Genomic DNA, 72,089 nt, shown 5'->3' on the forward strand with positions numbered 1-72,089 from the left:
AGTGGATGGTGAACAGACGTGGTCATCAGGGCCGTCTCTTCCATTGGGCACGATGGGCAGGTGCCCGGGGGCCCTGCAGGCAAGGGGGGCCCGTCCGAATCCTTTTTTTTAAAATACTTACCTTGCGGTCACATCAGCAGTGATCCGGCTCCCTCCCTGGTCCCCTCTTCCGTGCTGTGCTCGCAGTGAATGCTGGGCGTGATGTCACGCCCAGCATTCACTGCAACCACAGCACGGAAGAGGGCAGAAGAGACTCAGGGGCGCGGAAAAAAGAAGAGGATCGGACTTAAGGTAAGTTAAGGGGGCCCCTATATATATATATATATATATATATATATATATATATATATAAAAAAGTGATTATATATATAATCACGTTTTTTTTTACATATATATTTTTTTCACACACACACACTATATATATATATATATATATATATAATATAAATGTCTAGTGGCGTGTGTCAGTCTGTCTGTGTGTGGAAAAAATAAAACCAAGCTGCAGCGTCACCTGCTGGGCGGAGTTATACACTGACCTACTAAATTCTTAGTGTGTGTGGGGAAAAAAATTCAGAAAGGGCTGAAATTTGGTATACAAAGATGTTTTTAATTTGTTAATTGTTAAAAGTGTTTATAAAGATTTAAAATATATATATATATATATATTTCTTGAAGGATAAGTGACAGTTGGGAGTGGTTGGTGGTTGCCGGGGGTGACAGTGGGGAGTGGTTGGTGGTTGAGGCCTGGGCTATGGCCCAAATGCATGACAAGAACCTTTTTAACACCTTAAGTAGCTTGATTTGACTAGAATGCATGAGTATCATGCACGGGTTAACTTGTGTGTGTGTGTGTGTGTATATATATATATATATATATATATATATGTATATATATATATGTATATATATGTATATATATATATATATATATATATATATATATATATATTATATATATATTATTATTTTTTTAGGGGCCCGGTACACTGCATTGCCCGGGGGCCCATAAAGTTGTTAAGGTGGCCCTGGTGGTCGTGCAGGCAGAGGTCAGACTGTTCGTGCAAACGTGGTATCAAAGGAGAAGGCAAATCGGAATCAGCAAGCCAGAGGTCAGATACAGAGGGAGCAGTCAGGCCAAAGGGAAATCCAGGAGTAGAACCAGAGAAAGTCGGGTCAGTACACAGGAGGCCAGTCAGAAAGCAGGGAAGCACGCAGGAACCCTAGAGCATAGGAGACCTAGATACTCTGGCACCTACCTAGTGTTAGAGGCATGTTTAAATAGTGGAGCCAACTCCCAGGTTAGTGGCAGTAGGACCGGCGTTTAGAACAGCTGACTGCCGACAGGAAGTGCAGACAAGCGTCCTGTTGCCTAGCAATGGAGACACGAGCGAACTGCACATGTTTGCTGCAATGAGAGGCCCGGTGGAAGGAGAAAACGTTGAGCTGCCGTCAGAGGAAGGCATCCGTCACTGACAGCGCCTGACACAAGGTGCTACTCAAGCCACTTTCCATTGCACTTCTTTACAACCGTTCAACAGGCAGTATTTTTTGGTGTGCAATGAATCTACAGTTACCATAGCACTGGTCAAATTATCCATCACATTACCCTCTTCATAATAATAGTGTTGGGACTATGACTTCCCTTATCATTATCTTCTTTATGTTGCAAGTTATTCTCAATTGTGTTAATAACACTGCTCTTATTCATATTTTATCGTATTGAAACTGCTTATGTTATTTGCATTTAGATATTATCTCATTGTCTGATTTCCTTCAAGTATTACTACTGTCAATTATTGTTCAGATAATTTTACTCTACAAATATTTTGTATCTGTTATTATCCATTTATCATCTGGTGGTTGCATTGCTCTGCACATCACATCAGAAATTAAAATTGTTCTACACGTCTTCCATGGACTACATCACCAACCTCCTGAACAATTCACTGCCCAAATACCAATTAACTTGGACCCCCTGGTCGACCTTCACCACTCACCTGGTATTGCCTGATCAGCAACGTGTGCTATTCCCTCCCATCCTTTCCTCCCTGTCCCCCCAACCCCTCTTACAAAAATAAAAATCCCTGTATCTGATCAACAACCTTCCTAACCACCCACACCTCTCCCTGCATAGACTGAAGCACCTGCCTAGGATGTCACAGGTTCTTAACATAAGCATTACAGTCGTCTCCACAAGGCGTTGTTTCTCAGTCCTATTGTCGAAGTCAGCAAATTGGATAAAGTAATTTCAATTAAAATCAAGCAAACTTGGTTGTCTTTGTCTGAAAAGATGCGTACGATACGCTACGACGTACAAGGGCACGCTACGGCGTGGAAGGGTGTATGCAGCTACAACACGTGGCAGCAACAGTTTTTGGTCTTTTACCATACATTCGCACAAACACGCATACTTGTAAAATAGTACACATTAATGGTAGTTGCAACACATAGTCAGTTATGTCGAAATATAGTAGTATTTATGTGTTATAATATAAGTTATATGCACATTAGTGAAATATATGGAACAGGTTGAAGGAATCATATCATGTGTGGTATTATAATAAACCTCTTAACATTTGCTTCTGTTTGGTTCACTCTGCGAAGGAATCACAGAGTGCATACTCAAGTTATAAATGATGTGGAATTATGAACTACTTAAGACTAAGGAATCTTGGCGGGAAGAGCAGAGCATACCCCCTGGAGAGATGACCCCCTCTTTTGGATTCTTTAGGATGAACTAGCAAATGATTGACAACCCCTTGGACCTTCCTGAAACCTAGACCAATAGAAGCAAGCTATACCATCTTCATTGTATTACTGTATTTCTGTGTGCATATAAGCAGCAGCTTCACATCTAGTGTTCAGACATCTTGTCCCCAGACTTCAGGATTGAATGACTGCACACTGGATCCAGAGCGCCTGCGATAAGTAACGGCTGTACTTATTATTATTTTGCTTGAATTATTCTGCTACTTTTTGAGAATAAATCTTTGTGCTTTGGAAACATAAATCGAGGTTCGACAATCGTTATTAGTTAGCGACAATACGCACTTAACACTATGCACCATAAAATGTATACCTGTTGTTCAAGTACTTGAACCACACACAATGTGATTAATGCTGCCTTTTTCTTTGTACACGGGGATTCTATGTAATGTAATACATTTTTGGTACGGTTTGAAAATAAAGGGCCTGAGTCATTAAGGCAAAAAATGGATAAATGTTCTCTGGGACATACCATGTTACAATGCAAGGGGTGCAAAGTAGTTATTTTGTGCATAAGTTAAATACTGGCTGTTTTTTCATCTAGCACACAAATAGCTTTATTACTACACTGAAATTTAAAGTTGATCTAGGACATGCCCTACCCCAACTATAAATCTGTCCCCACTTTTTAAATTTACCTCCCCCTCCAATGCAACATGGTTTTGCCCAGGTGCAAATGTTACTCCTTTTTTATGCTTTGCTCTCCTTAATGACTCAGGCCCAAAGAGTTTAAAATTGTTCTACACCACCCACTACCTATCAGGTCTCTGGCCATTATAGGTTATAAGGGCTTAACATAAATGTGCCATGTGGTTTATCCCTTTTACATGTGTATATAAGTTACTTTTAGGGAGGTAGGCGGGGATTTCCTGAGTTGACACATGGTGGACCCTGCTAGGTTCTACAGCCTGAAAAGAAACTAGAGTGAAGGAACTGCGTTTAGAAGTCAGGAAAGGGTCAGAAGACCCTAACTATGAAGATTGCCATCCCTCCCCCCATCAAGTTCATTGAATCACTAAGTGGAGCAGGGATTAGGCCAGGTACACACTGGATGCTTTTCAGCCAATTATCATCATCATCATCATCATCATCATTTATTTATATAGCGCCAACATATTCCGTAGCGCTTTACAATTGGGGACAAACATAATAAACTAATAAACAAACTGGGTGAAACAGACAAAGAGGGGAGAGGGCCCTGCTCGCCAGCTTACAATCTATGGGACAATGGGAGATTGACACATGAGGTTAAGTCTACATTTTGCATTTTGGCCCAGCCAGACGGCAAAGGTAAAAGTGACTCATAAGCTAAATGATCCTGTCACACAACAATGTTGGTCAGGGGGTAGTTTTTCTTGTGTGAAATTGTGTAACAGGCGGTAACAGGCTAAAGGTAGTGCGGTTAAGAGGGTGGTTGAGGAATATTAAAAGCTTGTCTGAAGAGGTAGGTTTTTAGAGAACGCTTGAAAGTTTGAAGACCAGAGGAGAGTCTTATTGTGCGAGAGAGAGAATTCCATAGAGTGGGTGCAGCCCGAAAAAAGTCCTATAACCGGGAATGGGAATGTAATGAGGGTGGATGAGAGACGCAGATCTTGTGTAGAACGGAGTTGCCGAGTTGGGAGATATTTTGAGACAAGAGAGGAGATGTATGTTGGTGCAGCTCTGTTGATGGCTTTGTTGGTTAGTAAAAGTATTTTATATTGGATTCGGTAGAAAACAGGCAACCAGTGTAGAGACATACAGAGTGATTTAACAGAGGAATAACGATTTTGCAAGGAAAATCAGTCTTGCCGCAGCGTGCAAAATAGATTGTAGGGGTTTGAGTCTGTTTTTGGGAAGACCAGTAAGGAGGGAATTGCAATAGTCAATGCGGGAGATGATAAGTGCATGAATTAAGGTTTTTGCAGTGTCTTGCGTGAGATATGTGCGAATTCTGGAAATGTTCTTTAGATGTATATAGCATGATTTAGATATAGAGTCAATGTGGGGAACAAAGGAAAGGTGTGAGTCAAGGATTACACCTAGGCAGCGAGCTTGTGGGGTGGGATTTATGGTCATGTTATCAACAGAGATAAAAATGTCAGGTATGCTCTTGTTGGTGGGTGGGAATATTATTAACTCTGTTTTAGAAAGATTAAGTTAGAGTTGGCGAGAGGACATCCAAGATGATATGGCAGAAAGACAGTCAGTTACACGGGACAACACAGATGTCGAGAGATCAGGAGAGGATAGATAGATTTGGGTATCATCCGCATAGAGATGATACTGAAAGCCAAATGAACTTATTAGATTTCCAAGAAAAGCAGTATAGATAGAGAACAGCAGAGGACCTAGCACTGATTCTTGTGGTACTCCAACTGATAGGGGAAGCGGAGCAGAGGTGGCTCCAAAGAAATTAACAGTGAAAGAGCGATTAGAGAGGTAGGATGAGAACCAGGATAGAACAGTGTCTTGAAGACCTAGGGATTGCAGCGTTTATATGAGAAGATAGTGGTCAACAATGTCAAATGCAGCTGAGAGATCCAGGAGAATTAGGAGAGAGTAATGGCGTTCAGTTTTAGCAGTGATCAGATCATTGACAACCTTGGTCAATGCAGTCTCTGTGGAGTGTTGAGAACAAAAGCCAGACTGAAGAGGATCCAACAGGTTGTTAGCGGAAAGAAAGCGTGTGATGCGAGTGTAGGCAAGTCTCTCTAGAAGCTTGGAGGGGCAAGGGAGCTGAGAGATGGGACGTTAATTTGAGAGAGAGTTTGGGTCGGAGTTTTGTTTTTTTAGAATAGGAGTAATTACTGCGTGCTTGTATAGTGATGGAAAGATGGAAAGGCGTTTGGGGTTAGAAGCCTGAGCATAGATAAGAGATTGGAAGTATGTTTGTTTTGCAGTGTCCAGAGCATTTCGATAGGAGTGGTAGACAGAAGTATATGTGAAGTATATGTAACAGAAACATGGCTCATGCAATCAGACACTGCCTCACCTGCAGCACTTTCACATGGTGGCCTCCATCTCACCTACACCTCCAGACCTGAAGGCAGACAAGGAGGTGGGGTTGGACTACTTCTCTCCCCACAGTGCACATTCACAGTCCTACCAAATGTCCCATCACTCACGTTCACATCTTTTGAAGTACATGCTATTTGCATTTTTAATCCATTCTCTTGACGTGTTGCGGTGATCTATCATCCCCCTGGAGCACACCCAGGGCTGCCGAGAGGGGGGCGGAGCGGGTACTAATTACCCGCGCTGACATTTTTGTTTTTTTTTTCAAAACAATTTTTTTTTCTTTTTCTTTTTTTTTTTTCGGCGGGGGGGTGGGTGGGGGCTCGGTCGTTGGTGGGGGGGAGCAGGGTAGTTAAAAAAACAAACAAAACCATACTCACGTGATTGCGGCGCCGGCGTCCCTCCTCTATGCTGCTCTGTGCTCCATTGCTCCAGACTGACTGAATGCCGGGTGTGACATCATCATGTCACGCCCAGCATTCAGTCAGTCTAGAGCAATGGAGCACAGAGCAGCAGAGAAGACAAGAAAGAAGAGAGAAGTAAAGGTAAGTGAAGGGAGGAAAACGGGGGGATGTTAAAAAACGGGGGGGGGGCAGCATGACAGAGGGGTTAAAGAAAGGAGGGACAATAGCAGCATGACACAGAGGGGTTAAAAAAAGAGGGACAATAGCAGCATGACATAGAGGGGTTAAAAAAAGGAGGGACAATAGCAGCATGACACAGAGGCGTTAAAAAAAGAGGGACAATAGCAGCATGACACAGAGGGGTTAAAAAAAGAGGGACAAGCAGCATGACACAGAAGGGTTAAAGAAAGGAGGGACAAGAGCAGCATGACACAGAGGGGTTAAAAAAAGAGGGACAAGCAGCATGACACAGAGGGGTTAAAAAAAGAGGGACAAGCAGCATGACACAGAGGGGTTAAAGAAAGGAGGGACAATAGCAGCATGACACAGAGGGGTTAAAGAAAGGAAGGACAATAGCAGCATGGCACAGAGGGGTTAAAGAAAGGAGGGACAATAGCAGCATGACACAGAGGGGTTAAAAAAAAGAGGGACAAGCAGCATGACACAGAGGGGTTAAAAAAAGAGGGACAAGCAGCATGACACAGAGGGGTTAAAGAAAGGAGGGACAATAGCAGCATGACACAGAGGGGTTAAAGAAAGGAAGGACAATAGCAGCATGGCACAGAGGGGTTAAAGAAAGGAGGGACAATAGCAGCATGACACAGAGGGGTTAAAAAAAAGAGGGACAAGCAGCATGACACAGAGGGGTTAAAGAAAGGAGGGACAATAGCAGCATAGCACAGGGGGTTAAAGAAAGGGGCAAAGGCAGCATGGAGGGCGCAGTGTGATCATAAGGGGGCATAGCGTAGTGATGATAAAGGGGCACAGTAATGTGTGTGTGATGGCACGGAGCTTTTGGCAATGTAGTGTGTGTGAGGTAGATGGTGGCTAATTAATGGCTGCTATTTTGTTTGCGGGGTAATGGGAATACTATTTTAATGTTGGGGCTGGAGGAAGGCCTAATTATTAATCATGGATGTTATTGATTTAACGGTGGAGCTGGCTGAAATTTTCTAAATGTAGCCATTTTTTTTCCAAATAGGTCCTCCAACATTCCATGATCCAGACAAGCCGCAACTAAAAAAACCAGCAGCCACATGTGGTAAAAGTGAGAAGAACAGGTACGACAGAGCTGCATAGTGTGTGAAATGTTGTGATTCTAGTAGGGACAATGTCAATGTTTGGTGAGCCCAGTGGGCGCAGGCCAAGATTGAACTCTTTCTGTACGCACTGCATTCTTCCTATACTACACAAGGGTGCTAGATGTCCTCAAAGTCAGGAGTGCTTGGATAAATGTCACGCTCCGCGGAATTCAGGACCTAGTGATTTTATTGTGCTAGCCACGCCCCAATGGCGCATTGCCACGCCCCCAATCGTGTGACCATACACATGAATTTTTTTTTTGCTTACTCAACTATAAGGGGGGGCCCCATGAATTTGTTGTATCCGGGCCCTGAATTCCTCTTGGCAGCCCTGAGCACACCAACAATTTATTGAGGATTTCTCTGCATGGCTCCCTCACTACTTATCTTCAGACATCCACCACCATTATCATGGGTGATTTCAACATCCCCATTAATAACCCACCTTCCAAAGCTGCTTCCAAACTACTCTCTCTAACCTCCTCACTTGACCTCTCCCAGTGGATTGAATCATCTACTCATAAGGATGGCCACTGCCTTGATCTTGTTTTCTCTAGACTATGCTCAGTTTCTAATTTTCTTAACACACCCTTCCCCCTCTCGAATCATCACCTTATCAGCTACTCACTCACCCCCACTGCTCTAACCTCTCTACTGTCTAACTCTACCAAGCCTCCTCATACCCGCAGAAATCTATATTCTATTAATCTTAAACAATTTTCCACCTCTCTCCAACACCTTCTCTCCCCTATCTCTACATTCTCATCCCCTGAGATGGCAGTACCTCATTTTCACCTAACCTTAGCAACGGCCCTTGATCAGGTGGCTCCAGCGACTCTACATACTACACGTTGACTTCGATGTCAACCGTGGCACACTAAAGCAACACGAAATCTTCAAAAACTGTCCCGTAAAGCAGAACGTCACTGGCGTAAATCTAGCACCTCTAATGACTGCAGGTGCAATATGAACAAATGTTTATGTTGGTGGAGGGGTGAAAGATGACACAGTCCTAAAGATCATGCCATGAAAAGAGACTAAGAAAAGCAATTTGTTAAACATGGTGTTAAAAGGAGTTAAAGCAAAAAAAGGTAGGGGATTTTAAATAATTACCTCTTTGCAGTGTTCCATATAGATAGACAAGTAATGCAGAAATAGGCTGTGGCAGATGTAGCTTATTGCTGGTAGGGAAAGCAAGTCAAGTGTAGTCCAATGTTTGTCTAACTGTGCATTTTCGTCCACTTTGTGAGAAAATCCCACTTAGTGTAGAAATCACACACGTCTCCCCCACATACGTCACCCCATAGACTGAAGCTAAGATGTAGTCAGGCTAATTTAGGAACACATTACATCTGTGCTAATTGGTCAGCTAATCAAAGGAAAAGAAAACATTTGTTGAAGACTAGAGGAGGCCAGATACCTATCATAAATTAGACATCAATAAGACTCTGGCAGACCCAAGTTAGAACTGATAACAATTTCCTAAAACATACTTTTAAACACACAGTTTCAGAGATGAGATACAGAAATTAATTATCAGGCCAATCCCCAGATAAATGACCGCTCGGCCACATATCGCATTAGTGTATATAATCATACTATGAAGGACAATCTTTCCAAAGTGCCGATTGTGGTTTTATTTGGTTGGTCGTACTGTTTTAGAATCTCATTCCAATCACCTACCGATCATGCAGTGTTTATGCCCTGACGATCACAATCTCCATAGAATTTTACAGAGTCATGGGGTTATATTTACTAAACTGCGGGTTTGAAAAAGTGGAGATGTTACCTATAGCATCCAATCATATTCTAGTTGTAATTTTATAGAATGTACTAAATAAATGATAACTAGAATGTGATTGGTTGCTATTGGCAACATCTCCACTTGTTCAAACCAACAGTTTAGTAAATATACCCCATGGTCTTTTCAGTCAATATCGGCAAAGAACCTGTGTCGGTGACTAAATGTAAAGATTGCTGTAGATGGAACAGTTTGTTTGTTCGTTCTGAGACTGAAAATTTCGTTTTAGCTAACAAAATTTGTAAGGACATGTGGATAGCTATAACAAGGCAGTTTTAATCAGTGTGACATGAATGAATGAATGAGTGACTATTGTGCCATCATTCTCTATACGACTAGAGGACCAGATAAAGAGCACAAATCTGAAGGTAAATCGTGTCAGTGTGTACACATGAATCGCCGAGCGATCGGACCTTCAGTCGTTGGTAAAATCGTTGCAGATAACACGTTGTTCAGAAAATTTTTCATTGTGTACCTAGCCTTATACTCAGATAGGCCAAATAATAAACTAGAATTCCACTTATTTTTGAATGAGATTAACTCCAGTGGCAGAACAGTAAGATTTGCTCAACCAACTCACCCTTGCACACAGTCATTTCTGTTTGTCGACATATAGAACTATGACTAAATCACCACTAAAGCTGACAAGGTGACATGGAATTCTGCCTATACTACTGTTTTGATGATGGATATAGATAGATAGGGTGGGTTGCGCTACCTCTAAATGTGTGGAGCAGCCAAAAACGAACCTGAAGGTGTACAGGAGGGAATCCCTACCCTCCCAAGGGGAAACTGGGTTTGAAATAAATATCAGGTTCTGGGCGCTAATCAGTATGGAATATATGACAGGATGGATAAGTGAAGTGAGATAGAATAGGTTTTTATTGTAACATGGTTTACATGAAACACATTCCGGCCGGAAAATATTGTGCGTGCAATTGCACCAAATGTGTATTATAAATGGCACATAAAAATCACAAAAAATTGATAGGAGCTTAAAAAACAAAAAACAAATAACAAAAAGCAAAAACACAGAACAAAAACCACGGAAAAAGAGCTGTTTACAGGAAAATAGTCTCAGTCCTGGCTTAGCAATAAGCCCGCTAAGTGTGCTATAAGCCCTTATAGATATAGCGTTGATAAATGAGAAGTGTTGTCCACGGACCAGTATAAATGTCCAAAAAAGTCAAACAAATGGTCCAGGATGACTTACATAGTGTCGTTCGGCAGAAAGGGTTGTTCACGGAGCGAGGATTCCTCCTGGGATGCGGCAGCGTCTCTTGTCCCTCGGTTGTGGATTGTTTTGATGAGAAGAGTGTATAGAGCGTGCCAAGTATCCACAGGAGTACCATGTTGTGAAAAATAAAGTGACATGAAAGGAAAAGTTTTTAATCAATGTGAAAAGACTTTTAGAAACAATTTTATGAAAATAGAACTATTGAACCAATGGCTCCTTATTCATTTGTGAAACAAAACAAGCACTTTAGCTTATAGTAAGCAGACACCTATCCGCAGCCCCATCACACGTACACAACAAGATATTTATAGCAATTATCACCAGTGTTTGACTGTGGTATTGAGGTCCTCTAGTAAATGCAGATACAAAGGCCCAATGTAACATATTATATTTTATGTAGCAAATATACACAATAATGTACACTATGGGCATTTTTTATGGCCAGTCTCTGGTTGCCTGTGTCCCTTGCAGGATTGCTAGGGTGTGACCGAAGGCCCATCTGCATCCACTATCATTGCCACTTTGGACGCCAAGGTAAGCCCAGGTTCTTTGCAGCCTTCCTGCAGCAGTTTACCAATAGTTTCACATCACTGCTGTGTGCAGTAAGAAGACCCAACTCCTTCCACTATATCTCAGTCTGTGGCTCACTGTTTATCCCTATTGCTCTCCTCACATCATAACACTGAAACTGTCACAGGCAGTCTTGTTCTCATTAAAATGAGTGAAAGCGCCACTTCTGGCCACAACTTCATCACATTAATCTCCTGATATAGTAAGCGCTGCTGTGAGCATTATGATGAACTCATTGGTTGCTTCTACTACAAAACTGGGGAGTCGCGGACAAGCAGGAAATTACAGATCTTCCTTGGGAACCCAAAACACATTTTTAACTCGACTTGTCAAGTTGCCAAGGTAGAAAGCAGAGCAATAGAGCAGATGACTAAAGAATAATGAGCAATAATGTTGAGAATTATGCAAAGCTGTATCTTCATGTGCACGTTATGAAGCAATTGATTTATTTCTGCATTTAGTATCTAGTTGCTGTCCAATAACAATTGTCCACTTCCAGTGATGTGGTTCCAAAGCACAATTTGATTCATTAGCAAAAAGTTGCAGAATAACAAGTGAGAATAAAATAAGTACAGCCGTTACTTATCGCAGGCGCTCTGGATCCAATGTACAGTCATTCAGGTCTGAAAGCTGTGGTCAAGTAGACTGACCACTGAGTCCAGAGCTCCTGTTTATATACAGTCAGTGAATACAGTGAAACAATACAGATGATGTGGCTTGCTTCCATAGGTCAAGGCTTCAGGAGGGTCCAGTGTAATGCAGTTCATTGGCTAGTTCACACGAAAATATCCAAGGGTGAGGGTCAGCTCTCCTGGAGATGCATTCCAATTTTCCCACCCAGAATCCAGTTTAAACTACTCTATTTACATTATACAGACAATATCATTCTAATCATTTATTCCCTACAATCTATAACTACCATACGCAATGTGCGTTCTGTTTGGCGATTGATCCGGATGTCTGCGAATAAATTGGGGATTAGAATGATACCAGACATGATATGTTTCCTGTGACCTGAACCTTAGATTTCACTAACATGTATATAACCTTATAATATCAACCATAAACTCTGCTACATTTATACACAAATATCTATGTGTTGCAACTACATTTATATGAGCTAATTACAAAGGTGCATGTTCGTGTGAATGTGTGTAAATGTTTTTAAAACTGTTTGCCATGTGTTGCGGCTGAATACCCTCCTCCACGCCGTAGCATGCTATATGCATAATTTCGGACAAAGACAATCAAGTTGTTAGATATTAATTGAAATTACTATATCCAATTATCTGACTTCGACAGCATATGCAGGGTAAGGTGGATTTTCCATATACATTATCTTGAGAGTTCAAATGCTGTAAGACATTCTTATACTCTACTGTGGATAACAGTAAGAGATAGAATAGCTCCTTCACTATAACTGCAAGTTCTGTTATTGTTAACAAAGTGTTTTGTGAGTGTAGTCAGTCTACAGAGACAGCACTCCGAGTGACAGACACATGTGTCTGTAGGATTCTTAACATAATATGCATTCCTTGTCAACCTGTTCCTGCTACTCTATATGGTTTATATACTAAACATATACATACCACACAAAGTTATTTTAGATAATTGCCATAACCAATGCCAGACAGAGACATAGACAGAGCTAAATTTTGCCACCAGTATATTTAATATATTTCTTGCATGTCCTGCATTATTTCTGTCTTGCTAGTAACACATAGCAGCATTTTTTGGTATGCAGTCATATGAACTAGAAGTCAAGTTCACCAATTTAGGAAACGATAAATGAGAAAACACAGTACTATTAAATTGTATTAAAATGTAAAAATATGTAAAAATATTTTTAGTTCATTACAATAATCGGCAAGGTTAATGTTTTTATTTTATACCGCCATTAACCAGCTTGATAATGGCCATGCAACCAGCCTTGATAATGGCAAGGCAAATGAAAATAGTTGTCAAGCACAATCTTTTTAATGACCCCAATAAAAACAATTATATTTTAATATATTTTATTTTATTCCATTGAATTGGGGTTCATTCTTTATAGAATCGTAAATTTGAGAATAGGTTTGCTGGATAACCTGACCAGTGTGAGGACAGCCTTGATAAATTATTGGTGAGCTCCCATGCATTGTTTGTCATGCAGCCATATGAGCTGTAATCACATAGTAGCCAATTGATACATGCTATCAACTGCATGGGTTTATGGGGAAGTATGACCTGAAGTATTGACCATTTGTGTACCTGGAGCATTTTTTAAATGTGTTATTTTTAATGATATAGTGAATGAAGTATAACTTGTTTTAAATGGAAATTAGAAGACACTGAAGATCATTTAGACCTATAAAATTGTGGTATCACACAAAGTAGGTTTAGGTGCAATTGTGTTGATTTTAACATACAACATGAATAGGTGTTAAAATAGTTTTTATCACCATATTTCAGAAATAAATATTTCTCTGATTCATTGGAATTTTTTTAGATTTTCTCCCAACATAGTGAGCGTTTGACAATTATTTCTAGAGGACCTGTCACATATATTTATTTTAATCACATATTTAATATAACAATTTACAGCTATAAATGTCCTTATTCCCCATTCTAAAATATGGTGTTTATGAATTTTGTAATTATTTGCATAATTATATATTTTATTTTTGGCTGTGTGCTGATAAAGGTTTGCACCTTTATTACACCATAAGTTTGCACCCACTGTATTAGCTTTAAGTGGGGTTATAAAATATTATATGCTAAACAGATGATATTTTTACAGTTCCCAAAGCTGATTCGCTGATTTATGTGCTTTGTGCTACTAGTAATGCCCAGAAATATGCATGAAAACAACATACGCTGTTCTTGGCGCTCTGTTTTTTCACTAAACATATTTCCTCTTGCTGAAATAATTTGCATATTCGGCCTTCTGTATAAACTCCATATTGACGACACCCAAATCCACCTCCACTCCCCTGGCTTCTCCTACTCTCTACTTTCTCATGTGATCAACCGTCTCTCTGCTATTTCCTCATGGATGTCCCAATGCTTTCCGAAGCTCAGTATATACAAAACAGAGCTTATAGTCGTCCTCTTAAAGTCACCAACTCCCCTCAAAATTCCCTCACTGTTAACAACAATTATGTATTAATATGTACATAAGCATTTTTTATCTTGTGGATTTGGTTTTATGCTCCTCCCATGCATTTTTTACATTCCCCTAATGTGAACACACGATGCTGTAATAAAATGTATGCAAAGAGTGTTTCAGTTTAGTGTCCTATTATAATATGGAATCGCGCTCTCCACCCAAGGTTTGTGAGAGCTGCACCTGCAAAGGGTATCCCTCCCTTTAATAATATATTAATAGATTACAGTGCTGGGCGCTCATCAGATAATTGACCTAATAGTCTAGATACCTATTAATCCAACTAAATATACTTCAAAATTTGTTATATAAAAGATAAACATTTATTAAAATACAATAGAAGATATGAATCATATGTTACCATGAATAATTAGATAATTAGATAAATGATTGATTGCTAAATACATTCAATGGAATTAATAGTTCCACTTCAATATTGGTGTAATCTAAACAACAAGGCACATGTTACCAAACTAATTACATGAAAAATTGGCAGATAAATGACAATTTATAATCCAAGGATTGCATGAGAAAAGTCAATCTCATCAATAAATGAACTCTAACAATAAGTCACACACAGGGCTGCCAAGAAGAATTCAGGGCCCGGGTACAACAAATTCATGGGGCTCCCCTCATAGTGAAGTAAGCCCCAAAATTTTTTTGCGCCGCCTTACGGCGGCGCAAAATAAATTAGGTGTATAGTTATATATTCAGGGGCGTGGCTAGCCAAACGGCAGTGCAAAAATTTTGGGAGGCGTGGTCATGCATTTGGGGGCGTGGCAAACGTGCCATTGGGGCGTGGCTAACATAAAAACCACTAGGCTCTCAATTCGCCGGAGCGTCACATATGTTCAAGCACTCCTGACTTTCAGGACATCTACCACCACAGGGTAGTATACAAACAATGCAGTGTGTACACAAACAGTTCAGTCTTGGCCTACACCTTACATTGGACACAACATTCACCAAAAATTGGTATTGTCCCTACTAGAATCACAACATTTCACACACTGTGCTGCTCTCTCCTACCTGTTCTTCTCACTTTCTCCACCTGTGGCTGCTGCTTTCTTTAGTTGTGGCTTGTCCGGATCCAGAAATGTTGAAGGACCTATTTTGGAAAAAAAATGGCTACATTTAGAAAATTACAGCCAGCCCCAGCGTTAAATCAATAGCACCCACGATTAATAATTAGGCCTTCCTCCAGCCCCAACATTAAAATAATACTATTCACATTTAATAAATAAACCTATTTCCCTTCCTGCAAACAGCCCCAGCAATACCTATTTCCCGCAACCATCACTGCCATTAAATAATTCATAGTCACATTTAATAAATAGACCTCATTCTCCCTAAACTCACCCCAAGATTCAATAGCCCCCAAACCACCCCATCTTAAATTAATAGTCCCTACTATTAAATTGCCTCACCATCACCCTACAAACAAAATAGCGCCCATTAATTAGCTGCCACCTACCTCACACACACTACATTGCAACAAGCCCCCTGTGCCATTACACACACAATACTGTGCCCCTTCATCACAACTACACTGTACCCCCTTATGCTCACACTGCGACCTCCATGCTGCTTTTCCCCCTTCTTTTTTACTTTGTGCCTCTCTCCCACTTTTTTTCCTCCTCTGTTCCTCTCTCCCACTTTTTTTTATTCCTCTGTGGCTCTCTCCTTTTTTTCCTCCTCTGTTCCTCTCTCCCCAATTTTTTTTTATTCCTCTGTGGCTCTCTCCTTTTTTTCCTCCTCTGTTCCTCTCTCCCACTTTTTTTTTTTATTCCCCTGTGGCTCTCTCCTTTTTTTCCTCCTCTGTTCCTCTCTCCCACTTTTTTTTTTATTCCCCTGTGGCTCTCTCCTTTTTTTCCTCCTCTGTTCCTCTCTCCCACTTTTTTGTTTATTCCCCTGTGGCTCTCTCCTTTTTTTCCTCCTCTGTTCCTCTCTCCCACTTTTTTGTTTATTCCCCTGTGGCTCTCTCCTTTTTTTCCTCCTCTGTTCCTCTCTCCCACTTTTTTGTTTATTCCCCTGTGGCTCTCTCCTTTTTTTCCCCTCCTCTGTTCCTCTTTCCCCAATTTTTTTTTATTCCTCTGTGGCTCTCTCCTTTTTTTCCTCCTCTGTTTCTCTGTCCCCTTTCTTTATAGTACTGTCCCTCTCTGTTTTCCTCCCCTTGCCTCTCCGTTTCTTTACTTACCTTTTGTCAACTTCTTTCTTTTCTTTTCTGCTCTTCTGTCTCCTCTTCTGTCTTCTTTCTTCCTGCTGGCTGCGGCGCTCCTCACTGACTGGCAGGCGTGACTTGATGACGTCACGCCCGGCAGTCAGTGTGAATGGAGGAGAGGAGGGACACGGCGCCGCGCGATCACGTGAGTATTTATTTATTTTTTTTTAATTTATTCTTCCTCCCAGCTCCCAAGAAACCCAAGACCCCCCCCCCCCCCGCGGGGAAAAAAAAAAATTAAAACGTTAAAAAAAAAACCGCAAGACAGAAAAATTTAAAAAAAAAAATTAATTAGCAGCGAGGGCCCGGCCCGGGCCCCCTGGCATGGCCGGGCCCGGGTAAACTGTACCCGCTCCCCCCCCTCTCGGCGGCCCTGGTCACACATGAAACGCGGTTCTAATCATACAAATTAATGGCGCGTGCTGTTGAAGATAAGTTCCATATAGATATAAATATATATAAATATATATAACTATATATAAATAACAGTCCTCATGAAGGTTGAAGGCTTGTTCACGACTGAAGGTGCGTTCAACTGTTGCACCCAAAGGTCTCAATATCGAATTTGATCTCTCTCTGTGATTAACTTATATATGCCAGCTACACTTCAGTATTCCACTTGGGCATATGGGCGAGTGTGCAGCGAGCACGGTACGAGCGGGTGGCGGGATATTTGAACTTACAGCCATACCTCTCTGGTTATGCCCAATCCCAGCTGACCTTGGAAGCCAAGCAGAGAGGGCCAGGTAAGTAGTGGGATAGGAGACTACCTATGAATACCCGGTGCTGTAGGTTCTTTTTCCATTCTTCACGCTCACCATTGCAATCTGTACTATGCCCAGACAAGGATGAAGTGGATTCTGATTATAGTTAATTAACATGGGATCATTTTAATGTCATTCTAATTGATTATTCCAATACCACACTTGTTTCCAAGAAATGGAGATTCTCCTCTATCTCCACAGTGGGCGGACTTTCATTATGAGCCACTATGACTAGACTGTGCCATCAGTATAATAAAATACATATTATTAAGTTCAAAAGGATCATGCAATATAATATGTTATTTTAACATCTTGTCCTCCTCATCTATAGAAATTACCTCCTTATGATATTGGAAATAGAATTTGTTTCCATTGGTAAAATATTCGCTATGCACTCAATGTCTATAAATAATATTTTTTAATTTTTTATTTATTTATATTTTTATTTTTATTATTATTATTATCATTACAATCAGGCAATATAAGACAATTGTAATTGATGTTATATTTGTGTACATTGCTCATTGTTGCACTAATCTTGGGGATCCATACAACATAATTAAAATAAGATTAATGTAATCAGCAAAAAAACGAACATACTTTATTTGCTTGTCTGCAGAATTAGCCGTTCAACATGGATATACAGAGACTGGGACACGGAAGACCTGGGAACCTATCAGGTTTAATCTCAGCACATTTAAACCATTGGTCCACAGACGTTCACAATAGCCCTTGAGAAAGTCCGTACCAGGACGAAACGCGTTGGGCCTCCACCCATTACTATTCTATTGGCCAATAGCACTAACCGGAAGTGACGTCAATACCGGAAGTGCGTTTGCGTTCCACAGTGGAACGCACCATCAGTCGTGAACAGCAGCAGCGTGATCACCCGCTGCTTATTCTTTTCCTTCCATTTGGGATTAGTCTGCATTTTATTTGGGACAATATACTGGATTACTTGTTAAGAGTTGGACCTTATACCCCTAAACATCAAATCGCAAGTATCATACTATCGTAAGACACGGAGTCATACTTTGTTTTACTGAAACAAGTGCACGGAACTATACAACTAGTGGGCTGATTCATTCATCTATTTTATTGTTTATTGATGTTAAGCGCGATGGATTATTTAATTCACAAGCCTTCAACCTTCATGAGGACTGTTATTTATATATAGTTATATATATTTATATATATTTATATCTATATGGAACTTATCTTCAACAGCACGCGCCATCAATTTGTATGATTAGAACTTCGTTTCATGTGTGACTTATTGTTAGAGTTCATTTATTGATGAGATTGACTTTTCTCATGCAATCCTTGGATTATAAATTGTCATTTATCTGCCAATTTTTCATGTAATTAGTTTGGTAACATGTGCCTTGTTGTTTAGATTACACCAATATTGAAGTGGAACTATTAATTCCATTGAATGTATTTAGTAATCAATCATTTATCTAATTATCTAATTATTCATGGTAACATATGATTCATATCTTCTATTGTATTTTAAAAAATGTTTATCTTTTATATAACAAATTTTGAAGTATATTTAGTTGGATTAATAGGTATCTAGACTATTAGGTCAATTATCTGATGAGCACCCAGCACTGTAATCTATTGACAGTTTAGTGTCCCACAAATGCTGAGAAGCAGGGGCGGATTGGCAACTTAAAGTAGCCCTTGAAAAAAAATTGAAAGTGGCCTTGCGTAGGTGGGGTTTGCAAACCAATATCCCTAGCCACATTGTTAGTAGGTAAGACTAATGCAAAATGCAATACTTGGTGGCAGAGCCGTAACTAGACATTGCAGTGCCCTGGGCAAGGCAGAAAACTGCCATATCCCCAACATATCTTGGTGGGAATAGATACTGCCTCTCAGCGGCAACACACTGCCAGAAGGGAAGTGCCTAGACCTTTACAAGAAAAATGCTGTTCTCCAAAACTGTGCTCCACCCACCTATCTGTTCTTGGTGCTTCTGCTGGTGTCTTAAGCTCAGTTCTGCTTGGCTAGATCCTGGAATGTTGGGGTCCTGTTTGGAAAAGAGATAGCTACCATCAGTGGTGGATCATCCATTGGTGCAACGAGTGCAGTGCACCGGGGCCCATGGAGATAATGGCACCCACTGCATGGCAGATGCAGAGGGTTGGGGGCCCAATTCCCTCTTCTCCGCCTCCCTGCACCGGGGCCCACAGCTTTCTAGTTCCGCCTTTGGTTACTATTCACCTCCTGGAAAGTCAAGCAGTGAGTGAACAATACAGATCTCCCTCCCCACAACCAGGCAGACATTAATTTATTAGCTTTTTCTATTTAATAAACAGGCCTGCTTCCACACAATCAGCTCCAGAATTCAATTAATAGCATTCACATTTAATAAAAATGCTTATTTTCCCCATGTAGCCCTGGCATTAAATTAATAGCTTTCCCATTTAATGAACAGACCTATTTCTCCCTATTTCTCCCCCAACCAGTCCAACATTAAATTAAATTAATAGCATCCCCATTAATTAATTAGACGTATTTCACCCTTCACCAACATTAAATTAATAGCATCTCTATGTGTGCCGGCTCTCTGACACTGAGCAAGTATAGCCCTTTAGTGCTACACCACATTATTGTTTACCTTGAGGGCTAGTGATTAGGCATATAGCAGGCCTTGCACCCTGTGTGGCCGCATTGCCTGCAACACCCTCTTTACGGCCCTAATTGGTGGAGTCACAGAAATGGAAGGAAGAGCCTGTCAGAGTTGGAGAACCTAGCACAAAAGTAGGCAAAGCATTGCACAGTTAGGTGGAACAATCATAACTAGGCATTATCAGCACTGCACAACTTCAAAAATATCAATAAAATAGCAAGAACAATTTAGACAGACTCTGCTGTTCTCTATTATCTGTTCTTGCAGCTTTGACAACCTGCTGTTCTTGAGGTTTGCTGCTGTTTGGCTGGTTTCTGTTAAGTTGGGAGTTCTATTTTGAAAATTTGCAAAATAACTGTATTATAATTCCAAATGTTAACTCTGCCATCATGCCCCCCTATTGGATCTCCCCATATCATGCACCACTTGTATTAATGCATCACCATACTATGGCCCCCAACCCCTACCTGTATATACCCCTCATATGGTAGCTTTGCTATTGATAACCGTTTCATGTCCATCAGGGTGGATGTTTCCTACAGAGTGAGAGGGAAGTCTGATTAATTGGTCTACCAGCTGCTTGAGAGTAACAAATCGGCTCCTTCATTTATTCAATTGGTTCCCAACATCAACATACTTTTGTTCACCCCTGGTGTATTAAACGTCTCATCAGGAAGTATCTCTACAATCTCTGCAGGACATTGGATGTTAAAGAACCATCTACCGCTTTTAGCTGTCTGCAACTTCGGCAACAATTTTACTGTACCATACAAAACTGTACTTGCAGGAACAATAAAACCTATTACAACTGACACATGAACCCCATTATCTACAGTACTTATTAAAGAAAAGCCATTAGAGGTCGGATTTTTGTTGTCCTCAGCCACCCCGACCATTGTATGTTATAATTTGTGTAATGGATTCTTACTTCTGACCCATGAACTTGTATTTGCAGAATGCATGCTGCCTTTCTCATGAAAAACATTCATAGAAATTATTTCTTAAACAATGCCTAAGTGGTCATGTAGAAATAGCAGAATGAAGCCTTTTTCTTAGCATCAGGAACTAAAGATTCTCTCCATCAGTGTTTGCCCGAATCCTCATAGATGCAGTCTCAGGCTGGGCTCTTCCTGTGGCAAAACCCTGCCTATGGGAGACGGCTCATTTCAAATGACCTCCTGAACTTCCTGATTGCTGACTGAAGAGGCCGCATAGGCGGCTTACGAGAATGCATGGCCCTAATAAATGTGCATGGCTGTCCACCTTCCCTTATCTCAGCTATGTGGAGAAGAGAATTGGAACAAAATAAAAGACTTATAAAATTAATTTGACGGCCCCATGAGGCCACCAGCCTACTGGGAAAAATCCTAGTAAACTCTATGGTCAATCTGCCCCTGCCAAGAAGTGATGTGTGTGCATTTCGTCTCCACTACATTCAGCTGCTAGTACAAGTTTAATAGGATGAGATGTACTCAGGGATCCCCAATTAACATTGACTGACAAAAAATTTGTACATCTCTTGAGCACAATTCCTCCTATTTGCTCAACTAACAGCTGAAGGCATACCTCATGTCACATAACAAGTACACTGTGGGTATGCAGCTTAATGGACACAGTCAGGATGTGTTCTATCCCTCCATATTTGACAAACAATTAAGTTTTCACATGTTTTATGTAAAAGGAAATTCTTCTGTTTCTTACCTTAAAGTGGAACTCTGCCTTCAGAGAATTCTATTGTCCAGGCAGATTTATCTGCATGCGGATATCTTGTTGTATCTAAGGGTAACAAAAATTAACTAATCTGCCTGGACAATAGAACTCTGAAGGTAGAGATTTACCAGACATAGTTTTTAGCCGATGAGGAGTGGACACACGTTAAGATCTGGGTGTTCACCGTGATTGCTGAACAACTGGATCTGCATATAATTTGGCCACAGACATGGATAGCCAAAGTGAACAGATGGTCCCATTAGTTTAGTTGGCCAAACACCACACACATAGTGATCAGTTTTTTTTCAAGTTAGACATTTATAAAATCTGAAACAGAATTTAGTCTCTTGGCAATAGATGATGGAGTCCATACTCTGCGATTGAGCAATCTTGGCCTAGATCAGCCAAATCGTCTGATGAAATTACTATGTGTGTGGCCATCTGTAGCTGGAATTTTTTTTTACTATAGTTCTACATCAAGCCCGTGTTCCTCCATTTCTTCAAGGTTTGTATCTTACCACAGGAGGTGCAAGGGTTATCTCTGATCACTTGACCACCTGTTAGAGTTTCATACTATTCTGGTTAACCTAAATGCCACAACTGTCAATCTGTTATGGGTCATATAATAAATTTGGTTTCCACAAAATTGGCGCAAGACAGGATGTAATAATTTTCCTCTGGCAGGAGGCTAAGACACCACTCTTCCTTCACAGTCCATAGGTGTCCTTTATTTTGGTAGGGGACAATATACTGGTCCTCTATAGAACTAGCTAATGCCATGGATGTCCTTTAATTTGACAGACAAACCTTTTTAACTTGGAACTGCTCTCTAACTTTGCAGCTTTCCCAGTCTGAATAGGGTTGGGCTTGCACAACAGGACGTAACTAAACAATGACTAAAGGGGTGGCCAGCAGTTTTGTGAAAAGAACGTTATTTAACCCAAATGCATAGAAATTCAGATACAATTCTACAGTCTAATATCTCCTGTAAACTCAATAAAACATGCTAGGTATTAGTAGAAAAACATTATTTTATTTACAATTGTTTTTACAATACATTTATTGCTACAGCCAGGGCCATGAACTGTTATATTTATACAAATATATACATAGGAAAATGATCAGAAAACCAGTTTTACTTCTTGGATATTATTACAGTATTTACTTAACCAGGTGTGTTAACAAAGCTGTTTTTGTAGGAAAGGCAAACCTTTCAACACTTTCAAGTTTAAGAAGTAAATATTGCAGCAGTCATTGAATGCCAGAGGATATTTCAGAACCAGAAAGGTAAGTTTGACTATTTATTTAGATTAGTGTGCTGAAGAGTTGATCAGTTGATCAGCTGATTTGTTAAGTCAGTCATTACAGGGTTTTTTTAAGGTCTTACCTCATTTATCAATTGTCTTGACAGACACATGACAAATTACAAATAATTGTTATTAGATCAAAACAGATCTGAACAGATAAAAATGTAAAAATCCTAAATTGTATTTTTTACCTCAGCAAGTTTTAAATCAGTCTTTACCACATACAATTCAGATTTTAAGTTTAAAAATCAATATGACCACTTATGTTCCAGCAGTGATAATTATTCAAAGTAATTAAAATCTGACAGTTCTGTACTATTTCACTTTCTCCAACCCTCTTTCTACATCCCACTTAAATGTATGTAAAATATTAATCTTTCTCCTTGACATCCATTACACTTCTCTTTCCCTCTGATATTACCAATACTTAAGCCTTTCTTTTTATATATCTCACGTTACTTGACTTACCAAACAGTAAAACCCAACTATGTCTGCTTCCTTGTTCTTTAAAGATGCAGAGTCTCCTCCATTTCTGTGATATAGAAGTAGCAAATTCTGAATTCACTGTAAAATGACTGAAGGGAGTGTGTGAGTGGGAAAACCTACCATCAGAAGTCCAATAACATAGATTGCAGATTCTGATTGGTCCTCTCCCCTCTCACACAGTTATACATAGACTTGGTCATTGGCTAGGACTGTCAGAAAGCGCCATGATGAAAAAGCAGCTGCATGAATCAGCCCCTGGGATTAGCAGAGAATTTAGGAACAGGCGACTAAAATTTAGCACTTAGGTGGTAAATTTTAAAGGTGCAAGACCAATGAAAACTACTGATTATTTAATTATATATTATATATATTATAATTGTTCAGTAAAATGTATCCCACACTAAGAATATTATTCTCTGCATACATACATAATAATCTTGTGTGAGCATCTATAATGACGCCATTCTGCATGTTTAAAAGGAAATTACCCTTATTTTAAAAGGGTTACAAAAGTGCTTAAAAATGAGGTACAAAGGCAACCATCATCTGATCAGCTAAAATAGATTTGCTATTGTGGAAATGCCATCAGTTAACCTCAAAGAATGTCCACTAGTAACAGCCTTCCTGATTACACAGTACCAGAAGAGCAAATTGGTCAAAGATTAAGGGATTTCTTTATTTAAGGGAAACTATGTGCACTTTGAATTTAGCTTGAAAGTTAAAAACTACTTGATAATAAAGTATTTTATGACAGCACTTTGTTATCTTCTAAAAAATAATTCTTTACTTTGCTAAGTTTTAATTACATTAGTTCTGTAAAACACACCAGCAATTTTAGAGGGACAATCTAGTTAGCACAGGGGATTTTTTTTTACCATATTACAAGATATGTCTGTTTATGCTCACAGTGCATTGACAAGCTGTATTACATTTAACCAAAGACAAGTGATGGATGCACAAGACCTTAGTGTTATATCCATTACCTATCGCAAGTTCCTTAACTGGTCACTGAACTCCTTCACTCACAAACATATAATGTGCTGCTAAAATGCATTGCTGGTCAAAGATGAATGAGGGGTTAATCCTTTAGAGTCCTCTAAGATATCGCATGTCAAACAGTGAGTCCAATGTACCACTTGAAAAACCAGCTAAATCCTTACAATCAATCACCAAGAAGTCTCCAGGCCATGGGGCAAGTCCCCATCTTTGCCGGCAAACTCAAAATGGAGTGTGCAGTTTAAGTGCTGGTGGAACAGGTTCAAACAAAGCAGAAATATTTCTTCCATCGGCATTTGGAGAGTCTTTTAAAGCCCTTTGAACTAAGTTTTTTTTCCAGTCTTGCCTTGTGCTCGATGGCACTGAGAATGGCTGTGTCAAAAACCTCTTTGAGGTTTTTCTGAGTCAACGCAGAGCACTCTACATAGGTCTGAGCTCTGATTTTCTGTGCCACTGCCTGCGCTTGGGATTCACTTACAGGTTTAACTTTGTAGCGGCTCAGGCTGATCAATACATTCACATCGTCTCTAAGATCAGTCTGAGTTCCCACCAATACCACTGGTGTATGAGGACTGTGGGTGCGGATTTCTGGGATCCATTTCTCAGTGACATTTTGGAAGGAGCTGGGGTTCACCACACTGAAACACACCAGGAAGACATCCGTTTCAGGATAACATAGTGATCGGAGGCGGTCAAAGTCTTCCTGTCAAAATGGAAAGAATAAGTGTCAGATTTGTAACTTGTTGTAAAAAAGATTTTTAATCATCCATTGTGTGCACAGCTTATGGTTAAATGGTTAGATAGCAAGTTTACATCTAGCCAACCCCTTCACAAAGGAAAAATATACCAGTGTCACTTTTTTTTTATTTTAATTTATGTTTCATACTGTATTTGGAGGCACTGCAATGAGTAACTACCTGGCAAATGGTGAGAGCGAGAGTATCTTAACTTACTACCATTGTGATTACAAGATGAACGTAAAAACGCTATACGCTCCAATGCAACAATACAACCCAATGGTCGAATGAGCTTTAAGAGCAAAAAATTAACAATTTTAATATCCAGGCTTTTTAAAACTAAAACATCCTTAAATTATCTTTTAAAGCTGTACAATTATTTAAAATATGAAACGTAGATGGCTCTTGAAAATTCTTATGCACCTATTGAAGCTAGTCATCAGAAAATCATTACATACTTTTATGTAGAATGTTCTTTGTTGCTGAGCTCTTCACTACTCAACAAATATTCTATGTATTTGAGATGTTTTATGCAAATTGTATTGCTTTACCTTTATAATTTCACCAATTTTTATACATTTTCGATGGAGTCTATGGCTGATATTTAATACAACCTCATAGCAGTGTGGCAATGCCAGCTTAATAATAAATGCAAACATGAAAAAATAAAAACAGGGCTCTTGCACAGAATAAGTTTTTTTATATATGTAACTGCAAATTTATATAATAAAGTGCAAATAAATAATATGGGCAGTACGGTGGCTTAGTGGTTAGCACTTCTGCCTTACAGCGCTGGGGTCATGAGTTCAATTTCCGACCATGGCCATATCTGTGAGGAGTTTGTATGTTCTCCCCGTGTTTGCGTGGGTTTCCTCCGGATACTCCGGTTTCCCCCGACACTCCAAAAACATACTGGTAGGTTAATTGGCTGCTATCAAAATTGATCTTAGTCTCTCTCTCTCTCTGTCTGTGTGTGTGTTAGGGAATTTAGACTGTAAGCTCCAATGGGGCAGGGACTGATGTGAATGAGTTCTCTGTACAGCGCTGCGGAATCAGTGGCGCTATATAAATAAATGGTGATGATGATGATAATATTATACACCATTTACAAGTAAAAGTATCTGATTTAGATGATGAAGACATGTGTAATAAAAGAAACATCTAATGTTGAGGGACTGTGTTTAATTAGAACTATGGACTAATGATTCCATTCCTATAGTACTGGAGTAATATTTAGTGGCATCTACCATCCAAATAGCTTTCATATAGCGTTTCATTATCAGATATAACTAGCTCTATGCCATCTATGATCAGTATTTACAAGGTTTATGCTGCTATGTATACTAGAAACACACAGTTGTAGGTCTAGTTATTAGGCGACATGTGGTTGGGTGCAGAAATAAAATGAAAAAAAAAAAAAGGTGTTTAACGGGTAGTTCCACTAAATGCCAAAGGGTGATTACAAGACCATATTGTGACCATTTCCCAACCTCTATGGAGCAATTTAACACTTATTCTGTCTATATGTTCTTTTAGGCACATAGGGTATAAATATATGACACTTCACATTCACAGGCTTGTTTGCCAGAATGCTTTCACTCCAATGCTACTTACATTAGGGGTGATTCAAAGCTAAGCAAATTAAACCTCTTATTAGTAGTGTGTCATTCAAGTATTGTATCAAAGGTAATAAAAATTATTTTAAATTACAAAACCACAGATGGAAGTTGGGGAATATAGGGCATGTTCTAACAACTGTTTTCTCTGACACCTTTGTATAGGCTCTTTTCAGGTATATTACTGAATGACAATGACTCCTATTTTTAAAGCCAGTCAAGTGGTAAGAGTGGCACATGAATAGGTGTATGTATGAGGCCCCAATGGAAAATATGAGCTTGGCAGTCTCTACATTCTTCACGGTAGTCCTTCTAGGTTTTCCGAGTCCTGTGACTTCCACACACCACAGGATTTCCTATTCAAATACTAAACAAACCTCAACTATAATAGAACATTCATATTTTTAAACCTAGCTGGGGCACATTGTAGAGCAAGAAGAAGCTACTTTGCATACCTGTCCAGCTGCGTCATAAAGTTGAATTCGAACAGGGGCTCCATCCACCAACACTTGAACTGAAAGAAAAACACATGTAGGTTAGATTTAGGGTCACTTCCCCCCCTTGATGATAAAAGGAGTTTACAAAATCTCAGAGGTGTTGATAAGAGTAAATTCACATGCACAATATGTTGCTTAAGTAGTACATTTCCTAGTTTGCTCTCATGATGCTAGGAGAAAACAAATCAAATAAACCTATACCACTGCTCTGAATTTGGCTGTTACATGTCCACTTGGAAGAAATCTGCTGAGAGCTCTATATAACAACATGTGTGTCCTTTTTGGCACCATCCCAATGAAAAAAATGGTCACTTGTCACAGAAAACTAGTGTATGTGTACATGTGTTATTAACTTTACTTAACTACAGCAGTCAGCATGCCACTGGCATATGTTCCATCTAGGAGGAGAGAAATGCAGAGCATAACGTCTTAAGCTAAACTCCTTTCGAAACCCGTAAGACTGGTTAGTGTTTCACGTCCGCTCTGTGCGGCCTTATCATATTACATCTCCAGTGTTAAAACTGGATTGCAGGTTATGGCATACTTGCCAACTCTCCCGTAATGTCCGGGAGATTCCCGCATTTTGCGAGAGTCTCCCGGACGAGTGTGGCAATCTCCCTGATTGTAAGTGGGAAAAAATCAGTTTAAACGCCGCGATTCACCCGGAATCGCGGCGTTTAGCCCCGCCCCCGCTGTAAAATGACGCGATTTGCGTCATTCCGTAACGGGGGCGGGGCCAAAATGACGCGATTTCGCCGCCCCGCCCCCTGCACGCCCACGTCCCAGCCGGCATCTACCGGAAAAAGAAAAATAAATGTTGGCAAGTATGGGTTATGGGTGTCATGAGTTCATTGGGCCCTGACAGCATTACCAGAGTTATATTAATAATGATGCCTTGCCATCTTTACACATGTGTTGTGAAAAATGATGCCATGCATATCTAGACAGCAAGCATATAAGCATATTGCTGCTAGGCTGTGAATAAGGGGATCCATTTTATTAGGTACATTTCTGGCCTGTGAACGGACAACACAAGAGGCCAGGGAGCAGTGCTGCCGAGGCACTTATACTTATAAGGCACCTAGCACTACACTCAGGGCCATATTTTCCATTGGGCACAATGGACAGGTGCCCAGGGGCCCCACGGGCAAGGGGGCCCCATAGGCAGGGCCCCTAATTAGAATAAATAATCGTGCAAAAATCTCTCTCTCTCTCTCTCCACCATTTCTCAAATTTATGAAAAACGGAACACAGACACAGCAGTTCCGATAAACTGCTGTTTCTGTGATAAAAAAAATCACAATTACCCCCCTCTTGAGAACGCGATGTCTATGGATCTCTTCCAGGTCTTCTTCGCTCCTCTTCATACATTAATTGCGCATGTGCAGTTCGAATTTTTCATTCATGATAATGTACGCCAGTTTCAGCCGGCGTACATTATCAAGACAAGTTACCGAAAAAAATTTTTTGCCGGTACTTGTTAGATTGTGGCCGGGAGCAGTCACCATACTGTAGAATGGTGACTGCTCCCAAAAACGAAAAGGAATGCAAAGCAGCAGATATCCATGATATCTGCTGCAATGCAGCCTTCTTAAATATGCGAGGGACACAGAGGGACATTTTTTTAATGGTAAGTGCACGATAGTGCACTATCATTATTTGTTAAATATGCCCCTTGGGGAGAGATGGGCTATGTATTATATGTAAGTCGGAGGGGGGATATCATGCATAACGATTGTGTGGAGTGGGTATATAAAACGCTTGGGCCGAGGAATGCAAAGTGTATATGTAAGGACGCTGGTGGGGATGGAGTGGTATGTTTGAGGAGCTTTGCTAGGCTGTTTGTATGTGAGATCAGGGAGGTGAAGGATATGTGTTTTTCCAGGACAGTCCCCTTTGATGTTAAACTTACAATTGTTTATTTTACTATAATACTCCTGATGCACCCAAATGAAAATGGATAAAGTTGGAACAAGTTCCTGTGCTCATTTTACAACTTTTGAGGTCTAAAGGAATTATGGGGAGGATGGTGATCAAACATCAGATCACATAGGTTTCTCTGTTTTTCATTTTATAGGAACCTAAAGTGTGATATTTGGAGGGTGCTAGGTGTATGTGTGAAACTTAGAAAGAGGAGTGTCATGTGTGTGAGGATTAAGGGAAGAGGAGTTTTGTGATGTATATGAGAACTGTGGTGTGGGAACTGGTGTGAGAACTGTGGGATACTGGGCATGCATGCAACTCATACATCTACAAAGGGATAGCATAAGTTTGCACAATTACACACAAAGGAACAACATTACAAATTACTTCTTTTTTAAACTTGAATTTTACAACACTGGTGTAAACACACTGATAAACATGCAGGGATACAAATATACACACACAGATAAAATCATGCAAAAACATTCAATTATACACACACAAAACACACTTGGCACATATTTGTAAAAGCATACATTACGCGAACAGATGTTTACATTTTAATGTAAAGTCTTAATGATATCACACAATTATATGTTCATACTTATGTTATCTTCCCCCACTGCAGAGGGTGCAGATGCTACAGAACTCAGAGGTGACTGGGGACCCTGCACAGAGCTCTGTGACCTTCCGAGGACCTCGCTCTGCTCTCTGAAAAGATATGACACTGGGCCCTATCTATGTGGAGTTTGTATGAATCGCCCTGTGTTTGCGTGTGTCCTCTGGGTGATCTGATTCCACAACCCAAAGACATACTAATACTTGCCCACTCTCCCGGGATATCCGGGATTCTCCAGAACTCCAGGTAGGTACCTGGGACTTCCAGGAGAGCAGGCCATTCTCCCGCATATGGCTCACTTATTTTGGCCCCTTCCCTGCAGCAAAATGATGCTTTTGCATCATTGTGCCATGGGGGACACCCCAAAATGACGTGATTGGCGGTGTCGCATCCCCCTCCATCCTCACACTTCATCTCCCCTCCAGGATCTCCTGAAGGTATAGAGCAAAGAGTTGGCAATTATTGACATACCATTAATTTGCTTCTGACAAAATTAACCCAAATGTCTGTGCGGATATATATTGTAAGCTCAACACTAATATGTAAGCACTATACTAAAAAAAACCTGTAAACAAATAATTTGGCTACAGAAAAACTTTGCTGTTTATACCCACTCTCACTTATTGTACCCACTAAGTGTGCTATCCAGTATCAGAGGAGATAATGTTTCCCAAGCACAAACAATCACTGCAAGGTTTAAAGAAAGTAAGCAGATAAACATAAAAAACAAAAAACAAAAAGAAGAAACAAAAAGCATATTAAGACCAGTGTACACATGAATGCATGAGAAAGCCAAACAAAATGTAAGCATCAAAACTAGATCAAGGTGAAACTGAATGGAAAAAAAACTCCCTACTGTGAGGAGCAGTAGAAGAAAGAACTCATTTGAAACTGAAAAACAAAAATCTGAAATTCAAATTGTCTTGGAGTTTAAACAATGGGTGAGCAATCTGAATAACAATAGAGAGTGGCTGTGTTTAACTAGCATTCTTACTTTAAACCTTCTCCATTTAATAGCAATGTATCCTTACGATAAAATGAAGCTGCATTCAAGGCAAAATTACAGCAACAAACAATAATTCACTTTATGAAATGGCCTTTACAATATATTAGTTTGTCATGTTAAATAACACTGTGCAACCTTTAGTAGTCCAACAGCAGCTAAATGTTTCATTCTATATTTTCAAAAATGTTGCACACGAGCCTTGTAAAATATTTTCTTGTCATTCAAAAGTGGTACATCAAAGTGATCACATAGTCATTATGAACATAACTACATCAGTCTGCTACTTTTAGACTACATTCCTAATATCTAGAATAAGTCTATCAGCCATAACAAGATTTCACTGAAGACACTACAAACTATATGGGGAGCATAAACACTTGTGTGCAGGAATATAGATAGATCGTATGTTTTGATGTGCTTATGAATCTCCAGCAAACTTTGCTTTCAAAGCTACTTGCACATTGTGACAAATAACAGGGATAAGTCAATCACATACATATTATAATAGAATGGAATACTCTTGATAATGATAATCTACTAACAGGATAACATTTATTTGAATATTTATATAAACTTAAAAAGCAGGTCCGATACATTATAATTGGAACTTTCAATCCAAAACTTTTATTCAATAAATAATAGTGTTCGGATATAGATCACATTTTTTGAATTCCAATCAGACTAAAAAGGATCAGACCATAACTTTTGTACCACAATTGTACATTGACATCATTGCAAAGAAATGCAATTGTCCGTTCAAAAACCAAGACTATGATCCATTTCTAGTATTTAGCTCTCTTATCATGTGCATAACTAGGATTGGGCTTGCAAACACACAGTGATATTAGGCAGTTGGCCCAATAGCACAGTGTGACCACCAAAAGAAACAACCACACTAAGAGGTCCCATTACTAAAACTAAACTAGATGCAAAGGGTGACCTGCTCCTTATGTGTATACTACAGACACAGGTTGAATTATAACAAGCCTGTCGTTGGTATTTTCCTGTGTACCATGGCACAAATAACCATTGTCAGGAGTTTACGTAAAGATTACCAAAGAAATTCAGATTTACAGACAAGTTTTTAATGCAGTATTCATTTAAAAAGGTACAATAAATGGTGTTCAATAGATGTACTCTATAATGTGATTTGTACAAGGTCATTTAGACAAAACAAACAACACCCCCACCCCCCCCACCCCAAAAAATTTATCTCCTTGCTGCATATGTATTTAAAGTATCACAAAGACACTATCCATAGGTATCTAGTCATTGGCCAACAAACCCGACTGAGTATCACTTAATCAGGTCATTAGGACAGACACCCCAGCTCTATCCAATGAGCATATGCAAGTTAAATTCACTCAAGAGTCACTTACATTAGGGATATAGTTACAATGACACCTTCTAATACATTTCCCCATAAGTAGTGCATCACATGTAAAGTGAAGAGAAATGAGACAATAGAGGGGTGTGTTCTGTCACTTCTGAAGCTTGTTAACTCCTGGGAAAATCAAATCATAACCTTAGTAGATAGGAGGGGAACCTGTTCAACCGGAAACGCTCTCATCAACCGATACTAACAAACTCAATGCCTGAGATGCTGTGTTTGCTTTCAGTATTAACCCTGTAGCATGGTTTGTATATATCAGTATTGTGAATGTATGTAAAATATAAACAGAACATTTTAAACTACAAGTGTAGTAGTAATGTGATGCAGAGCAAATGATTAAGGGTGTAGAATGGTGTGCGGAGAACATGTGGATATTTGGAAATGCTACCTGTGCTAAAATATTTTCAATTTGGAACAGACAGAATTAAAAATGAAAATCACATCACTGAAGGTTTTATAAATGCAGTTTAACCACAACTTAATAAATCAATTATAAATGATAATTAGGGTACTTTTGCACAAAAAAAATAAAAAACAGCTGAGTTCCTGCTTGTTCCACTCACAATTATCATTGTTCTCCACTATTTAATAAACAAAAGTATAAAAAAAACATTGGAGTATCTAAATAGAGATAATACTATAAGACAAAGGGTGAACGCCTTCAGTTAATAAACTTGCAGTTCTCAAACCTAAATATATTTGTGTTTATATCCATAACATTCACAAATATATTTGCAAAATGTTGAACTATACACATGACATTTTATCTCATACACTTGAATGGTGCATTATTTCAAGCAAGTATTGTGCAGGAAGAAAATAAAAAGCCTCACCCATAGGCAAGTCTAATAGAGGACAATCCACATTTCAGAGCCCGAAATGTATAGCTTGTTAACTTCTTACCTTTATGTCTGCATTACCTAGTCTCATATTATTACAGTGTTTGAACCAAATTGTAAGCGCTATGGAATATGTCGGCGCTATATAAATAAATGTTAATAATAATAAATGTCTGTTAAGAGGATAATAGCTTACGCATGAATAACAAGACTATATATAATGTCAAACCCTTGCTATGGTGGGGGAATTTTTGCAAATTAATTTGTGACTGATGAAAGATGTCTTTTTATATTGGAGCCATTTGCATTTCAGTTACAATTGCTGCAGATTCTGGATATTAACATTTAAGTTGATTAACAAAAATGTGTTGACAAGGTCAGAGGCTCTCTTAAAATGTCATTGTATACTCTATAATTCAATATATGCATTGCAATTATCAGCTCCTTGTTTATTCAATGACCACTACACGTGTGAACTTTGAATGGATACACATGAATATAATTTATATGAAGTTTTTATTATTACACACATTACTTAAGCATTGCTATTGACAGTTTATGTTCTTGAAAGTCATAGAATAAGTAAATAGTTATTATTATGTTGCTTATGAGGATAGGGTACAGTTACACACTGCAACTTTGTAGCAGCCAGAAAACTTCATAGTGTGAACTGACATCCCAGCAGGGGACAAACTGAAGTGAGAAAACACAAAGGCAATTGTCCTGGGCAGGAAGGAGTTAGGGCTAAGTTTTGTTCATAAAGTGTCAGCTCCCAAAAACAGTCAGTCAGTCTCTGCATGACACCACCAGATTTTGTCACTCCAAGTCATAGGAAAGAGAACCTAACACTTGGAGTGAAGATAAGACAATAGCCATTTATTGTCTGTACTGCAAAGGATCTAGTCAAGTCAAAATGAAATATATATAATATATATATATATATATATATATATATATATATATATATATATATATATATATATATATATATATATATATATATATTGCACACACACTATACATATCACTTCCCAACTGGAAAGCGCTAAAAACTATGCAGAGTATATATATATATATATATATATATATATATATAGCTTTGGAATGTCTTTATACAATATAGATTTGCACATGCCAAAGTAAAAATGTGGTAGATTGATAGAGATAGACAGTTAGATAGACAGACAGACAAATATGAAAAATAATACAGCTTTCGGTATAATTGAAAGAATGGTTAACTTACCAGAATATGTGTCTAGGGCAGTTGGCTGGTATTCTGTTGGGTAGCCATTTATACTGTAGCTGACCACCAGACTTGTCTTGCCCACTGCTCCATCACCCACAAGGACACATTTTATACCAAGTTCCTGGCTGTTGGGTCTGGATGAATTTAGTCTCCTAAGGGATCCCGATAACTGTGGACTTAATCTCTTTGCCTCAGAACAATCCAGCATCACTTGTGGTGGCATAATAAAAGTCCAGGATCCAGTCCTGTTATCTTCAGTGACACCCTGGAAACAAGTCCACTCTGCTCCTTCTCATGGGTCACTCACTGCTACTATTTCCTCAGATGACCATATCATAAGGGGATCTCATCTTTAGTGCATTTCCAGTACATCCCTTTCAAAGATTTTGCACGCTCTCTTATTCAAAACAGGTGTGACTATGTCATGGTCTGCTCTCCAACTGGTTAGAGGCACAGAGCCAGCCTTATTTATACATTCCCTCCCAACATGGTAATTGGAGCCTACTTCCTTACAGACAACACATTAGTGGTGTAATACATTGTGCTAAACATTCAGGGAGACAATTTTAAACTCTCCTGATTAAAAAAAAAAAAAAAAAAAAGTTTAAAGAGCCTTAAACCCTTAAACAAACAGCACACTATAAAGGAACAGCACAGTATTGTACACATTTCATTTACTACAGTTTTCTTTAAAATTTTAAATGGTTCTTTCACTCTAACTTGGCTCTTTAAATGGTACAGTGAAGTTTTTTTTATTTACAAGTGTGACCTTTTCTATGCCAGATGAAACTGGCATGTAGATGATCCAATATTAGAAACCAGTGTTCAAATGTACAGATTGCTAACATTAATAACATGGAATAATACAGGGTTTCTTTTGCAAATCCATTTGATTGAGAGACTCCACAACAATATCTAATATGAAAAAGGTCACCCATCTACAACTGTCCATACAATATCTAGTGTGAAAAGGTCACTCATCTACAACTGTTCATACTAGTTTTCTAATTGGAGTAAACTGGGCTGGATTAAATAACTGATGATTAAAACAATAATATAAGGTAATTCAGCTAAAGGTTATTCGGAATGGGAGCAGATGGCTGTTTGGGTCATGAAGTATGTAAACTAAGGGCTAGATTTACTAAACTGCGGGTTTGAAAAACTGGAGATGTTGCCAATAGCAACCAATCAGTTTTTAGCTGTCATTTTGTAGAATGTACTAAATAAATCATAACTAGAATCTGATTGGTTGCTATAGGCAAGATCTCCACTTTTTCAAACCCGCACTTTAGTACCCTAAGTGTTTAAAGGGTTACTGCAGCTTGCATCAGTTTGTCAACCTTAGAAAAGCAATATAAACAGTCTCTGATCTTTGAACTCTTTAGTAAGTATGTCTAATAAATGCAAATCTCTATTTGCTGTCTTGGTCCATGTTTACCATGAGATCTCTTTATTTAAACATGACTGCATGTTTTTACCATGTAGAAACCACTATTTGCAAATATATGTATTTCTTTATAGAACATTGCATTGTATTGCATAGCTCCCAACATGACTCATTTGCACAGTGTGATACATCTGGTTCTGCTTTTCCTACTTATTTGATAACTGCAATAACATGAAGTTGGTAAATGTTTAAATTAACCATTAACACCGTTTTATAAATGTTGCTTTTACATTCAGCACGTTGAACCATACACCTATCACACTATGAAAAGGAATAAGGTTTGCAGTATGCCATAAATGAGAAAATACAATTGAGATGCGAAAAGTGGGCAGCACAGTAGCCTAGTGGTTAGCACTTCTGCTTCACTGCACTGGGGTCATGAGTTTTATTCCCGATCATGGCCTTATCTGTGTGGAGTTTGTATGTTCTCCCTGTGTTTGCGTTGGTTTCTCCTGGTGCTCCGGTTTCCTCCCACACTCCAAAAACATACTGGTAGGTTAATTGGCTGCTATCAAACTTGACCCTAGTCTGTGTGTGTATGTTAGGGAAGTTAGACTGTAAGCTCCGATGGGGCAGGGACTGATGTGAAGGAGTTCTCTGTACAGCGCTGCAGAATTAGTGGCGTTATATAAATAACTGATGGTGAAAAGATGAGAGGAGTTTCAGGATTAGTTTGACATTGCTTTACAGAAGGGGGTGATGCTTATCTAAGGAGGCAACATCTATAAACGTTTTTTAAGTCGCAGGTAGCACTTGCGGCTAAAAACACTGATGCTATTTATGCACATTCTGGTCTTTGGGGGACATTATTAAAGGTTATTAAAGCAGTTTTCTAAATGTGGAACATTTCTGTCTGTTCATTTTCAGTTGCTCTTTTTCCAGTTTTTCTGTGCAACCTTTTTTTTACAAATGAATCCCAAAGTAGCACAAAACCAGTGAAAATAATATGTACAGTAAAGGACAAATATATCTTAAGAAAGTTTCCAGAAAATTAATTTACACAGTCCTTTAACTCGCTTCTCTACTAAATGTCAGGCTTTCTTAAAATGTTACCTTGCCGTGTGAAGTGCACATGAACCCTAACCTGCAGTGATTCAAAAGTGCTTTACACATGCATGAAGAACACAATTGGGCTGATTTACAGTTAGGTGCAAATTTTGTATGGGATGTGTTACGAGCCGCGGCGGTGCCCAGCCGCCGCGACTCACTCACCTGCGTCCCGGCAGTTGCTATGGCGACCGGGACATCACTTCCTCTCATGTCCCGGCTGTTGCCGGGGCAACGACTAGACGCTCCAGCACTGCGTCCCGGCATTGAGAAGCCGGGCGCATGCGCTCTACAGAATTACTAACCTGCGGGTTAATGAAGTTAGGGGGCTGGTTTCTATCTGAGCCAGGCCCTGATTGGCTGCCTCAAGTATTTAAGGCAATGAGGTCTGCCACCTCATTGCCGGTTATAGCTTCTGTGCTCCAGTCTGCTGACCTGCTTGTTCCAGTTCCTGTTCCTGTATCTACGTTTTGACTTCCCGTGTATGACCCTTGGCTTCGTATTTGACTTCGCTTGTGTTTCCTGTGACCCTGATCCTTGGCTCGTTTACCCGTTCTGCTACTTTGCCTGTGACCTCTGACCTCAGCTTGTTCATCGTTACTGTTACCTGCTGCCGACCTTTTGACCTCTGCGTGGACCTGACTCTTCTTGCCTGGGTTCTCCCCAGCCGGTACACACTTCACGACCCTCTGTCAGTCTGCAGCCCAGTCTGTCCCCACCATCAGGGGCTCCAGTGAACACCTGACTGGCAGAGTAGACTCCGGGTTGTGTTGTGCCGGCTGGAGGGGTTCCTAACATTATAACCGGCCCACTCACGGAGACAAGGTTAGAATGGATACAAGTGGATCCACACCGTCTCCGGCACAAACCCTAGCAGGCCACGTTGAGTCCTTGTATCAGATGATGCAGGGATTGGCTGAGCGTATGTCTGTTCAAGAAGAAGCCACAAAAGCTTCATAACCGACTCCAGGTCCCATCTGTGAACCCAAAATGAACTTACCAGATCGGTTCTCCGGAAATAGAACCCTGTTTCGGAACTTCAGGGAGAGCTGCAAGCTCTATTTTCGGATGAGACCCCGCTCCTCCGGTTCAGAGCAGCAAAGAGTTGGGATTATTATTTCCCTTCTACAGGGTGACCCCCAGTCCTGGGCGTTTTCTTTGCCGCAGACCAGTCCGGCCATGCAGTCCGTAGACTCCTTCTTCGAGGCACTGGGTCTACTGTATGATGACCCGGATCGAGTGGCCTCCGCGGAAGCTCATCTACGGTCCTTGAAACAAGGCCGACGGTCGGCAGAAGAATACTGCGCTGAATTCCGTAGATGGTCACCTGATAGTGGATGGAACGACCCTGCCTTACGAAGTCAGTTCCGTCTCGGCCTATCTGAACAGATTAAAGATTCTTTGGTGCAATACCCGTCTCCTAGTTCTCTGGAGGACCTGATGCACCTATCCATTAAAATTGACAGGAGATATAAGGAGCGGAAAACTGAAAAGGAAACATCATCACCTCCATCCGCCTTCGTTCCTGTTTCCCAGGATGGTGAGGAGCCTATGCAATTAGGAGCATATCGTCTCTCTTCTGAAGAGAGAGACAGGAGACGTTCGCAAGGTCTATGTCTATACTGTGGCATAAAAGGCCACTTCTCCCGTTCTTGCCCAAATAAGTCGGGAAAAGACCATGCCTAGGGAATGAGGGGAAAGTTCACCTAGGTCTGCAAATTATCTCCCCGAAAAATGCTGTATTAATCCCTGCACAGCTCACCTTCCGGGCTCGCTCTGTGGACCTGTCGGCCTTCATTGATAGCGGAGCTGCAGGCAACTTCCTTGATATTGGGTTTGACCTCTGACCTCAGCTTGTTCATCGTTACTGTTACCTGCTGCCGACCTTTTGACCTCTGCGTGGACCTGACTCTTCTTGCCTGGGTTCTCCCCAGCCGGTACACATTTCACGACCCTCTGTCAGTCTGCAGCCCAGTCTGTCCCCACCATCAGGGGCTCCAGTGAACACCTGACTGGCAGAGTAGACTCCGGGTTGTGTTGTGCCGGCTGGAGGGGTTCCTAACAGGATGTTGCACTGCGAGGCGTACAAAAGGCAAACTTTTTTTTTCGCAGACAGTGCGGATATTGCTTGCTTTTGCATGCTGCACACATACTGACCAGCTCTATTTTTACACTGAATTTTAGCGTTAGACTGGGTAGCAGTTCGCTCACAGCTCTATATCAGGTTGTGTATTTTACATTTTTGCCCCATGCAATGCAAAATGGTTTTTGCAGGTACACATTGTGCACCCAGCAGTTGGATTTGCTCCTAACTCTAAATCAACCCAAAAGTGTATAAGCAATGTGAACACAGTGAACTAAAGCTTTTCTGAACAAAACTGTCTTCTGATCCTCTTACGAATTGAAATCTATCAATCCAATCTATAGAAATCCAAGGAATGATTAGATTATAACTACCCAAAAAGCAAACAGGTGACAGAAAAATGCCCAGTTAATCTAACAAGCTCTGCTATGCAAGGGCCGTGTTACTGGGGTTTACAGTGAGATGCACCTTTGGTGTAAGAGAAAGGACAGTGCAATGATGAGTTACATGCACAGTGTTAGGTAAGTGTGTGAAAATGTGTACATTTGGGGTCTGTTTCTCACTTATCTTAAATAGCGGTATATTGCCCTACAACATACAGTCTATTGCTGCAGCGATGTAAATATAACTATTTGAGCCCAGATACAATAGTGGCATCTGGTTTCCGTCCCAATTCCTGCTTTGTATCACAGCAATAAAACAATGCCCAAGGTTTCTGCATATATCATACACAACTGTTTGACAGTCCTCACTGTTAGTCGGCACTTATACCTGCCCTGTAGCTGGTGCACATGATACAAGAGTACTTATGAGAAAACAAGCTGAAACATAAGCGCACTAAAACAAGTGTACTAACAAAAAAACTGAGGACTTGTATCAGAACGCCTTCGGCATACCCTTATCCTAATGTACACTGTCTATGTCCGTCTGCCCCTTCCCATCCCCATTCTACCATTCAAGTCATAGGTAGTTGTGTCATTTGCGTTCGGAGATGAATTGCATGCAACTGCGTTCATTGCAGGGGCAGGTAGGGCTGGGGGGCATGGGCTCCCTAAGCCGGTCACATAGTTGGCTAGCTTGGGCTGGGTCACTGAGCCACCTGCATTTTTCCCCTTTAAAATATTCCTAACGGGCTGCCCCCCAGCCTGTTGGGTTAATTTAGAGTTAGGAGCAAATCCAACTACTGGGTGCACAATGTGTACCTGCAAAAACCATTTTGCACTGCATGGGGCTAAAATTTGCCAGGCCTCCCCTGGTTGATTGGCATAAGGTCCATTTTGGAGCATGCTCATAGCTATTTCAAGCAAGATATGGCGCGCAAACGGACTGAACATGACTGTACCATTGAGTTCATACATTTCCACCTGTCTCTAGGTGTGAATGCTCTGTTTGTGTGTGATCTGTAAAGGTCATTCTTTGTAATAACACCTAATGAGTCAGCATTTGCCTGGACATGTCCTGAAGGCTAATGATTGCCCACTTAAGGACAAGTATGAAACGGCACCTATTTAAAAAAAAATTACCCCAAGAAATAAAGAACAGTGTTATATTGTGAGAAATCAGTTTTATTTTACAAATTACTTAAAACATACTGTTTACATTCCTAAAGTACCCTTTTATAGACATGTTGGATCATTAAAATAAAAAACAGGTGTGGATGGGGCAGAAAAGACTGTTGTTTTTGTACACATTTGTATTTATTAACATGACAAGTAGCTGCCATGCTTATTACTTGGCTGAAGTGAAGTGAGATACTTACAACTCCAATTGATCTTTACATCATGCATAGTATTGTCAAGAATAGTAGACTATCTCTATGACTACTAAGCAATGACTTTTGAAGAAAGCATTAGTCAAACATAGAAGTGCACTTGTTTTATTCATCAAAACATGTATAGTTTAAAATAAATAATAGTTCAACATTATTATTGTATTCAACCTTTAAGACTGAATTGTCAAACTTTTTTTTCTGGATCAGTATAAAACATTTATTAAGATTTAATATGTATTGTTTGCAGAGTGAACAGGATTGTGTGGCAGCCTTTTAGTTTTTGCCCAATAACTGATTGGATCAATAGTAGGCATGTTGTTAAATGCAGTCAGAAGATGATTGCAGATAACTGCTATCGGCCTGTGTGTACAGTCATCTTCCGACCATGCTAACAGGCCTCAGTCCTACTGGAAGTGAGCATGTCTAATTTTACAACTATATGTATTATCGCCAATCTATCAAACATTGAACAGGTGGAAACTGTAATCGGATGATGTCCAATAACTGACAGTGTGTAGTTCATTGTTCAGATATTTGGCCTGAGTGCTGACCAATTGGATCTGTCAAATTTACACAGAGAGTTGTCGTCAAGTTTTGCATATATTTAATTGCCTTCCTCAGCTACCAAAGGAAACCTTCTACTCCAGCAGACAGTGTGCATAGAAAAGCTGTCATGACTCACTAGTTGATATAAGTAAGAAACCACGTAAGAGATGACTTTTAAAGCATAAGTTATGGTGGCGGCTAAGGGCATACTTGGCCACTCTCTCGGAATGTGACTCTCACAAATTCCTGGGAGGTCTCCCGCGGAGAGCAGGCCATTGTCCAGCATCCCGCTCACTTCCTAGTGAAGTAGGCAGGATGGAAGCCTCCATGGCAGGATTTGCACGTCATTTTGTTTCAGGGCCAAAATGACGCACCCCCTCCATCCTCACACTTCACCTCCACTCTGGGATATACCGAAGCAGTGTCGGACTGGGGCATGAAGGGCCCACCGGGGGAATGCAGTGATAGGGGCCCACTACATTGGGGTGTGGCCAACTGTAAGAGTGGGTGGGGCCAGTCAAGGGGGTGTGGTCAGCCCATGGAGGGCAACTTACAACGTAAAGAACAAGGACACCTGGTAATATATATATATATAGTCGGTAAATAAAGCTTTAGCTTTATTTTTACTTGTGATCCATCTTATAAGACTTTAGTATGTTTAAGCTACACAAGTAAAACTTGCTGTTAAACAAAAAGCTTCCATTCCCTACATTTTTCGTAGATTGTATAATTTATTGTTAATAAAATAGAATTTAAACCATCAGCCCTAACAAGTAAATGAATTGAACAATACAAACACCACAATTCAAAATATTTCAGTAAAAACCTACACCATATAGATCACTACTCCTGGGGGGGGGGGTATAGTCCTCAATTAGAGGGGTGGTTATGCAGCGTTGCTGTCTATATCTAACATATAGTTCCAGTGGCCGTTAAGACCTGATAAAGAAAGCAGTGTCCATTCGGAATGTACCAAACACTAATAGGAGAAAATTCCACTTAATACAGCAGCGTTAAGAAATACTTGCTGTTGTTCAGCCGCGTGGCAGTCCCTGAAATGGATCTGGATCTGTGTTAGCCTGCGTGTCAGCTGGAATGCACACTAGTGTTGCTAGGCACTTGACTAGAGATCCTCGTCGATAGTGATAAGACCAATGAACAATGACGTGTAGTGGGCATGTTCGCTGCGATGCTGCTGTACGCCGACATCTGAACTCCAGTGTTCCCCGCAAGCCCCGCCCCAACATCGGAGGGGGCAGAGCTTCAACCCCGCCGGGCCTACCGGTGGATAGTCCGGCTGTCCGGCAGGCCAGTCCGAGGCTGTACCAAAGGGGAGGTCAAAGAAGTTATTAAGTATGGCTAAGAGGGAATTTATTAAAGTTGAACATGCCTTTTTAATTTGTTTATATTGTAACCTTGACTTTTAGAAGAAGTATATTTAATTTTCATAAGTACAGAAAATAGTGCAGGATCATTTATACATTGCAATTGTAATTCAAATGCAAATAGATATTATTTTTTTGCAATTCTGATATTAGAATAAAGATGATGGTGAAGGAGGTCATTGGTTGAATAAATTTACCACCATGAGAACGATTGTTGTCTGACATAATCAAATCTGTACGGTCTACCTACCAAGCTCTATGACATTTTACTTATCAGCTCTAACAAATATCAGCTATGGCTCTGTCTAATATTAAACCTCCTAGAGACATAATTAGTCTCCACTGTATGAAACACATTGGGCCTGATTCACTAAGAAAAGTAAAGCAAGAAAAATTAGTAACTTTGCGCCTTGGCAAAACCATGTTGCATTGGAGGGGGAGGTAAATTTAAAATGCGAAGACAGATTTATGATTGGGGTAGTGTCACTCACCAGACTGTGAGTGCTTCTTCCCGTGTGTTTAGGAACCGTGGCCGTCCACCATCCTGAGGGTCTGCGCATGCGCAGCCCTTTCAAAACCTTCAGTACCTGTTCCTTTAACTTAATTGGCTGATCAGGCAACACTCCCTATTTAAGGCACCTGCTGTCCATACCTCGTTGCCTGATCTTGGAGTCTCATTCCCCATGAACCTCTGAAGGTGTTCCTGTGTTTCCTCGTGTATTCAGCGCTGCTGATTCCTGTGGTTTCCAGACCACTTCTACTCCTGTGGTTTCCAGACCACTTCAACGCTCTTGTGTTTCATCGTGACTGTTAGCTGATTCCTATCCGCTGCCTCCGTGCACTACAGTCCCCTGACCACTTCAACTCTCCTGTGTTTCATCGTGACTGTATTAGCTGATTCCTATCCGCTGCCTCCGTGCACTACAGTCTTCAGACCACTTCAACTCTCCTGTGTTTCATCGTGACTGTTAGCTGATTCCTATCCGCTGCCTCCGTGCACTACAGTCTTCAGACCACTTCAACTCTCCTGTGTTTCATCGTGACTGTTAGCTGATTCCTATCCGCTGCCTCCGTGCACTACAGTCCTCTGACCACTTCAACTCACCTGTGTTTCATCGTGACTGTTAGCTGATTCCTATCCGCTGCCTCCGTGCACTACAGTCCTCAGATCACTTCAACTCTCCTGTGTTTCATTGTGACTGTTTGGCTGATTCCTATCTGCTGCCTCCGTGCGCTACAGTCTTCAGCTCATCTCTACTCTCCCGTGTTTCCTCGAGACTGCTACAACTGATTCCTATCCGCTGTTCTCCGTGCTCAACAGTTCCAGCTCAGCTCTACTCTCCCGTGTTTCATCGTGGCTGCACCTGCTGGTTGCTTTCCGCTACCTCCGTGTACCTGCAGAGTCCTGCTGGCTGCTACTCCTCAGTTCTACTCGTGTCTGCAGCAGCTGATCCGCTCTCCGTGCTTCTCAGTGTTCCTGCTGGTGTCTACTCGCCAGTCTGCATCGGATCTGCGCCTCACTGCTTTCATCTCGTCTAGACCATCGCTACTCTTCAGGGTCCTCCAGGAGTCCAGTTCTACATACTACTGCTTCCTGAGTATTTGTTCCCCTGCTGGTCTACCTACCTGTGCGCTGCACCTACTTGATTACCGCTTCACCCTCCAGGGACTTCGCATCCTGCCGGCCTCCAGCCGTTCAGGTATCTCTGCACTCCTGTCTGACAGCCTGCTCCTGAACCACGGTATGCATACTTCTCATTGACTGTGCTGGTGTATTGCATATCTTGCTGGACTGAGTTGTTCTCCTCTGGAGCTTACTATCCGCTGAGACTTTTGCCATCATTGACTGTGTTATCTTTTGCCCGGATAGTTTCTATGACTTTGTATTATTGCAGTGCTGTTCAGTCATTACTATATTGTGCATGTCATTGTGGATCAAGTTCAAGGTGCCCGTGTATCCTCTGTGTTGCAGTCTCTCCCCGTGCTCCTCCTCACATATATATTCAGTGGTACAACTTGCTAGAGGCAGACCACTGATTCATGTTTCCAGTGTCACCTGTTCCAGTGTCCTCTCACATAGCAGTGGTACAACTTGCTAACGCAGACCACTGACTCCCCGGATACCTTCACCTGGATCCCATTCCTTCACCCAGACAGCGGTACAACTTGCTAAACGCAGACCGCTGACTCTTATCACCTCCTCGTTTCTGTTGGACATTCCTCCTCACTATAGCAGTGGTACAACTTGCTACCGCAGACCACTGACTACCCTCAAGTGTCCTTTGTCCATTCAGTTCCTCGTGTATTACTACATATATATTACCAGTGCTGCTAGTCATAGACTTTCCCGAGCATCTCTATCATCTGCTGTCTCCTGTTCCGTGATCACCCCGCTACCAGAGTACCATATTACCATCTATACTCCTCTGGTAAGCTTATCACCTGGTGATCCCTGGGTAAAGACTCCTAGTGCCCGTGACAGGTAGAGCATGTACTAGATCAAATTTAAGTGTCAGTGTAAAAATAAAGCTATCAAGTATTTGTGTGCTGCATGGAAAAACAGCCAGTATTTTCCTTATGTGCAAAATAATAAACTAATTTGCATTGTAACATGGTTTTGCCAAGGTGCAAAGTTACTCATTATTTTGCTTTACTTTCCTTAATGGATCAGGCCCATTGTGTTTAGTCTGGTTTCTATGTTACAAACTCTTATCTGTCGGGATCCAGTCACTATCAGTTCAGAATCATGACCTGATAGATCAAAGGATTGTTTACTCAGAAACCAATAATATTAGTCTAGATACCCGACTACTTTGACTTTTTGACTGAGACGTCTTCTAACTACCAGATACAGTGAGATAAATGTATTCATTGTGATAGAACAATGGGCAATTAGATTATGTGTGTGTGAAAATTCACCTTCTAAAGTCAAATTACTTTTTATGGGGCAGTGGAGCTGATATTGTTGTGTGTTTGGCCCTAAAACTACTCTGATACCAGTAATGATCTAGCAAGTGAATCACTATTGGAAGATGATCGCTATCAGCCTGTGTGCATTCACAGGACCTGGAGGGGATCTGGCAAACAGCCAAACATCATCCAATTTGGCTGCCCGTGTGTGTCGAAAAAGATTAAATAGTAATCCTGGAACTTGGCACGGCTTGAGTGTCAGGACATACTGCCAGTGTGGGCTTGATTCATTAAGGAAAATAAATTCCAATACGGGCTGTGTTTTGGGTAAAATTTCACTGCACATGCTTGGAAAAGAACTATAGAACACTTCCGACAGCCTACAATTTCAATTGCAGAATGGGGGAGGGAGGGGGCATATGCACGTAGTGTACAGTAAGGGCCTGCCAAGGTTGAGTGCAGGCACATCTGTCAGATTCAAGCTCAGGGTATCTCTGAGATATATGATTTTTAGCCGTATCACTTGCACCAACTACAGGGCAGGTCAAGACCAATTGTATGCATGCATTTTATGTACAGTGGGAATTAATAACATTGTGATAAATTTAATTTCATGTAAGAAAAAAAACAAAAACCCAACTTTTTAAAAAGTGATTTTTCATTAATGAAAATATTATGAACTGGTGTTAATGTATTTAATAATACGTGCATTCTGATGGGATATATATATATATATATATATATATATATATATATATATATATATATATATATAGATAGATATGCATTGTATACTGTGTTGTGTCTGTCTGCATACAGCAAGTGCCGTATGGGCAGAGTGTACTTACACTTGTATTCAACTAAAAACATTTCTTGAGATCCTCTTCTTGTTGAGTACAGGCGTACTTGCTTGCATTTTCCGTCCATTTTAACAAAACGCAAATTGCGTTCACATTGTGTTCCTTAATGAATCAAGTCCAGTGTGTCTCCACAGGTTCTGTCACCGAAAGTTGTCCAAACATGAACCAACACAAGTGTGTGGCTAGATCTAAGACATCAGGGGGTAAATGTATCAAGCTGCGAGTTTCCAGCGGGTTTGAAAAGTGGAGATGTTGCCTATAGCAACCAATCAGATTCTAGCTGTCATTTTGTAGAATGCACTAAATAAATGATAACTAGAATCTGATTGGTTGCCATAGGCAACATCTCCACTTTTCAAACCCGACGGAAACTCGCAGTTTGATACATCTACCCCCAGGCCTCTAAGTTCTATGTCTGAATGGCTGGATCAGATAGGGCAACCATTATTGATTGAAAAATTGATACTTTATTTGCATAAAATATACAAGACTTAAAGACAGTACATTCAAGTGCAGACAAAAACACAAATACACGGTGAAATATAAATCAATCATAATTTATAGCACAATATGAGACATATGTTATACAGTATGACATCCTACACTATACATCGACCACTGCACTATGCAGTCATCACTTAAACAAATCAACTGTTTCAATAATAAGCAATGGGTGTGAGTGAGGTAAGTAGGGGATAAGGGTTAGATAGAGTGATCAGATGCACTGAAGTTTAGAGAATGACAGACACATATTAAACAAAGGTGCATAAATAGGACAACATATTCAACAAAATTCAAGCAGTATGACGAGATTCCTGGCTTGAAATAAAACATTCTTAACACAATTCATAAACAAGAAAGGCCTCCTGGACTGCCCCATAAGTGTGGGTGTCTGGAAGTATTCGTATAAAGTACTGACTTATACAATGGGCAGGTCCTGGGCACACTGTCTCAGAGTTCATGTTCCAGGGCATCCAACAGTGCCTGCGCAAAGGCTCAATCCCTAAAGAGGTGCTTAGATATTTTCCCATTGATGAGGCACCAAGCACAGTGTCTATATCTGCACAGGTACCGGGAGTGCATGAAGGTCCTGAGGATCAGACCCCACTGGATGCACATCCATGCCAAGTTTTTGTGTCTGTTAGTGAGCCCCTCCAAAGCAAGACATGGAGTGTCCGCTGAGCTGCTGTTCCTTTCACAGAATCCTGAGGATGCAGTTACAAATGAAGAAGGCTTACAGCATGGTGGGATATCAGATATCCCTTTCCCAACTTTGAGGGGCTCCTTGTACATATCTGCCTTACTCTGTCCATTTTGGAGCTCCAGATGAAGTGAAACATTGTCCTAGTGTTGGCCTTCCAGACAGCCACCAGAGGTGGCCATGCCTAGGCTGCGTACTGCAGAACAGGAAGGATCTATTTGCGCAGTACCAGAGCTTTGATGGTAAGACCTCCGAGGCTCTATAGTTCAATTTTCCGTCATATTGTCGCCAGTTCTCCTCCCAATATTTCAGAGCTATGCCCTCTCCACAGAACCAGATGGGGCAACTAACTAGTGAGGTTGTACAATGAATACATACTCAGCCATATGTTGTAATTGTCAGAATGAATTTACCATTTGTCCTGATCGAAAAATTATTGATCCTGGTGAGATGTTGATGATTATTATTATTATCATAGATTTGTAAGGCACCACTGTGCTCCGCAGCGCCATACAGTAAGGAAAACAGTACACACATAAAACATGGACATACAAGGTAGACAAAATAAATGCAGACATAAAAACAAAGGATATAAAGGACCCTGCTCACAAGAGAGTTTACAATCTAAATGGAAGACGGTACAGCTGAAACAAGAGGAGCAAATGTGGTTCAGATTGGAGATTGGGACAGTTGTGAAGGTTCATTAGTGTGAACAGAGTTATTAGGGATAAGGTCACCTCTAAAAAAGAGATGGGTTTTCAAAGAGCGTTTAAAGATTTGAACGCTGTGGGGAGTAAGAGGTGGTTACCAGAGCCAAGACAAGGCGCAGGTCCAGAGGTAGATCTAAGAGGGCGGGAGGGAGCGAAATTTGATATGAGATTTGAGATGTAAGCAGCTGTTGTTGAGGGCTTTGTAGGTAAGGGTGAGTAATTTGAATTTGATTCTAGAGAACACAGGGAGCCAGTGTAGGGATTTGCAAAGTGGTGCAGCAGATGTGGAGTGGTAAGAGAGGAAGATCAGTCTTGTAGCAGCATTTAGGATGGATTGAAGTGTGGCTATATGTTTGTCAGGAATGCCAGATAGCAGGAGGTTGCAATTGTCAAAAAGGGAGATGATGAGAGTTTTAGTAGCATGTTGAGTAAGAAAAGGGAATATTCTGGCAATGTTTTTAAGGTGGAGTCGACAGGACTGGGAAAGAGTCTGGATGTGAGGAATGAAGCAGAAGGTGGAGTCAAGTGTGACACCTAGGCAGCCGGCTTGGGAGATTGAGGAAATTGTGGTGTTATTGACAGTGAGGGAGATTTGAGGGCAGGTGGTGACTCTGACAGGAGGGAAGATAATAAGTTCTGTTTTGGACATGTTGAGCTTTAGGTAGTAATATTATATCCCTGTGGAGATAGCAGAAAGACAGTTGGTTACACAAGATAGTACAGAAGGAGAGAGGTCAGGGGAAGAGCTATAGATTTGGGTGTCATCAGTGTAGAGGTGGTATTGGAGGCTAAATGAGCGAATTAGTGCCCCAAGAGAAGAGGTGTATAATGAAAAAAGTAAAGGGCCAAGAACAGAGCCTTGTGGGATCCCAACAGATAGTGGGAGTGGAGGAGAAGATGTGCCAGAGGTAGAAACACTAAAGCAGTGATTCGATAGGTAGGACGTGAACCAGGAAAGAACTGCCAATGGAGTGAAGGGTGTGTAGGAGAAGAGGGTGATCAACAGAGTCAAAAGCAGCAGAGAGGTCCAGGAGAATGAGTATAGAGAAATGACCTTTAGACTTTGCAGTAAGCAGATCATTGATCACTTTTGTGACAGCAATTTCAGTGGAATGTTGGGGGCTGATTGCAGAGAGTTGAGAATGGAATAAGAGGAGAGAAAGTGAGACAGGCTTTTGTACACTAATTGCTCAAGTAGTTTGGAGGCAAAAGGGAGGAGAGAAATAGGGCAGCAGTTGGAGAGAGAGGCTGTATCAACAGATGGTTTCTTTAGAATTGATGAGATGAGCGCATCTTTAAAGGAGGATGGAAATGTGCCAGTGGAGAGAGGCAGGTTGAAGTGTTGAGATAGAGTTGGGCATGCAGTGGAGAAGAGGGAGTGGAGAAGTTGGGTGGTAGTAGGGTCCAGGAGAAAGGTTGTAGGGCGAGATGATGAGATAAGTGGAGAGACTTCATCTTCAGTTAACAGTAAGTAGGAGATATTGTAAATTGAGTAGATGCATGATGGAGAGATGTGAATGAATGTGTATTAGCTAGAGTAGGTAATGAGAAAGTGGAAAGTTACAATTGATCCAAATAGTGCGGACTAATTGAAGAGGTGACGGATACTTTAACTCCCTTTGGAAGGGGTTAATGGAGTAGGCAGTTTCTACTGCTCTGACACAACGAGGTTCAGGAGGATGCTGACAGTTGGGTGCAGAGGATCCAGCAGTCAAACACAGATGGTAACAGCAATCACATTTGAGCTCAGTAGGTACCTGAACAGATGATGAAGCAGGAATTACAATTGAGTTCTATGGGTCCCACAGCTGAACAGAGATGGTAGTTCAGTAGATCCTGAAACAGCCTGTTTTTCGGTATGACATCAATCCTCAGCACTGATGTTGATCAGGATATTCTTTTTGTGCCCTTATATTCTGTGATATGTGTTTATTTAGGTCTAAGATGGCTTAATTGCTGGCCAAAATTGCAGTAGCACTACATAGCATTGGCATGTGTACATGTATTGTGAACAGCACATGTGTATTGGCATAGGGATTAATGATTCCCAAGCCTGCATTGTTTCGCAAGTATGTTCTGGTTGAAATGTGACACATGAAAAAACTGCTTGTTTAAATAAAAATGTTCATCATTCTTTTGTTTCTAAAGTTCCTATTTAAGAGAGAGACAGCCCCTTCTCTGGTGAAACCTGGAGTATTCATTGGATTTAGGGCTTCTCCCTATTTAGCAATGCCTCCAGGATCTCTGTTAGCTATCACTGGGTATAGTTGGCTATATATTTCACTGGGAATCTGATGAAGACTTGAAACCTGAAAGACTATTATGGATAGAGAACTGCACTGCCTGTTTGTGTGTTTTTCATAAGGATATAGTGCTGCTCTCAGTATACAACATTTTGTATATGTATATGGCATTGTGTGTGTGTTTGTATATATATATATATATATATATATATTTATTTATATATATATGGCATTGTGTACTTGTGCTTGTGTTTATACACTATATGGACAAAAGTATTTGGACGCTTGACCATTACACCAACAGGGACTGTAATGACATTGTATTCAAATACATATACTTTAATATGGAGTTGGTCCCCCTTTTGCAGCGATACCATCTTCCACTCTTCTTGGAAGGCTTTCCACAAGATGTTGGAGTATTTCTGTGGGAACTCACCATTCATTCTGTAGAGCATTTATGAGGTCAGGCACTGATGTTGGATGAGAAGGCCTGGCTCGCAATCTCTGTTCCAGTTCATCCCAAAGGTGTTCGATAGGGTTGAGGTCAAGGCTCTGTGTGGGCCAGTCAAGTTCTTCCACACCTAACTCATCAAACCATGTCTTTGTAGTCCTTGCTTTGTGCACTGGTGCACAGTCATGTTGGAATAGAAAAGGGCCTTCCTCAAACTGTTGCCACAAAGTTGGAAGCATAGCATTGTTCAAAATGACTTGATATGGTGAAACATTAAGATTGCCCTTCACTGGAAGTAAGGGGCCTAGCCCAAACCCTGAAAAACTGCCCCATACCATTATATCTCCCCCACCAAACTTCACAGTTGGCATAATGCAGTCAGGCAGGTAACATTCTCCCGGCAGCTGCCAAACCCAGACTCTCCAAGTACTGCCCCTAAACTGTCTACAGTAATACGCTTATTCCTGAAACTTCACACTATGGGCTAGATTTATTAAACTGCGGGTTTGGAAAAGTGGAGATGTTGCCTATAGCAACCAATCAGATTCTAACTTTCATTTACTAATTGCATTCTACAAAATGACAGCTAAAATCTGATTGGTTGCTATAGGCAACATCTCCACTTTTTCAAACCCGCAGTTTAGTAAATATACCCCTATGTCACCTTCTCCCTTCAATAATACTCTTACAAACACTATTAAGACCCACATAATAAATTATACCCCACCATGGCTATGGTTACACCCTTACACACACCACTAAACACCACAGAATGCAGTATGTCCCACAATGGCTACAGATATACACACACCATGTAACCTCTCACATTATGCATATCCTTCTCCTTTCTTCAATAACACCTCCACACATTCTAATAAACCCCACATATTTCAACATGTACTCGCTCCCTAAGCTATAACTTCTTCATACATCACTTAACCACCATATATCAGAATGTCTCACCCACTCTGCACTAATATCACTAAATAGTTTTACATCAGACGGACATGCATAAGATCTCCTGCTTTTTATCAACATGCCTACATATAAAACTTAAATCTATACTGCCTAAAACCACCACTTTACAAACCGCCATCCCAATTTTAACAATGATGAACATACAAACAGCCAAATTTACTAAGCTGGGGTTTTCAAAACCATTGCAAAACAGCCATCCGAAAGGCTTAAATAAAAGAGGTGGTTGTGAGTGTCAAGATTATTATTATTATTATTATTACTATTAATCTTTATTTATAGGGCACCACAAAATTTCAGCAGGGCTGTACAGAAAACAGACAGTGGACCATACAGGACAGTGAACAAAAATACCAGTACTTCAATAGCTCCAAACACAGCTAGCGTAGTGGAGTTGGAGGAAAAGAAAAGGTAGAAAGACAGGAGGGAAGAGGGCCCTTTTCGTAAGAGCTTACATCCTAAATGGAGGGTAAACAGAGAGGAGGCACAAAGGGGAGTCAGAGGAAAGAGGAGCGAGTAGCGGAGGAGGGGATGAGAGGGGAGGAGATCAGGAGTAAGCGTTGTATGCTTTGAGGAACAGGTGGGTGTTAGTCGCGGCGGCCGCGGGCACCGCCGCCACTCTCACCTTCCTCCTGCAGGAGTCCCGGCCGTCGCTATGACGCCAACAGCAGTAGCGCTGCGTCCTGGCGGCTGGGGACAGCCGGGCGCGTGCGCAAGAATAAACAAGCCTGTGGGCTAACTAAGTAATTATTACTGTCAGTACCCCTGTCCATGTGACTTAGTGTCAGGCTCTGATTGGCTGGTACCGGTATTTAAGGCAGTGAGGTTTGCAGCCTCACTGCCGGTTATAGCTTCTGCTACCCAGTCTGCTGACCTGCTTTGTTCCTGTTCCTGTCTATTGAACTTCTACTGATCTCCAGTGTATGATCCTTGGCTTGGATTTAGACTTCGCTTGTGTATCCCGTGACCCTGACCCTTGGCCTGTTTACCGTTTCTCCTGTTTCTCTATGACCCTTGAACCCAGCCCATTATCTGGACTTGCTACCTGCTGCCGGTCCTTGACCTCTGCGTGGACCACACTCCGCTTGCCTGGGTTCTCCCTAGCCGGTACACACTTCACGACCCTCTGTCAGTCTGCAGCCCAGCCTGTCCCCACCATCAGGGGCTCCAGTGAACACCTGATTGGCAGAGTAGACTCCGGGTTGTGTTGTGCCAGCTGGAGGGGTTCCTAACAGTGGGTTTTGAGTGCCCGTTTGAAGGTGCACAATTTAGGTGACAGTCGGATGGAGCGTGGGAGGTCATTCCAGTGGAGGGGGGCAGCCTCGGAGAAATCTTGGATTCTGGAGTGGGATGAGGTGATCAGAGTGGAGGAGAGGTGACGGTCATTGGCCAAACACAGGGAACGGGACAGAGTGTGAATGGAGAGGAGGTTGGAGATGTATGGGGCAGTGGAGTGGGAAAGGGCCTTGTAGATCAGGGTAAGCAGTTTGAAAAGTATTCTGTAGGGGAAGGGGAGCCAGTGTAGGGCAAGGCAAAGAGAGGGGAGGCAGAAGAGGAGCAGCGGGAAAGGAAGATGAGTCTAGCAGCCACATTGAGTATAGACCTGAGAGAGGCGAGGCGGGAGAGGGGGAGGCCGGTGAGGAGAAGGTTGCAGTAATCAAGACGGGAGATAATGAGAGTATGGATCATGGTTTTTGTAGCATCCTGAGAAAGGAAGGGCTGGATGCGGGTGATGTTGAGGGGTTGGAAGCGACAGAATTGGGCTAGAGATTAAATGTGGGGGGCAAAGGAGAGAGAAGAGTCAAGGGTGATGCCCAGGCAGCGGGGTTGAGAGATGAAAGAGCTGGTAGTGTTGTTAACAGAGATAGAGATATCAAGATGGGATAAGAATGTGGGCAGCGGGAAAACAATGAGTTCGGTTTTACCAATGTTAATTTTGAGAAAGTGTGAAGACATCCATGAGGAGATTGCTGAAAGGCAGTCAGATACACGAGAGAGGAGGGGGGAGGGGATTAGGAGGAGATGTATAGTTGAATCAGTGGCAGAGAGGGAGAGTGGGATTGGAGATGGGGGAGAGGAGAGGAGAGAGCTGAACGTGGCAAAGAGGCGGCGGGGATTGGAGGACTGAGAAAAAATGAGGGACTTAAAGAAATATTGTTTGGCGAAAGAGAGGGCGGAGCTGCAGGAGAGGATAAATAGAGGATAAATTTGAAATGGAGGAAGCCAGCCAGGGAGTGAGATTTCCGCCAAAGGCGTTCAGCAGCACGAGTGCACTTCTGAAGGAAGCGGGTGAATTTGGAATGCCAGGGTTGGGATGTCAGGTAGCGATGTCAGGTGGCGGTGGCAAACAGAAATGGCAGGGGCGACAGCATCCAGGGCGGTGGTGAGGGAGAGGTTATAGAGGGAGGTCACCAGGTTAGGGCATGCCAGGGTGGGATGAGGGGAGAGGAGAGTTTCGAGAGAGGAGGAAAATTAAGTAAGGTCAAGAGCGTCAACTTTGCGCATAGTGAGGGTAGCTGTCGGCGAGGGGGGAGAAGGGCAGAGTGAAGGAGAGGAGATGGTGGTCAGCGAGAGGGAAGGGGGAGTTAGAAAAGTCATAAACATCACATTGATGAGAGAAAACAAGGTCAAGGGAGTGACCAAGACAGTGGGTGGGGGAAGAGGTCCACTGAGTGAGACCAAAAGAGGAAGAAAGGGCGAGAAGTTTAGTAGAGGCAGGATCAGTGGGGTTATCAATAGGGATGTTAAAATCACCTAGTATGATGAAGGGGAGATCAGAGGAAAGGTAGCGTGGAAGCCAGGCTGCGAAATTGTCAAGAAAAAGGGAAGTGTGGCCAGGGGAGCGGTAGATAACTGAGATACAGAGGTGGTGGGGGAGAAAAGATGGATAGAGTGGACTTCAAAGGAGGAGAAAGAGAGGGAAGGCACAGTGCGAATAACCCGAAATGTACGGTTAGGGGATAGGAGAAGGCCCACTCCACCTCTTGGACGGTCATCAGGTCAGGTGGAGTGGGTGAAGGAAAGGCCCCCCATGGGACAGAGCAGCAGGAGAGGCAGTGTCAGTAGAGGAGAGCCAGGTTTCAGTGATAGAAAGAAGGTAACTGCGCTCTCCAGCTACTCAGCTCACCTCCTCTCAGTCCCTCTGCCCTCTGTCTCCTCTCGCTTCTCTCCGCTCCCCTCAGTGACTCTCAACCTGTCATCCGTGCCCACCCTCTTGGGCCATAGTTACCTGCCTGTACTCACTTTTCCCCTCCCTCCCTCTCTTTCATGCTGTGCCTGAGCCCCCAGAGTTATAGTGCTTACTGTTACTTGTACTGTGCTGTTTCACCTTGTACTGTGCCATTGTTTGTCCTTGTACGGCGCTACGGATACTTTGTGGTGCCCTATAAATAAAAATTAATAATAATAATAATAATAAAAAAAAACACAAAGAGGACAGCTATATTGCTACATTGCTAATTGTCATTGCTGAAATACAAATACTAGGGCTAGCAGGCTTGTCTTCTGAATTTGCACTCAAAGAGTACAGTGTTATATAGGGTACACGCAAAGAGGAGACCTCTATTGCTCCATTGCTAATTTTCATTGCTGAAATAGAAATTATAGGGCTGGCTGGCTTGGTCTAAATAAATCTGCAGTTACATTTTACTGTACCATAGCTCACTCAGAAACAGGAGAGGTGGCAGGGTTCAGTGCTGCAACAGAAATTGTAATAATAGGGTTGTCAGTGTTCTTAAAAGTCTCCAGTGACATTCTACTGTGCCATAGCTCATACAGCAGCAGGAGGGATGACATTGTTGTTGTTACTCTCCAGTCTCAGTCATGATGATACTAATCCCTCTACCTCATGTGCTAAAGCCTATGTTCAAGTGCATAGTGGTTTTAAGTCAGGGAAACAAAAATGGAAATAAAAAGCTTGTACCTTTCTAAAGAAAAAAAGAAAACGCTCTAATAAAGTTGAAAGTTTACTGTAGAAAAACATAAAATTGCCAAGATGCCGTTCTACCCAAAACATTACCAAGCATACCAGCATCAGGTAGTTTCCTTCCCTCAGCTAGATTTCAGCACCTGCAATCTACACTGTCAATATATTCACCCTCATCATTGTGTACATGTTACTCAAACAATACTAATTCATCCCTGCTGGAATCCACCATCAAAGAAGTCTGTATACTTTAATGTAATGGCCTTCCTCATGGAATTTGTAGTTTGTTTTATGGCAGAGCTGTCACGATTTTTGGGCAATTCTTTTAGACCAGCCTAAATGTCAAAATGTTGTGCTGACTCGTCTGCATCACCACTGGGTCTTGGGAAAGCTTAGTTTTTTCCTAGAAGCAGTTGCCAGAGAAACTGAAGGAGGAGAGTTTGTTGTGTCATGTACTACTTGAGCTGTCAGCCTGCTGACCAGGAGCTCATTGCATCTCTTGTGATCTGGGACAGTGGGAATTAAAGACATAGCTCTTAAAACTATGATCAAGCACAGTTGGCAAAATGTAGTGATCCAATTTCAAGATGTTGATAACTCTTGGATCCTGGTGAAGCGAATTAAGTACTTAATCTACAATTACAATATAGTTAGCGGATTTGCATTGGTTAATTTCCTCCTTCAATTTCTCTAGCTGCTTCTCAAAAAGTCGAATTAGGGCAATCACTTGACTCAAGCAAACAGTGGCTGCACTCTCTTTACAGGTGACTACTTCGCTGGACTAAAGTACATTTCCCCTCAAATTCTATTCTTCTTGCAGCTGCTGCATTCTCCTACATGTTGTTGCACAATCCCAAAAATGACCTTAAATATTTTGGGACATAGACAACATCTCGTGCATGCCATTGTCATTTTCTAAAATGTTCTATACCACCAAGTTTTTTGTGTGAGCAAAACAGGGAATGTGATGGAATTTCCACTGCTGTAATGCTCTAACAATATTGGTGGCATTATCAGAAATTACATATCCTCAGGAGAGTCCAAGCAGGATAAGCCTTGTTGCAATGACATATCTTAGTTTTTCAAACAGGTTGTCAGCGGTATTACCTCTGACCTGCGCCTTGTCTCATCTCTGATAACCACCTCTCACTCCCGCCTTCAAGACTTCTCCCGTTCTGCTCCCCACTTATGAAATTCCCTACCATGCTCAATCAGACTTTCCCACAGCCTTCAAATCTTTAGATGCTCTTTGAAAACCCATCTCTTTTTTAGAGATGGGTTGCACCCCCACAACAGTACCAATCTCCACTGAGCCACACTTGCTTCTCTTGTTTCAGCTGTGCCCTCTTCCCATTAGAATGTAAGCTCTCTAATGAGCAGGGTCCTCCATACCCTTTGTTTTCATGTCTCCATTCATTTTGTCTGCCTTTGCCTTATCTGTTCTTGTTTTACGTATGTTTTGTTTTATGTATGTCCTTGTCTTCCCTACTGTACGACACTGTGGAGCACTGTGGTGCTTTACAAATCTCCGATAATAATAATAATATTATAATAATAATATGCCTCTTAGTGAAGTAGATGATACACAGAGAAACCTGCCTCAGAAAAATGTGACGTACTTGGGTACACGATGCTGCTGTTCTTGCTGGTGAAGGCGAATCACCAACCAAGTGGGCTGTCACAGTCATATAATCTTTAGTCTGCCCAGTTCCGCTTGTCCACATATCTGTGTTTAAGTGTATAGTGAATAGAATGGCATTTTATAGCCCAATAATTACATTTTTACAAACCTTCTGGTAAAAGTGAGGAATAGCTTTTCTAGTAAAATGGTGTCATGATGGAATTTTGTAACGGGGACACAAGACCTCAAGTAATTGTCTAACACCAACTGCATTAATAGTGGATATTGGACGCAGATCTAATACTAGCACAGTCGCCATGGCGTCTGTGATCCGCTTAGCAACTGGGTGACAGCTTTCAATCTTGTTAAGGATTGTTTAACAGTCAATTGTTGTAAACTACTAGTAGTCTTCTTCTTGGTCTGCTTCTGGGTTGAAGATCCACCCTCAGCAGCAGAAGCAGCAGCAGTGAGCCTAACGTTCAAGGATTCTTCTACGGAGTCCTGGATAGGGAAGGAGTCATCTCACCTTAGCAACTTGGATGCAGGACTAACTCCGATCACTTGTGAGGACATTGATGAAGGTGTTGGGGGTGTAGATTGCAGGTGCTGGGATCTAGCTGAAAGAAGGGAGGTAGCTGATGCTGGACTGCTTGTTGTTATTTTTTAGCACAAGTTTCTGATTTTCCCAAAACCTTTCCATGAACTTGCTTCAATTGGCGTAACATGGATGAGGATCCTAGATGGTTTAGGCCCTACCTCTACTGACTGTGAATTTACAAACGCTACAAATGGCTAGACAACTGTTGTCAGGATTTGGGTAAAAATAATTCCACACATAAGTGGTTGAATTTTTGGTCTTATGCCCAGGCATGACAATGGCCTTCTTATTACTGGCAAGAACTGCTGCAGTCTTTGTTTGAAAGTGTATTAAAATAATATTGTGACCTGTGAGGTGGTCAAAATTGACTGCAATACTTTAAATTACTGTTATTGAGGTTAATAATAATGTAAGCTAAAAAAATAGCAAAATTATGTGATTTTAGGATATTTTTCGAAAAAATACAGATCCAAAACCAAAACACATGAGGGCGGTTTTGCCAAAACCAAAACCAAAACACGAAGCTAATCCAGATCCAAAACCAAAACCACTTCACGGGGGTCAGTGAGCATCTCTAATTAAAACTGTCCTGTCCTTTCATTTGGATGGCAGTTTTAACCAAACCTCTGCTTTTGGCCCTCTGCTTTTTTTACTGTACACCTCTTCTCTTGGGCAACTAATTTCCTATTCCTCCTCCAGTACCACCTGTACGCTCATGACACCCAAAACTACCTTTCCTAGCCTCTCCCCTTCTCTACCATGTCATGTAACCAACTGTGTCTCTATCTCTATATGGATGTCCCAACACTACCTTAAGCTCATGTCCAAAGTACATGCTCAAAACAGAGCTTTTAATCTTTCTTCCCAAAGCCACAACTTCACCTCAAATCTCCCTCAATGCCAATAACACCACAATTTCCTAAGTCTCCACAGCCCACTGCCTTGATATCACACTTGACTCCAACCTCTGCTTCATTTCTTCCATCTAGACTCGTTTCCAGTCCTGTCGACTCCTCCTTAAATACATCGCCCTCTAGGGGACATCCAGGGGTAAATGTATTAAACACCGGGTTCTTCAACACCCGCGAGTTCGGCGTTTAAATTTAAAGCGGTGCTGCCTTGTAAAGGGAAACTCCCCTTTACAAGGTAGCCGAAGACGCCGAACTCGCGGGTGTTGAAGAACCCGGAGTTTAATACATTTATCCCCCAGTCTCTTTACTAGTCCTGATGTTTCCACCATGACTACTGCAACCTCCTCCTATTCCCTCACCATCTATTCCTGCTTTAGATGGTGAGGGAATAGGAGGCAGCAAGACTAATCTTCCACTCTCACTGCTCTATATCTGCTGCACCACTTTGGAAATTCCTACACTGTCTTTCCATATCCTCTAGAATCCAATTCAAATGACTAACCCTTACCTACAAAGCTCTGAATAACTCCACCCCTGCATACATCTCAACTCTTATATCAAAATACTCTCTGTCTCAGAGCTACCTCACCTCATAACATAACCACCTCTCACTCCTACTTACAATTCTTCCCACATATGGAATTCGCTAAAACGGTCGATCAGACTCTCCCATGGCCTTTACATTTTTAAACACTCTCTGAAAACCCACCTCTTTATTAGAGCTTGCCTACTCCCATCTATGCTACCCACATTAAAGCACTCTCACAACTGTCCCAATCTCTACTCTAAGTCACTCTCCTTCTTGTGCTGTGCCTTCTTATGGAATATAATCTGTCTGATAAACAGAGCCTCCGTACCATTTGTTTGTAAGTCTGCATCTATTTTTTCTACCTTGTATGTCCCTGATTTATGTTTTTCCTGTTTTCCCCAATGTCTGGCACTTCAGAACACTGTGGCATTTTACAAAACAATAATAATAATAATAATAATAGTAATAGTTGGCTACAGGTTGCTCTATCCCCACCCACATGACAACCAAGCAGCACTTATTCTTGAATATAATACAGAAGCACTAGAAAGTAATTGGCAAACTGATTGTTACGACTCACACCCCAGGCATCAGCTCCTAGAAAAGCTTCAGAGGTCCCACCTATAGGAACCATTTTTCCCGTAGAGCTATATGCGCTCACAGGTACTCTGATCTCTTGTACTCTAGTAGTAAGGAGCTGATACCTGAGATCGTAGTGCTAGTGAAACACAGAAATGGAGTGAAAGTTCCGGCAAGGTATATAAGTAGCCGGCAATGACAGCATCTAGGTCCAGGCCAGAGGTCTAAAGGTCACAGGCAAAATATCAGTGTCGAAGTCCAGGATAAGGGGTCAGTGTCACAGGCAAATATGAAGAGTCAGAATCCAGGCAAGAGGTCAAGGGTCACAGGCAATCCACAAACTCAATATCCAGGCAAGGGTCAGTAACAGTAATCAAACTGTCACGATCTGCCTACAGCTTATGCATTACATGCTGCTTTGCATGGCAGCTCCTGCCTTTTTGTCTTTATCATTGTATTTGTATTGGCAGTACCTCCATTCACCAGAGGTGCTGCTATTGTGCCTTATTGTGTGCATTAGGGGTTAACCTTCATGTTCCAATTATCCCATGCACCTGGGTGTGGTTTTCCCTTTATATACCCTGTCACTCCCAGCACACATGGCTGGTTATTGTTGTCCTATTCTGATGTCATATCCTGTGTTACCTGTGGATTCTTCCTCCTGCCTTGCTCCTCTGGTTCATGCTGCCTGGAATCTGTTCATACCCCTGCTTCCCTGCATTAGCTGTGTACCTGCTTGTTTCTGGACATTTATATTATTTCCTGCATCAGCCTGCACCTGGTAATTACCACTACTCCTGACTACCTGTTATTTACACTTGTCTGCAAATAAACACAGAGTGTTTTCACCATATTCGTGACTCCTAGCTGCACTTCTGTTTGTAACCGTGACAGTATAACCAGCCCACAAAACAGCTTTGGAGTCAGGTGAAAGTTTTATTTCTGGGACCCCTTTCTGCAATCAAGTTTTCATTTGTGTTTTGCAACATGTCTGTTTCACCAGTCTTGGAATTGCCACGGCTACAAACTTTACAGATGGACATTATATTGCTACGTTCCCAGCTGGCTAAATTTTATACTTTGCTTTTGGACCCGCTCAGGAGACTGTCAGATTCTGTCTCTCCTAATTCAGAAGCTGCTGATCTGTCTAAATCCACCTTCTCTGCTGGTGAACCTGTGCAAACAGCACCTCTTAAAAGTACTTCTACAAATTTGCTGTTTTCTATGAAGTATGGGGTAACAAATTCCCAGTACACAGGTGGTCCACGCCCCCATCTGACTGAAGAGGAACGGCGGCGCAGGATAACATACAAGTTGTGTCTCTACTGTGCCAGCAATGCACATTTCTTGCAGGACTGTCCTGTCCGTAGACCACGTCCGCTTACTGAACCATCTCCTGTTATTTCCTCTCTGCATTCCAAAATGGTTTATGCTCCACCATTTCTGTTCTCTGGGAAGAGACCCAATCTGCCAGCACCAGCCGCCTGTGCCAAAGCGCCAGTCTCTGTCTCCTGTGCCGAGGCGCCAGCCTCTGTCTCCTGTGCCGAGGCGCCAGCCTCTGTCTCCTGTGCCGAGGCGCCAGCCTCTGTCTCCTGTGCCGAGGCGCCATCATCTGCCTCCAGCTCTGAGGTCACATAATCTGCCTCCAGCTCTGAGGTCACATAATCTGCCTCCAGCTTGTGTCCGGTCCTGAGCCTGCTGCCGCTGTGTCCGGTCCTGAGCCTGCTGCCGCTGTATCCGGTCCTGAGCCTGCTGCCGCTGTGTCCGGTCCTGAGCCTGCTGCCGCTGTGTCCGGTCCTGAGCCTGCTGCCGCTGTGTCCGGTCCTGAGCCTGCTGCCGCTGTGTCCGGTCCGGAGCCTCCTGCCGCTGTGTCCGGTCGCGAGCCTCCTGCCGCTGTGTCCGGTCGCGAGCCTCCTGCCGCTGTGTCCGGTCGCGAGCCTCCTGCCGCTGTGTCCGGTCGCGAGCCTCCTGCCGCTGTGTCCGGTCGCGAGCCTCCTGCCGCTGTGTCCGGTCGCGAGTCTCCTGCCGCTGTGTCCGGTCGCGAGTCTCCTGCCGCTGTGTCCGGTCGCGAGTCTCCTGCCGCTGTGTCCGGTCGCGAGTCTCCTGCCGCTGTGTCCGGTTGCGAGTCTCCTGCCGCTGTGTCCGGTTGCGAGTCTCCTGCCGCTGTGTCCGGTTGCGAGTCTCCTGCCGCTGTGTCCAGTTCAGAGTCTTCAGTCGCTGTCTCTGTTCCTGAGCTACAGTTTACTCCAGAGGGGGCGCTGCCCTTCCAGTCTGCTCCAGAGGGGGCGCTGCCCTTCCAGTCTGCTCCAGAGGGGGCGCTGCCCTTCCAGTCTGCTCCAGAGGGGGCGCTGCCCTTCCAGTCTGCTCCAGAGGGGGCGCTGCCCTTACCGTCTTCTCCCAAGGGGGCGCTGACCTTACCGTCTTCTCCAGAGGGGGCGCTGACCTTACCGTCTTCTCCAGAGGGAGCGCTGCCCTTACCGTCTGCTCCAGAGGGGGTCCTGTCTCTCCAGTCTGCTCCAGAAGAGTTGCCAGTCCATCCCGAGTTGCCAGTCCATGCGGTCCAGCCCGAGTTGCCAGTCCATGCGGTCCAGCCCGAATTGCCAGTCCATGCGGTTCAGCCCGAGTTACCACTTGGTGCTGTCTGCCCTCAGGCTTCTCAAAGTGCTGTCTGCTCTCAGGCTTCTCAAAGTGCTGTCTGCCCTCAGGCTTCTCAAAGTGCTGTCCCTGCCAAGCCTGCCGCCCAGTCCGGGCCTGCTGGCAAGCCTACCGCCCAGTCTGGGCCTGCTGCCCAGCCTTCTGCCCAGTCCGGGCCTGCTCCCAAGTCTGCCGCCCAGTCCGGGCCTGCTCCCAAGTCTGCCGCCCAGTCCGGGCCTGCTCCCAAGTCTGCCGCCCAGTCCGGGCCTGCTCCCAAGTCTTCCGCCCAGTCCGGGCCTGCTGCCAAGCCTTCCGCCCAGTCCGGGCCTGCTGCCAAGCCTTCCGCCCAGTCCGGGCCTGCTGCCAAGCCTTCCGCCCAGTCCGGGCCTGCTGCCAAGCCTGCCGCCCAGTCCGGGACTCCTGTCAAGCCTGCTGCCAAGTCCGAGCCATCTGTTGCTGAGGGTGCTAAGTCTGAGCCGTTGCCTTTCTTTGAGGGGCACATTTCCCAACTTTGTGCCCTTCTGAAATTTGCTGCCTCTTATATGCCCTCCATACCAGAGCTTGTTAACAACCCTAAGGGACGGGTACTGTTCCTTATTACGTATTTTAAAGGAGAGGCTTTGGAATGGGCAAATCCATTTATTGAAACCCAAGATCCCATCCTGTTTGACTTACAACGGTTTGTTGAGGAAGTAATCAAAAAGTTTTCTCCAACCCCTGCAGTGCCATCCTGTGGGTCACCTGTGCTTTCAGCAACACTACCCGGCACTACAGTCCGAGAACTACCCTTGTGCTCCACCCAGTTGGCGCAGGTTCCAACTCTAAGGAAGTCCCGTAAGAGAGGAGGACGTAAGAAAAGAGGTGGTTCTGCAGTGCTTGAACTGGCAGCTGGTATAGTCTCCTTTGCCCGTCTATCCATGGACGAGGACTTTTCTGCCGGGCCCCCAATTCTGGACTAGGATTCTGATGAATTCAGACATTTTTGGTAATTGGGCATCTGGAATCGGCCCTTAAGGGTGGGGGTACTGTCACGATCTGCCTACAGCTTAAGCATTACATGCTGCTTTGCATGGCAGCTCCTGCCTTTTTGTCTTTATCATTGTATTTGTATTGGCAGTACCTCCATTCACCAGAGGTGCTGCTATTGTGCCTTATTGTGTGCATTAGGGGTTAACCTTCATGTTCCAATTATCCCATGCACCTGGGTGTGGTTTTCCCTTTATATACCCTGTCACTCCCAGCACACATGGCTGGTTATTGTTGTCCTATTCTGATGTCATATCCTGTGTTACCTGTGGATTCTTCCTCCTGCCTTGCTCCTCTGGTTCATGCTGCCTGGAATCTGTTCATACCCCTGCTTCCCTGCATTAGCTGTGTACCTGCTTGTTTCTGGACATTTATATTATTTCCTGCATCAGCCTGCACCTGGTAATTACCACTACTCCTGACTACCTGTTATTTATACTTGTCTGCAAATAAACACAGAGTGTTTTCACCATATTCGTGACTCCTAGCTGTACTTCTGTTTGTAACCGTGACACAAACAAGGTATCAGCAAGCAATGAGGCAGAATACAGCAGGGTAGTTTGCATGTAGCAGGGACTATAACTGGCAGGAAGGCTTTGCCCCTTCCTGCCTTAAATACCAGCAACCCTTGAAAAAGTCCAGCTAGGACGAAACGCGTTGGGACACGCCCACTTCACGTAACGTCACTCTGACAGGCACCACGAGGGATTCCCTACAGAACTATGCCCTGCACAGCTCTAACTCACAGGAACTAAGAGCGATTACACCACCCTGCCGCGCGGCCGCTGTGAGGGATCATAACAGCAAGTACCTAAACTCGAGCATCACTATTTTTATTTTTCTTTTTATACATATACTTTTTATTTTTTATTTTTATTTTTTCAATGGGAGTATAATTGTATCTCCTATCAGTCGGTGTCATGGCAACACCATATACATCTGCACTATAACTAGGACGGTTGTATCTCTACACCAGTCTCCTATATCTGCTATTTTATTTGGATCAATTACAAATCCACCGCATGTACAATTGGCTGGAGGCCATCAATTCTTAATGTACAACCTTTATGTTTTTATTGTTCACCACGCTTATGGTTATTAATGATTGGTATTTAACATGTTGATTTACCATTGTATTTTCAATTGATTGTATATAGTGACATACAGGCGGATTTTAACCTAATTTGTAATAATTGTTATGTATTAAATTGTATCTATTTGCCATTTTTGCACTCAGGTTTTTTTACTTATTAACTGTATTACCAATTTATTATTGATTAATTGGTTCCATATCAGTGAGGTACATATAGACAATAAGCGCCTAGTTAATTCTGGTATTAAATACCAGCAAGGCCCAATGGGAGTGAAGCAGCCACAGGAGGGATAATTTAGCCAGCTGGCTCCTTCTCAAATTGCGCGCGCGTCTGGCTGTCCTGGATGCCGGAGCGCGGCGCTGCACACTGAAAGTGTCCCGACCGTTGCCTTGGCAATGGCCAGGACAACCCAGAAGTGACGTCCCGGTCGTCAGGATAACGGCCGGGACGCGAGGGCAGAGTCGCGGCGGCGCCCAGAGCTGCGGCGGCTCATGACAGTACCCCCCTCTTGAGGAGGGGATTAAGGGACCCCGACAACCTGGTTTTCCGGGAAATCTTCTAAAGAACTAAGTGAGTAACCTATCCGAGTGTAGATTTCTTTGCGGTACCCAAGACCGTTCTTCGGAGCCATACCCATTCCAATGGACAAGAAAATGAATTTGGCCCTGAACTTTCTTCGAGTCCAGGCTTCTCTCGACCTCAAATTCTTGATGTCCGTCAATAGATACAGGTTGAGGTTTAGAAGGCCGTCGGTGTCTGAACTTTTTGGAGGAAAGAACGGGTTTCAACAGGGAACAGTGGAATGTGTTGGGCATTCTTAAAGATTCTGGAAGTTTCAGTCTGAATGGCACTGGGTTGACTTGTTTCAGGATGGGAAAAGGTCCGATAAACTTGGGTCCAAGTTTTTTGCACGGATGGCGAAGTCTGATATTCCGAGTAGATAACCACACGAGATCTCCAACCTTGAAGGAATAGGCAGAACGGTGTAGGTCAGCAAAAACTTTGGACCTAAAGGAGGCTTGGAGTAAGGTCTGATGTATCAATTTCCAGATCCTCCTAAGCCGGGTGGTCGTAGACCTATATTCTAATGGTTTATCAGCAGACAAAGAGGACAACGAATTGGCTCTGGGACGATACCCAAGGTTGCAGTAGAAAGGAGAGTGCTGGGATGAAGAATGACATGCATTATTGTAGGCAAACTCAGCCCATGGAAGAAGGTCCACCCAGTTTTCATGGTTTTTTGATACATACAATCGCAGATATTGTTCTAGGGACTGATTCACCCTTTCAGTTTGTCCGTTTGACTGTGGATGGTAGGCAGATGATAAGCTTAGATTAATACCCAGCAGTGAGCAAAATCATCTCCAGAAGGCTGTAATGAACCGAGACCCGCGATCGGACACTATATTTTCAGGAGGACCATGGAGATGAAACACGTGTTTGATGAATAATGAGGCCAGCGTGCCTGCAGAAGGTAATTTAGTCAGAGGGATAAAGTGAGCCATTTTACTGAACCGGTCTACTGTTACCCAGATGGTGTTGCACCTGGAAGATGGAGGTAAGTCGACAATAAAGTCCATGGACAAGTGGGTCCATAGTCTGACTGGAACAGGCAAGGGCAACAATAAGACAGTAGGAGATTTCCGACGAATCTTGTTTTTGGAACAGAGATCGCAAGATAAAATATATTCTCTGACATCCGCAGGTATAGATGGCCACCAGACTCTTTGGGAGATGATTTCAATGGTCTTGGTAATACCAGGATGTCCAGAAATCTGTTTGTCATGGCACTCTGAGAGAACAGCTTTCCTGAGGTGGATAGGTACGAACAGTTTGTCTGCAGGAGTTTCAAGCGGTGTCATTGACTGAACTTGTTGAAGAGTTTTCCCTAGTTCTTGCATGAAGGCAATCAATACAGATGAAGACGGGACAATAGGACACGGCTCTGAGACAGGAGCCTGGTAGGAGACAAAGCTACGAGATAGAGCATCCGCCATAAGGTTCTTTGAGCCAGGCCGGAAGGTGATAATGAAATGGAAAAAGGAGTAGAAGAGGGACCACCGTGCTTGTCTGGAATTCAACCTTTTAGCTGATTCGATGTAAGACAAATTCTTATGGTCAGTGTATATTGTGACAACATGCCTTGCTCCTTCAAGCTAGTGGCGCCACTCTTCCAATGCCCACTTGATGGCCAGTAACTCTCGATTTCCCACATCGTAATGTTCCTCAGCGGAAGAAAATCTTCGGGACATATAAGCACAGGGATGAAGGTGATGGTCCCCCGGGTCTTTTTGAGATAGCACAGCTCCTACTCCTACATCTGAAGCGTCAACTTCGACGATAAATGGAAGGTCAGGATTAGGATGTCTCAGAACAGGAGCAGACACGAAAGCACGTTTTAAGGCTTCAAAGGCAGATACTGCGGCAGGCGGCCAGACATACGGATCAGCTCCCTTGCGAGTCAGAGCCGTAATGGGAGCAACAAGGATAGAAAAAAAACCTTTGGATAGCTTTAAGATTCGAGGGTTGCACCCAGTCGAGGATAGTCTGTACTTTCGTCGGATCCATAGCAAAGCCTTCAGGAGAAATAACATATCCCAGAAAAGTGACTTTGCAGACTTCGAATTCGCACTTTTCTAATTTGGCATATAGGTGATGATGACAGAGTTTCCGAAGTACTTGTCGCACATGCTCTCGATGTTGCATAAAGGAGCGGGAGTAAATCAGTATGTCATCCAAATAGACCACTACAAAGGAGCCCAAGAACTCTCAAAGAACATCATTAATCAAATCTTGGAAGACTGCTGGAGCGTTGCTGAGGCCGAAGGGCATGACGAGGTATTCATAGTGGCTCGATTGTGTATTAAAGGCAGTTTTCCATTCGTCACCACTTCGGATTCGTATCAGATTGTATGCTCCACGCAGATCTATTTTAGAGTAAATTTTCGCTCCTTTAAGTTGGTCGAAGATGACTGAGATAAGTGGCAAGGGGTAAGTATTTTTTATGTTTATTTTATTTAACCCCCTGTAATCAATACAAGGCTTCAGCCCGCCATCCTTTATGGCCACAAAAAAGAAGCCTGCCCCAGCAGGTGACTTGGAAGGTCTAATGAAACCTTTCTGTAGGTTTTCTTTTACATACAATTCCATGGCTTGGGTATCCGGGATAGATAATGCGTACAATCTTCCCTTGGGCAATCTTGAACCAGGGATGATGTCAATAGCACAATCGTACTCCCGGTGGGGAGGAAGAGCGTCTGCTTCTTTTTTTGAAAAAACATCCTGGAATTCAAGGTAAGGAAAAGGTAACTGCTCGGGACCAGTATGAGTGATCCTGATTGGAAAAGACAAACAAGAAAAAGAGCATTTAGGATCCCATCAAATTATCTCACCCATAGTCCAGTTGATATAGGGATTATGAAGGACTGCCAGGGTTGACCCAAGATCACCGGTACTGAGGGGCAATTGATCAAGTACATAGATATAGTTTTGGAATGAAGAGCGCCTATCTTCAGCTGCAGAGGAGGAGAACGATGGCGAATCTCTCCGTGACTCAGGAGAGTTCCATCCAGTCCGCATACAGCAATTATGGAGTCTAGAGGAATGGCTGAGAAACCCAAGGACTGGGCAAGGGTTAAATCTAAAAAGTTTCCGTCCGCTCCACTGTCCACGAATGCAGGAACATTAATGACTTGTCCACCATATGAGAGTTGGGCAGGTATTTGGAGGGAATTTTTTGGAGAGATGGCTTGTAGGCCTAAGTGTACTCTCTCCATGTTCACTTGGCCTGGTCTTTTCCCGGTTTAACAGGGCAGGTACAGAGCAGATGGCCCTGCTCTCCACAGTACAAGCAGAGGCCCAGAGTACGCCTCTGGGTACGTTCCTGAGATGACAGCCGATATGCTCCCAACTGCATAGGCTCGACTTGGTCAACGAATGAAGTTTGGGAAGACATAGGAGAATAGGACGAAGGATTTTCCTTCACAGCTTTCCTTTCCCTGTACCTTCTGTCGATCTGAATGGCTAGCTGCATGAGCTCCTCGACAGATCCCGCAGTAGGATACTGGATAAGGGAATCTTTCATTTGTTCTGAGAGGCCCAACCGGAACGGACTACGAAGAGCTGGGTCATTCCATTCACAATCCGAGGCTCAACGCCTGAAATTGGAGCAATATTCTTCCGCGGACCGTCGTCCTTGTACTAAAGATCGCAGTTGTGCTTCTGCAGAAGCCACTCGGTCTGGCTCATCATAAATCAAACCAAGGGTTGAAAAGAATGTGTCCACAGATTGTAATTGAGGACTATTGGGATCCAACCTGAATGCCCAAGATTGAGGATCCCCTTGTAACAGAGAAATAACTATCCCCACTCTTTGTTGTGGTGATCCGGACGAGAGTGGTCTCAATTTGAAATAAAGCTTGCAGCTTTCACGGAAATTGCGGAAGAGACTGCGGTCTCCCGAAAAGCGATCTGGCATATTATTCTTTGGTTCTACCACAGAAGGCTGAGCGGCTTGCGAAGCTCTTGATGCCTGTTCTTGGGCAGACAACTCTAGGACCATTTGGGACAAGGTCTGGATTTGTCCTGCCAACACTTGTGCTGGACTTGGTTCCATAGGACCGAATATAAGACAATTTACTCATTCCTAGTGTATATTTTTTAAGGCCGGTTATAATGTTACGACTCATGCCCCAGGCATCAGCTTCTAGAACCGCTTCAGAGGTCTTCACCTATAGGAACCGCTTTTCCCGTAGAGCTAGATGCGCTCACAGGTACTCTGATGCCCCCAGGTCTTGTACTCTAGTAGTAGGAGCTGATACCTGAGAACGTAGCACTGGTGAAACACAGAGGTGGAGTGAAAGTTCCGGCAAGGTATATAAGTAGCCGGCAATGACAGCGTCTAGGTCCAGGCCAGAGGTCTAAAGGTCACAGGCAAAGTATCAGTGTCGAAGTCCAGGCTAAGGGGTCAGGGTCACAGGCAATCCACAAAGTCAATATCCAGGCAAGGGTCAGTAACGGTAATCAAACAAGAAATCAGCAAGCAATGAGGCAGAATACGGCAGGGTAGTTTGCATGTAGCAGGGACTATAACCGGCAGGAAGGCTTTGCCCCTTCCTGCCTTAAATACCAGCATGGCCCAATGGGAATGAAGCAGCCATAGGAGGGATAATTTAGCCAGCTGGCTCCTTCTCAATTTGCGCGCGCGCCCGGCTGTCCTGGATGCCGGAGCGCGGCGCTGCACACTGAAAGCGTCCCGACCGTTGCCTCGGCAACGGCCGGGACAACCCGGAAGTGATGTCCCGGTCATCATGACGACGGCCGGGATGCAAGGGCAGAGACTTATGACACTGATATTCAGTGTAATATTTGCATTAGTACAAGTCTCATGCACTACATTAGATCTTAAATTAGATTAATTGGTGTTCAGCTGCATCTACAGATTGAAATGCTTTACAATCATTTAAAGGGGAAGGATATCCCATACCCAATACCATTATTTTTATTTTTTAAATACATTTTATTACAGGTTTTCAAATAACAACTTTTTACAGAGGAGGAAGGGTGAATGGAGACAGAGGGACGGGCAGGCTCAAAACAGATTAACAGTAGCACACCAAATAAATAGTTTTTACTATTGTCACACCACAAAAAACATTTCTACAAATACGGCCTAATTAACATAATCAGTAGTGAGGCTTGGAGAGGGTGGGTAGTACCATCCAAACACATGTGACTCCCTCCTCAACCAGGTATGCCACAATGCTGCCAAGCCTCCTGCTTTATCACGTGAAATAATCTGATTTGTATGGGGTTAACCATACTCTTTACTTAGAAGGATAAATTGGTTTTGAGCGACATCTACTGGACAATTCCTATTGGTTGGCTCTCCACAGAAACCCATGATGCATATTTTTTTAGCAGAGCTCTCCCTACCCTTTAATTTCATGTCCACATTTATCTTGTCTATCTTGTATATATACCTGTTATGTGTATGCTCTGTTTTCCCCACTGCCACTTGCGGCACAGCACTGTGGCACCTTATAAATAAATTACAATAATAATAGAAAATCTCTTAAGAGCTCTGTTCCATCATTTGTCTTGGTGTGTGTGTGTGTGTGTGTGTGTGTGTGTGAATGTGTGTGATTATATGTAATTATATATATATATATATATAATCACACACACATGTATATACATAATATCTATGTACCTGTTACGACAGTACTACGTAAAATGCTGGCACTTTATAGACAATGGATGATAGTAATGACAATGAAGGTGTATTGGGTGCCATACACCGTTGGCTCAGCTTTTACTGAACTTTTGTTAATAATAATAATAATAATAATAATAATAATAATAATATTACTACTACTATTGTTACAGTTGATTTGTAAGGAGCCACAGTGTTCCACAATATTGAAAGTACAGAAATAAAATGATGGCAATAAAATTATAGATGACAGAAATAAAATGATTGCGTTCAGTATTAAGCAGTATCTACAAAAGATAAAAAGGAATATGTGAAAATTACAAAACAATATGATAAAAATGTAATAATCAAATACTTAACTAATACAAAGTATTTATATACAATCTTATACATTGTGCATGGAAACCACATTGACAACATAGACTATTCTGTTTCTGTTCAGGGCAGACGTGCCCTGCAAGCTCTCCATTGGAGAGCAGCTTGATTTTTCATCTGGGCTCCGAATTATGCTTCCGGAAATGCCTTCTTTGCTGCCTATCACTCTTGTTCGTCTGCCCACTCATGGGAGCATTATTGTGAAAATTCTCTGAGTGCTCTGTCCCATGGCTGCCGTTTACAGACCCTGGCTTGGGCCTACTCTCCAGACGGTCTACTTACCTCCACTCCTGCGGTCTCCTGCTGCCCATCGTTCTCCTGCCTGCTGTCCAAGGCCAGATGTCTTCCTGTCGCTCGGTGTACTGCCGCAGCCTGCTGCTCTGGTCCCGACTGACGCTGCAACTCCAGGACGCGGATTGGGCCTTTGCATCAGACCTTCTCCTCCTCAAGCTGTTCCTGTATGCTGTGTCCTCCTCAGATGTCTCCTGCTCCGATGTCCTGCTGCTTCATGTCTTCTGCCACTCAACGCCCCAGCTCCTGAAGCTGCCTCCGTTCACTGCATCGCCCCCTGCTAAGCCGGCCTCAGTCACTGTAGGCCGTGGCTCGGGCCTGCTCTCCTACACTCCCTCAATTCACTCCCTGGCTTGGATTCTTTCCCTCCACCAGATGTGGCTGCCTGTCCCCATGAATGTCCAGTGAACCCCCACTGCCTTTTCTCCTCATTAACTCAATCCT

At 42.4% G+C, this 72,089-nt stretch overlaps 1 protein-coding gene and 1 pseudogene across 1 annotated transcript; one reads left to right on the forward strand and one right to left on the reverse strand.

The window, feature by feature from the left end:
* Positions 1 to 17,119: 17,119 nt before the first annotated feature.
* Positions 17,120 to 17,237, forward strand: LOC142109464 (5S ribosomal RNA; annotated as a pseudogene).
* A 5,380-nt stretch (positions 17,238 to 22,617) lies between these two features.
* RHOV (ras homolog family member V) lies at positions 22,618 to 34,709 on the reverse strand. Its single transcript, XM_075193471.1, has 3 exons — positions 34,217 to 34,709; positions 27,152 to 27,210; positions 22,618 to 25,046 (listed from the first exon to the last, which is right to left on the reverse strand). Exons 1-3 carry the CDS (start codon positions 34,440 to 34,442, stop codon positions 24,606 to 24,608), a joined length of 726 nt encoding a protein of 241 aa, XP_075049572.1. The 5' UTR covers positions 34,443 to 34,709; the 3' UTR covers positions 22,618 to 24,605.
* Between the last annotated feature and the right edge of the window lie 37,380 nt (positions 34,710 to 72,089).

The sequence above is a fragment of the Mixophyes fleayi genome, chromosome 12 (assembly GCF_038048845.1).
Source record: "Mixophyes fleayi isolate aMixFle1 chromosome 12, aMixFle1.hap1, whole genome shotgun sequence".
NCBI lineage: Eukaryota > Metazoa > Chordata > Amphibia > Anura > Limnodynastidae > Mixophyes > Mixophyes fleayi.

What these genes read in the sequence shown, in the direction of transcription:
- RHOV (XM_075193471.1), bottom strand. Translation starts at nt 34,442, where the DNA reads ATGCCACCACAAGTGATGCTGGATTGTTCTGAGGCAAAGAGATTAAGT. An exon ending in TGCCCTAGACACATATTCTG is followed by an intron (nt 27,211 to 34,216) that starts GTAAGTTAACCA and finishes TTTTTCTTTCAG; the next exon opens with TTCAAGTGTTGGTGGATGGA. An exon ending in TTTATGACGCAGCTGGACAG is followed by an intron (nt 25,047 to 27,151) that starts GTATGCAAAGTA and finishes CCATTTTGACAG; the next exon opens with GAAGACTTTGACCGCCTCCG.